General features: G+C 44.2%; 1 protein-coding gene and 1 long non-coding RNA gene across 2 annotated transcripts; both read left to right on the top strand.

The window, feature by feature from the left end:
- Positions 1-12,942: 12,942 nt before the first annotated feature.
- LOC144007288 (uncharacterized) lies at positions 12,943-23,978 on the top strand. The gene is made up of 3 exons (XR_013280131.1): positions 12,943-12,968; positions 13,683-13,753; positions 23,904-23,978. It is a non-coding gene; the product is annotated as an uncharacterized LOC144007288 (long non-coding RNA).
- A 9,631-nt stretch (positions 23,979-33,609) lies between these two features.
- Positions 33,610-35,177, top strand: LOC144007748 (uncharacterized). The gene is made up of 5 exons (XM_077507605.1): positions 33,610-33,624; positions 33,711-33,821; positions 34,033-34,109; positions 34,656-34,762; positions 34,976-35,177. The coding sequence occupies exons 2-5, from the start codon at positions 33,757-33,759 to the stop codon at positions 35,162-35,164; spliced, it is 438 nt and encodes a 145-aa protein (XP_077363731.1). The 5' UTR covers positions 33,610-33,624; positions 33,711-33,756; the 3' UTR covers positions 35,165-35,177.
- The last annotated feature ends 22,008 nt before the right edge of the window (positions 35,178-57,185 follow it).

Raw genomic sequence — 57,185 nt, 5'->3', positions numbered from 1 at the left:
TCATTGAGTTGTAGGATTATATATTATCTGAATTATTCTTGGTGTATTGTAGGGACATTGCTATTTGTAATTATTAAGTAATAATTAAGGGGCTGGTGTGTAGTCGCCATAGTATATGTCACCTGGTGTGTGTGTGTGGTTGCTATGGTGATGTGTGGGTGTGTTGGTCACATGACGGGTGGTGATTGCCAGGAGCTTCAAATAGACGTGTTTCCCGTCAGTTAGTAGTGAGTCGAGCTGGGTAGCCGTATTTTTTGTTTACCGCAAGAGCGCAAGATGCAACGCAAAACGCAAGACAGGCACGTTAACCTGTATGGCGATTCTGCACCATTGCCCATAAAAAGTTGATTAAATCCACCAAAGAGCATTCGAGACTCGTGCCTCTTCTTTTTTCCCAACAAGCCGGACATCGCAACACAGCGCGTCACCAAGTACAGGACCCACCGTCTCACTCTCGGAAGCGACAAGGCTGCTTGGAGTCGCTACAAACAGTATGCGACTATAATAAAACATTTACCGTAAAATAAAAAATCTTTGAACAAGTCCCCCCTGTTTTAATCCAGGATAAAACATTTAACGATAATATTCGTCAGTAAAACACAAGGGGTCTATATTCTAAGCCGACGTTTAAAGTGTGTAAAGACATCGCTAAAGTAAACTCTCGGAATAGTAAAACATTAGCCTCACAAATAATTAGTCAATACAGGAATCGAGTAGGTAAATGTTGATTACAAATTTTAACAGTAGACGTACGCATTAAATAAAAACACAAGCAGACATTTAATACTCTGTAAAAAAGACATAAAGTATAGATACTCGTCCGTATAATAATTAGGTTAGCGTTAAAAAAAAAATCCATATTCTAAGTAAACATTCAATACTAGTTAGTGTACGTCATAAAACAGTCTTTACGTAGCTAAAAGTACGCTGTTTTACAAAGATGCAGATCCCATACTTGCAAATATTTGCTCATTTGTTTTGCACAGCTAGTAAAAGCGCGAGTGTGAGACAAACAATTTTACTCTTTGATGCGGGTGTTGATCACAAAATTCCTTATTAAAGCTACATACAGCCCTCAACATATTCGCTCCCATCCATTTTCACCGATTCATTGTATTGGATTTTGTAAGACCCTGAGAATATTGCGGTACATCTGTATCTGTTTCAGTTTTGTAGCAATTAGCGTTGGAGTATAGTTAAGTTAAAAAGAAAATGTGTAAACACGTTTTGTTTTGGGTGGACCGAGTATTTTAAAACATTTCACAGTAACCGTAAGGAGAACTAAAAAGTTTCATAAAGGTAATAATTTGACTTTATCAAAAAAAAAAAAAAACAGTGCCTAACTCAACTCAACTCAAGTTTATTTATACAGCGCCTTCAAACAGCCTGAGCTCTCTCAAAGCGCCATCATAAACTTAATATCAAAAGTAGATAAATATACAAATAAAAATTTATCTTAAATGAATAAGAAGTAATGTGTAAATAGGTATCCATATATTAACATAAAATACATCAGACACCTTAAAATGATACAAAGTAAACCAAATAACTTAAAAAATAATGAACACCATCCATCTTCTTGACCGCTTATTCCTCACAAGGGTCGTGGGGGGTGCTGGCGCCTATCTCAGCTGACTCTGGGCAGTAGGCGGGGGATACCCTGGACTAGTTGCCAGCCAATCGCAGGGCACACAGAGACAAACAACCATTCACACTCACAAGCACACCTAGGGAAAATTCAGAGCACCCAATTAACCTGCCATGCATGTCTTTGGAATGTGGGAGGAGACCAGAGTACCCACGCAGGCACGGGGAGAACATGCAAACTCCACCCAGGAAGGCCGGAGCCTCGACTCGAACCGGAGTCTTCAGAACTGGGAGGCGGACGTGCTAACCACTCACCCACCGTGCCACCGAATAAATACCTTAAAGACCAAATGTGAAGTAAGGTTGGCCAACCATGTTTTTGAGTAATACCAATGGCTAAACCATTGTAAGCATATTTTCGTTATTTTTTTTTTTAACGCAACCCTTTCAGGTTCTTAGTTTAACCCATAGCAACGCCCTTGACAACGAAAATGCTTTTCTTCGACAATCTTCGGAAATTTTCGGAAATGACGTCACACCGGGAAGTTGCGAGAGAAGTCGGCCATTGAACTGCATATTAGGCGCTTTCACACCAAAAAGCCCAGGAACTTTGAGTTCATGGTAGAGTCAGTTCCGGGTCCGAAGAACTTGTGAGCGGCCCACGAGTTTGCGTTCACACGGCATGAAAGCAGGCAGGGTAGTTTATTCAAATGAGACTGATGACGTATGTCAGGGGAGGAAAAAAAACAGCACTACCCCGCCTGTCCAGCAAGTGGCGGTACCGGTAAAACTGAATGACAAACAACCAGTGTGACGTTGAAAAACGCGACCTTTGACCCTCCATCGCCATTTGTTACGATACAAGGCATATCATCTTTTCGTTTTCCTTGTCATGTTGTACAGAGTTGTGTTTGCAGCAATTAGAACTTCACGGGAAAGGTTGATGAGAACCATTGGGACCCGCCGTATTACCACATCAAGATGAGAAATGGGCAGGACTTGCTCACTTGGAAAGACAGTCAAACCTGCAAGCACGAAGACGTGCACTGGTAAGGTTTAAACACAATTATACGAAATTTATTTCACATCGGAATTAAGCTGGAACATGTAACGGAGCTCCCCTTGCAAGGTGGAGAACACGAAAAAAAAAATGAAGTTACAGAGTGTATTAGTGCCTTAAACACAACGTATGACTGGCGCGTTCAGTTGCACGTTTACTTGCGTGTGTCCCCGCGCGTCGGTCGTTTGTGGATATTTTGTCGTACTTTCTGCCATGAAAAGGGCAATCGCTGGAAACTGGTGTTTCCTGCCTAGTTCTCGTGCAATTCACGGCAAAATAGGGCTTGATGGCGAGTTGCTGTTCACGCTACATGTACGCTGCGTATTTCATAATACCGTTGGACCTGGATGTATTGTTAGTCTGTCCGCATGTTTTATTTTCTTTTTTTTTTTCTGTTAAACACATGATTGACCGATCCAAAGTGTTGAAATGGCTTGCTTTCTTTGACGATGCACGAATGTTAGAACAAAGGTGCCGGGATTTTGGGAAAAGTGCTGATTTTGGAAGTGTCAGATTGCCACCTCAAGCCAGTGGTTTATCATAGGGCCATAAATTGGTGCATATTCCGCTATTTTAAGGTATTCTGTCAAGTAAATCACAAGGCTGTTGCACAAAAGTAATTAATGTAGATATTAACATTTATTAATTTGTTGTGTTTCTGTTTCAGATTTGCCACTTCTACCAATCTGGGTGTGTTCCGCGCAGGGAGTGGAAGAACATCAGAACCTCTGAATGGTGGGACGCTGTAATTATGTTTGCATTACTGTTTGTCAAAAATAAAAACATTAAAAAGAATTCATTGAGCATAAGTTTTTATTCGTGTGGAAAAAAACCCAGAACCACAAAAGTGATATGAAAACAAAAGCATTTATTACTTATGCATTTGGCTTATTTGTGTCCACAAGTCTGTTTTGGACTGCCAGGAAGCCCATTTGGAACTCTCCGTCGTGCCTTTGAGTTTTTCCCTTACCTGCCTTTGTGTGTGGAAAATGCTAAGCTCTTCTAGCTTCGCGGTTATCAATTGATAGACTTTATCGTTTCTTGTGGCACTTTCAAATTGTCGTTGGGTCTCCTCGTCCCCGTAAATGCTCAGGAGAGCCTGCACTTCTTCGTCCGTCCACCTATCGGTTTTTTTAAATCCTTCCATTTCCAAAACGTTTGGGGGGGGGGAATCGTCGCGCTCTCAGCAGTGAAAAGTAAAAAAGAAATGGCGGCTTTACCGCGAAAAACTCACCTATCCAAAACACACCTCCTCGTCCAGTCAACCAATCATGACACACTTCACAACACGCCCCCACTTGTGTAGTTCAGGGTACACCGAAATACCCTCCTCTTGCCTAGGTACTTAGGTAGTACCGTTTCGACCCCCCCAGACCCGGAACTACTTTTGTGTGTGAACGCAAACTTTGGACAAACTCCCCCGGAACATAGGGAAGTTCCTGAATAAGTTCCTGCGGTGTGAAAGCGCCTATTGTTTGCATTGCTACTCGCTAAGATGACCCGGCGATGTGTGGTGATGTATTGTTCTCAAGCTAAAGAAAAGTTGTATGAGTGGCCAAAAGATAACAGGGCACGTAAATGGTCAACTTTCATTCGCACGAAGCGAATGAATTTCACGCCATCGTCGAGGAGTGTTCTCTGTTACAAACACTTCGAAGATGCCTGCTTCCTCAACCGGTCTGCTTATGATAATGGATTTGCAAAAAAAGTAAGTGTGATTACAATTATTTAGGAAAAAAACGTGGAATTTATGGATAGATCACTGATGACTTTGACAAAGCAGAGCTTCCAACAGTTGTGGAATGAACAGTAGAAACTAGCGACGTGAACCGAAAGCTAACGTCTCGGTGCTATTCATATCAACGATGAGTAATAATGGCAGTGAGACAAATTGTTCTGAAAGTAAATTTCAATAGGTTGGCAGCATTGCTTTGTTGATGAAAGAACATGACACGTCCTTTTGAAAAACTTCCAATCATATGTCAATCTTACTGCATTTTATGAGTCATTAAATAATTAAATATTTGGTAAGGCAGGGTTAGATGAAATGTGATAGTTGTTTTTTATTTTTTTTATTTATTTTTTTGCCAGTAGGTTTTATAAGTTTTATGAGCGATGCATATTTTTAGTGTCACCTTATGTTTCTGCAGGTTATTGCTCAATACAACTGCTGTCCCAACAATTCACCTGCCTCCACAAGGCCAGCAGCAGATTCAAAATCCACCTGCCCAGCGTGCAGCAGCAGCTAACCGAGAAAGGAAGCGAGCCGTAGCTGAGGCTATCACCTCTGCAGGTGCCTCCGAACAAGAGATGGCTGATTACAAGGGTCAGTTATTGCAGGATCAATCCTGTTCAAACAGCCAAGATGATGAAGTTATGCCACCACATAGTGTGAATAAAAGTAAGTTAGGCGGAGTTGTTTTTGTCACTATGTACTTACCAGGTATTATTTATATTTTTATTCTTAGAGTTGTTAATAGTTTAACCTGAAAATAGAAATATTGTCATACCTTGTATCTGTAGAACAACCAAACATCTGTCACACGCCAACTAACATTTATAACAAACTAAGGAAATGAAATTCATTTGAAGGTACTGAAGTCAATGTCGCAGTGGTGGAACTCCTGACAAAGACCATGTTTGTCAACGATGTCATGAAGATGTCTCACCTCGGACAGACCAGTGGTGTGTAAGCTTTTCACAGTGTGGTGAATCACTTTGCCCCAAAGATGTACAACTTCTCATACAAAGGAATGAAAAGCAGGTGCGTTTAAGAAAACTTTGATATGTATGAAATGGAGACTATAGTGGTGATGAGGGGGGAAAGTAACGTAATGAAGCACTTGCTTTAAGGCTCCTCTAGATGGTGCTCATGGCTTAAACATAACAGCTAGTGCAATGGAAATTTATTAAATTTCCACTGCATCTATTCAACCAAAAATGCCATCTCAAAGAATCGAAAAAAATAAATAAAATATATATATATATTAGGGGTGTGAATTGCCTAGTACCTGACGATTCGATTCGTATCACGATTCACAGGTCACGATTCGATTCGATACCGATTAATCCCGATACGAATGGTCACGATTCGATACCGATTAATCCCGATACGAATTTATAAGTCGATTGTTGCGATTTTTTTTCATTCATATTTAGAAAATACTAATCAGTAAGCTTGTAGAGTGTAAGATTTATATGAAAATGTATTATTTATTTATCTGAAATTTCAGTCTTATAGAGGTTGTAATCTGTTTCATGTTTGAACAGCATTAAAATAAAAATATTAAGGCTTAATGTGCCGTTCATATAACATTCTTCCATGCTCAAGGTGTGAATCCTAAAAAAAAAAAAAAAAAAAAAAAAAAAAAATCGATTCTGCCGATTATTGAATCGATTCGAGAATCGCGCGATGTAGTATCGCGATATATCGCCGAATCGATTTTTTTAACACCCCTAATATATATATATATATATATATATATATATATATATATATATATAATGTGCTTCTTCAAGTGTGATTTGTCCATGACTAGTAGAACATATGGATGAAATGTAGAACTTTGAGATATAAAGCTATTTCATCACAATGTGACAATTTGTTAATAAGGCAATTTTTGTTCAATTCCAGAATCATTCTCGCTGCTATGCATTATAATGAAAATGCTGGGAGACCACAGAAAGTGACGAAGGAAGGAATACACTCCTACTGCATCGTTTATCCCAAATATAAGAGTGGTGGCTATTCTCTGATAAAGATATGGTGGATGAAACTTATGGTAAGTTATGAAACAAAAACAATTCCAGGCAGATGCATTACTGAGTGTACCCCATATGTCACCCAAATATTTATCATCCCAATTTTTTTTTTTTTTTGTAGACTATGTGAATGACTGCCTTTCAGAGGCGATGAAAGTGATTGACGTTCCAAATAAGTACAAAACCGAATGATGTGGTAGTCGAGCCACAATTTCTTACAGCAGCAGTGAACAGACCGGACAAGACAAATGTTATTGCTGAGCACCATACGAGATTCCTCAGGAAATAAAGAATCACATTCCTTGTATTAAGTTGTCCTCATTTGTTTATTCTTATTATGATGCAACCAGTACAAATCACAGTTCTGGAACATTTCTCTGTGAAACACGAAACCCTTTGAATACAGCTGACTCCTCTTCTCCTGGTGGTGGAAAATGTGCCCTGATACAAGACACTGCAACATGCTGGGAGCAGAACACGGTTGTCCAGACCAAGAAACTTCCAGCACCAGCGCAACAATTGTCTGTAGGCAATATGTCTATACTTGGCATCCTGTGGCCCATCAAATGCCTTGCCTTTGTACTGCTGCTTGTAGGTCTTCCATTCCACCTATAATCCATACAGGTCCAGGCACACAGCATTGAATCCAGGATGATCAGTGATGCAGTCCAGTACCTGATTGAAGTGTTCCTCTCCTTGTACTTCTTGAATTTCATGGCAGCAAACACATTCTACAGCTGTAGGCATTTGCTGGCAATTACCACAAGTACACCTGAAATTTATATTAAAAAAACAAAACAAAAAAAAAAAGTAAAATACTGAGCGATGACACCATGAGCAGAAATGTTATTGAACAAGTGTATTGCTATACCAATCAGTCAATAATTCTGTTTATGAAAACATTTGTTTCAAAATATACAAGTACGTGGACGGAATCATGTACAAAAGTAAGAAATAGTCATTGATAAATCTCTCAAGTACAAGTAAAAAAAAAAAAATTGCTGAAAAGAATACTCAAGTACTGAGTAACTGCTTTGAACATAGTCTGATTTATTTATTTATTTTTAAATGTCATCAGACAAAAATATAAAATTATGTGCAAATGCTGGCATCTTCAAATCATAAAAAAATACCACTGCCTATATATATATCTTACCCATCTTGTAATTTCGACGGGTCTTGTCTCCATTCCATGTCAGGTGTCTGGGCGCATTATCAGCATCCTGATTAGCATCTGGCTCGTACATGTAAAGTCCAACGTATAAAATGCCAACCTCCTCCTCTTCCTCCAACTCTTTAAAAACTTTGTTCTCCTCATTTTCGCTCAACCTATCGCTGACATCGCTGTCTGAATCGACGTTTGAGTGGCTTTGTATAGCGTCTGCATGGAGCGCTGCCATCGCTGTTCCCGGTGTGACGTATCACTTCCGGGTTTGTCGCCCGCCAGGCTCGAACTTCGGAAAAGCGATTATTTCGTCAAATATATAACATATAAATTATTTTTTCATACTTTATTTGTTGGACAGTGTTTCAATGCTTCAATTGTGACCCTAGATGGTATTTTATGAAATTACTTCACATTTGGCCTATAGCCCCTTGGCATTATCTTATTTTTAAATGACTTGGTCAGAACCAGCAAAAAGCCGAAAACCGGTCAAAATAACACCGAAGGGTAGGTAAATATTCAATTCAATTCAAAAACACTTTATCCCCGAGGGGCAATTCAATGGCATACGAGCAAGTTTAAAAAAAAAAAAAAAAAAAAAAATTGGGGCAAGGAGGGTTCACTGTTCAAGAGCTTTACTGCTCTGGGGACAAATGTCGTCCTCCGCTGTGTTCGTCAGAGTGGGCGTCTCAGCCCATATACATATATATATATATATATATATATATATATATATATATATATATATATATATATATATATATATATATTGCCCACTTATTACTTTTATGCTTCTTAAGTTCACAATGAGGAGGACTCTGAAGAAGACAATGAGGATGAACATCAAGTCATGCCTCGTGATGAAGATCAAGTCATCACTCAGCCAGACCAGGACATTATGGACATAAATATTGAGGACGCGACTGAGCCAGGAAGCACTGATAATACTGAAAATGAAATGGGAAGCTAATAACAAACCTTAATAATAATAATAATAATAATAATAATAAATTATCTGAGCTGCTTTTCCTCACAAGGGTCGCGGGAGTGCTGGAGTCTATTCCAGCTGACATCGGGCAGCAGGCAGGGTACACCCTAAACTGATTGGCAGCCAATCCAGGGCACACACAGATGAACAACCACGTGATAATAATAATAATAATAATATTAATAATAATGATGATAATGATGATAATGAATTTATAAGGTTTACCACATTACTGTCATCTATAGTCCAATTGATGCGCTGTGATAAAACATTCCTTTGCTATATGTTAGTGATGGGAAAATGAAGCTTCATGAACCACTTGTGAGGAATAAGCGGTCAAGAAAATGGATGGCTAGTACAATGTAAATTAAATTTCTAATGCGTCTTTAGAGATGCAAGACGAAGGTCAGGAAATTTCCTCTGTATCGTTAGCACTACTGTGTGCAGTCTGGTCTGTACAACTGAAGGTTAGGCTACTAACAAAATTACTGTGATAAGAAAAAAACACAGCTGACACATATAACCCTTAATGTGGAAATGATGTAATTTCCACATTAAGGGTTGTCATATGTTGACATATGTTTGCTCATATCTTGCCTCTACAGGTGGATCCATATCCATTCAATTCCTTCACTGAGGCACCCCTTTGCCTATTCTTTGAAACCTCTTCTTACTAGAAATCCTGTCACACGACAGTTTCAAGGAGGAGGATGTACCGCCAAGTGTCAGTGTTTTCAAGGTAGGCATAGAAAAGCTGGATACCTCACATTAAAGGTCTTGACATTCTAGCATTCTTATTCTTGACAATAATATTGTATATGTGACCTCACCGGTCTAAACATGACGTTCTGATTAACATTACATTTTTGGAATATGAGTTATGCAGCAAAATGCAGCCGTTTTTATCCATCTCAGGCCGCAGACATTTTGTCACTTGCTGAAGACATCACAGTTGCTCAGGTTTCAGGCAACGACCAATCACAGCACTCCTGTTTTCTTACGCGGAGCTGTGATTAATTTGCCAGAGCGACTGTGATATAATTTTCAGCCTTCTGACAATCAAGTCAAGTCAACTTTTATTTATATATAATGATAAAAACTGCTGGATTGTGCTGCTAAACTCATATCCCACTAACAATATCAACCAAATTACCATATTTAGAGCAGTGGGGCTGCATATAACATATTATTTTGAAGAATTTTTTGGGGGGGTTGACTTCCCCGTTGTTACTGTAAGTCAAGAAAAACGCTTTGTTTTAAAATGCTGTACTCATGTGACCGTTTTCCCCATTTCAGAGGATAAGGAAAAACATACCAAAGGTGCCTATTAGTGTACATGGTGATGACTCCAATTTCTGCCACTTTAATATGGAGAAGACAGTGGAAAACATCTTGGAAAACAATATGCACATAGCCAAAATGACATTTGTGCCAGTGACCGACTGCCACAGGGACGCCTTAAATTCAAGGCTCTTTCACCAGAGCAAGCTTTTTTGCATACAGTCTGTCAAGACAAATGTGGGAAAGGTACACTAATTAAAAAAAAAAAACCTCACCCAAAAAAGATAAAATAACCTCATTTTATGTAGCCTTTACAGTTTCGTTTGTTGTTAAATCATGGTCTATGAAGGATTTTGACGCGGTTTCTTTTTTTCAAAATCAGGAACATCATTTCAGCAATGTATGGATGCAATTTCACCCTACATAAAAAAAACTACAGGAGGGTTATTATGCTGACTGTCCTTAACTTTGCGGGTGAGGTGTTTGTTTGTGGAGGAATTGGTGAAATCAATGCAGACAGGCCCCAGGCAAACCACTGTGCCAATTGCTTGTCATCCACTGCAAACAAAAGGTTAGATTAAATATTACTTTACATGCATTGGTTTTGTGAAAAATCTTTCAAATGTATTAGTAATCCCTTTGACTCTGCTCTCTCTTCGATGTAGATTCTGTACAGTGGACAAGGCTGACCTCTCCAACCCACAGGTTGCCAGTGAAGCACTACGCAGGACAAAGGCCAACAGCAACAACATTATCACTGCCATGTCTGAAATGGGTGTTGTGGAAAGAAAACATTATGAAACGGAGACGGGGACCCTGTCCAGCCCAAACAACCAGCTGTTCTCCGATGACATTATCACTGAAACACACATTCAAGAAAATGTTTTTCTATGTAAACACAACTGAGCTCTGAGCAACGATACCAACGGACTGAACAAGGATTGAAATGGGAAGCATGTATAATAGAAACCATGCCCAGACAATACTACAGTTGTTTTGTATTTTGTTTCAGACAAGGCTGTGAGGTGCTCCATCTTGTTCAGATGTGGCCCATATTATGGGCCACATCTGAACAAGATGGAGGAAGAGATGTTTTGTGTTGCCCAGAGGCATTTACAGCAGCCTCTGCTGAATACTTTGGCCACAACAACTGCCACCTTCTCACCAAAGCCAACCTCTTGCTGAGTAGCTACCTGTCCTCAATCAGATCGGCAAGTCTTACTGACAAGGAGGCAAGGCAACTCCAGGTTCAGAGATGTGACCATCACATACTATTTAAGAGGGTAAATCTGTTCTACCATTTTGTTTTTTTTCTCCAATGCTACTTGGCATTTAGACATTTAGGAACTTTTTTTTTTTTTTTTTTTTTTTTTAAGATATGGAAGGCAGAGGTGGCAAACCGGACCAACATCCATTGTGGCTATCACACTGAGGAGCAAATAGATGTGCCGGGCCAACTCATGATTGGTGATTGCCACCGCTTTGAGCGATACCACCACAGGATTAAGGATATGGGTAAGTAAATTTCTTGGACATTTGCTAGGCCCTACAAATGCTTGAAGATCACTGTCTTGAGTGCATGTTGTACCTCAGTTATAGCTCACAAGAATGGTATTAGTATGGAGAAAACAATGGTGAAGAGGATTGCAGTGTTGGATGCTCTTTGCACATTGTCAACACAAAATGATAAAGCAGCAGAGAATACATCTGTCCATGGGCTTCCAGGCTATGCCCCTGTTTACAGGCCATCAGGATCAGTCACACTGGTATCTGCTGCTGGACTTCAGCAAAGACATGGGCTGGGTAGGAAAATAAATTTTAAAATATGGTAATAAGATAAATGATTAAAAGAATTGTGTTGCATGTTAACTACTTTCTGATACAGGAGTTAATTCTGATTCTGTAGGAGGAGGAGGAGGAGGAAAAGTTTTCCAGATTCCTTGCTGTCAGTCCAGTCACGTTTGATGAAGTACATATTCTCACATTTGGTCTCCGTTATGTCACGATTCTTAATCATATAATTGCCCCCTATTTTCATCATGTGCGTGGGTGCAGACTTTGTGACCGGGTTTGATTCTGTCTGTGCAACTCATCAGGTGGCCATTACCTGACTAGTACTGTGCCACAGACAAGTGGTTTGGCACTGTTACATTAGTGCTGTATTTAGTGTATAATTGTTTTGTTTATTAATAATATACAAACTTAGTTTTTCATTGTATGTATTGTATAAGTAGAAAATAAATGGAGGTTTAATAAATATACTGTCAATTTATTGAAGTACAAAAAAAAAAGGGTGGGAATCTTAACAGTCTCGTCAGTTGGCTTGTATTTACTTTCAGCCTTGTTGAATCATTGTCAGGTGTGTTGTGTTTTGTTGGTACTTTGTTATAGTATTTACAATATTTGGCTTTTAGTTTAGTGTTTCCAACAGCAATTTTATTTAATAAGCTTGTACAACTTTGTTTAGTACACCTTCTTCCCCTCCTATGTTCTTGGGTCCACAATTGAAAGTGTCAGTGGGTGTGAGACAAGGCAGCTAATTAGGCAGATGAGAAGCAGCTGGAGCAGCAGCCAGGTGTGGATAATTACAGTGCTATGGAGAGAAATTTGTGTCTTTATTTTCAATCAAACAAAAAAGGGATTTGCAATCAAAAAAAAAAATTCAATCAAACAAAAAGGGGATTTGCAATCAAAAAAAAAAATTCAATCAAACAAAAAGGGGATTTGCAACCTCAAATAAATTTTAATCAAACAAAAAAGGGATTTCAAATAAAAAAAATATTGCAAACAAAAAAAACAACATTTCAAACATGGATTTGTATTTTAATAAAATCTTTTGCAAGCATTCTTTTTCGTTTTGTTTGCGAATCTGTTTTTTGGTTGCGAATCTGTTTTTTGGTTGCGGATCTGTTTTTTTATTGAAACCTGTTTTTTGGTTGCGAATCTTTTTCTGTGTTGTGTGGGCGGGGACCTCCGTTCAACCGATGATAGAAGCCTTTTCATTGGTCAGCTTGGGAGCCGCTGAAACAACTTTCATTGGTCAGATAGGAATGGGGGTGTGACAATGTTCGTGTGACTCTCCCTGGAGCATTCTATTCTACAGTACAGTCGCCGCCAGCAACGAGGTAAATATATTACTTTTTTTTCTTTTTTTTTTCAAAGTTTTCTGTTTTAGTTACAACTTATATTTATGTAAAAGCAACCCTTGATCTATCGTTTATCTGGTGCTTTGGTCTACCCATGCCAATTAGCGTAATCACTCACTCAGCATTGCTTAGCCGTGCTAGCTAGCTGGCTAACTGATAGTGTGATACCTGTCCGATTCATGAAGCTATGTTGTTGGCAGTCAAAACACAAATATACTGCTCATTGGGATAGCTGTTAGTATGAAGTTGTTTGTTTGCTTGTTTGTTTGTTTATTTTACTCATAAAGAAACCTTTGCATTCGCTTCCCATACAAGCAGGACTGGGAATTGAATTTATTTACACTAGCTGCTTCCCCTACATCTTGGATGTTTGAAGTAGAGATTAAATTCGTGATAATTCTGTGATTCTTATTTATTGGTGCTGGTTGCTTACAAGTCAAGTTGAAAAAGTGGGGGTATCTGAGTAATGGGTACTCGTGCACCGTCCAAGCGGTGACACTACCTCTAGGGTCCAGGCCACGTAACCGTTTGAGTTTGGTTAATCTAGTCATGAATTGTGATGTTTTTTAGTTTTGCTAGTACGAAAAACTGCGCGAATATACTGCCTTTTTTTAAATTTATTACTTTTTTTTTTTTTTTATAGATAGCTGCTATTGTTTTATTCATTAAGAAAACTTCACATTCTCTTCACAGCGCACATTCTCTTCACAGAACATTCTCTTTACAGCAGGATGGAAAATCAGCCCAGCAGATCACAGGGTCAGGTAGGCCGTCACTTTGTGGGATCTGATTTTTGGTGCTGTCTCTTGAACTATTGACCTATTCTAGGCCAAATGTTCAAGTGAAATCCTTTTCATGCTAAACAACTTTATGATTGCTACTTGTGTTTAAATAGCCTAAGGGAATTGAATGCCAGTGTGTATCCTGACTTGTCACAAAGGGAATCATGTATTTGTTACCAGTTAATCATTTTACTTAATTTTGTAACTTTAAGGTGCCAGCTGAAAATACCAGAAATCGCATGTTCACTATGGTTAAACTGTTGAAAAAAACTACTCCTTCGAAATCACATGTCCACCAGGGTCAAGGTTGAAAACTGCCCCTTCACGCTTAAGGGCTAACGAACAAGGGATATCCTGAAAAAGCTAACAAGCATGACGGTGAAAAAGGTCAGAGCAGAATCTTAATTACTTTATGACTTCTAGTGGACAATCATAGGAGAAGCTCAGAACAAGGATCTCATTATTTTGCAAACGGTCAAGTGGCAGTCAGGTGACTCGGGACAGGGATCCCGTTGTTGTTGGCTGGGGGACGAGGCTTGGGACAGGGCTCTCACTATTTTTGGGTGTCTGCAAAAGGTTAGTTTAGCAAAATTATTAGATTATACAATGTAAATGATAGATCACCTTATTTTTATGAACGAATAAGTTCTTTTCAATGTAAATGATAGGTCACCTTATTTTTATGAACGAATAAGTTCTTTTGATACCAGTAAAACTTGTTACTACTTCTGGTCTCAAGAATGGGGGGGGGGCGTATGATCTGCGGGCTACTTAATAACAATTGGATACCAGTAGAAGTCACAAAACTAAGCTCGCACTACCCCCTAGTGGTCAAAAGCAGATACCATTAGCATTCAATAATTTGCATCTCATAATAAGTGGGTTTGGCCGAGGCTTTCCCGTGCCAATAAGATCTAAGCGTGAAGTGGGCAGACAAGTTTGATAGCCAATCGGGAAAGGAGGTTGTACCATGGGTGAGGCTTTATAAACTGTTGCATTTCGTGAAGAGATCAGATTTTTTCCATTTGCGCAAATTGAATGGTCTCATTGTGCTTTTGCCAATAAAGCCACTTTTTGTTCAGCTTGACTTTGGATTCCCGCCTATTCCTTTCTCCTGATTCGCTTCTGATTTCCAACACACAACGCAAAAGGAGACCTGGTGCACCAGCCTGCCAGCAGGTGCTGAAACAGGTGACGCTGCGGCCAGCCTTCCGGCTCCAGACCTGACCCAAGAGCCGACATTTTGTTGCCGTGACAACCGGATTTGGACAAAGTTCTGGGGAAAAACGGACAGCGTGTCACGCCAAATCGGTGCGTTACTTCCAGACAAGGCCTACAAAAATTAAGGTAAGCAGACCTTTTATTCTGCTCAATTATTGAAGTCTGGAAACTAACTGCCTGATCACGGCGTGTCTAGCTGTCTGACATATGCCCAGGTCTATTTCGAATTTAGTCAAAAGTAAATTGTAAATTGTAGGAGTCAAAGTCAACCTGACCACGTGCATGTTGTATGTTTGTCTTGTTGTGTGAAAAAACGGCCAAAGTATTAAGTACAAAGTGTTCTTTGCTCAAGGTGAGCTGCAGCTGTGTGTGCCCCAGGAAGGGGAGATCCAGGAAGGATCATTTTCGTTGTAAAAGCCTAAAGGTTAGGCTTCTGCTCTAGGTGAGCTGCAGATCCAGGACGGATCCTTGTTGTTGTAAAAGCCTAAGAGGTTAGGTTTCTGCTCTAGGTGGGCTGCAAATCCAGGACGGATTATTTTTGTTGAAAAAGCCTAGTTAGGCTTCTGCTCTGAGGTGAGCCACAGTATTATTGTTTTAAGACCCGAGGCGGGTCTCGTCCAAAGGGACTTGTTGTAAGTCCGAGATGGACTCATTGTGATGTGAATTTGACTGGTAACTGAGCACCTGCTTGGGTTAAGGTGACCCTATTTTTCGGCCTCAGGACAGGCCGAGAAGCATTGTGCTAAGTGTGTGAAAATTCGGGCGGGTTTCTAGGTCGAAGAAGACCTTATTTTTGTGTGTGTTCAAGAGCCTCGGAGTAGGCTAAAGAAATTGTATTGAGCCAAGTGATTGCAGTGTCCCCAGCCAGGAAGGTTTTGGGTCGTTAAGATCACTGTGTTTTTGTCTATAAGCTTAGTTCAAGAGGAACTATGTTTGTAATGTCTTTTGGTCTGTGACAGGCAAATTGTGTGGCAGACGGCGGACTTGTGGATAAAAGTGGATTGCTAGTAGGAAAAGCATAACTGAATGTTGTTTTTTAAGAGTCCAGAAGGGATAATCAAGAAAAAGTTGTTAACTGGAAAGAAGATTGTGTAGTGTTGTCTAGTGGTGTTTGAGCTAAAGTTGGATGAAAAGTATGCAAAATAGTGAGAAGGTTAGTGGTTGATGCCTGTGTGCTAGCCAGTTTGGCGAAAAGACAAAGGAAGGTTTTCTGAAAAACTGATGTGAAATAGGTAATTAGGGAAGGATTGTGAGATAGTGGGAAATAGTGTTGGAAAGATTTGTGAATCGCATTGTGAATTATTCTGTGGATTGCATTGTAAACGGCATGGAAAAATAAGGAATAAAATTGTTAAGCCTGCAGTGGGAGGGATAGAAAGGAAGGAGAGCGGGTTTAAAAAATAATAATATTAATAATAATAATAAAAACAAATAAATAAAGTGCCTTTTTGTTGTCGGCAATAATAATAAGAATAATAACGAGAGCAATAATAATAAAATAATTAAACGAATAAATAAAGAAAGGAAATAGTAAAATAGTATAAATAAAAGTAAGGTGAGTGATACGAACTAATAGTGGATGGAGAATATAATCGTACAGGAAAGTGTGCCAAAATTAAATATTCCTGATATTGACGAGCCCGAAGTGCAGGGAATAAGAACCCACTTCTGGCTTGAACGTACGTTTCGTGACAAAAACGGAAAAGAACAGTGGCAAAGTGAGCTATTGATAAATCATAAACTGTGGAAAATAACAGATTTCTGTAATCTTGGGTGTATTAAGAAAGATTTTCCCGGTATTGACTGGGATTTGCAACTTAGGGAAATTTGGACAGCAGCCCGGCTAGCTCCACTGTTGGACTATCTCTGCAGAAATTTTCAAGATCAAGCAGTTGTCCCTCTAAAACCTTTATTGGGAATCCCCAACCATTTGCCTCTTGTGGGAGAAAACAAAATTTCAGAAGATCCAAAGCTCTGTATTTCAGTGGTTCCCCGAAAAGTGCATTGGGAGGTGGGTAAATTTGGGCAATTAACTAAAGAAATTGACTGTGACGGCGAGGAGCAGCTAAGGCTAACTTTTCACCCCCGAACAAAACTAAAAACTGCTATTACCGCGGGCAAGATAATTGTCTTGATAAAAGTAAGCGCGGACAACGAACCGGCAAGTCTGAATTCACAATCAGGTGAGGTTACGCAGGGCGTCATGGGTGTTCGACACTCAAAGGGAGTTGGGACGTCAAGCCCAATGGCATTTGTAATCATGCAAAAACCTGATTTTGAGCAACAAATTCGACAATGTATGGCAAAGTGGCACAAGAGAACCTCTGGCCAATTAAGATGGCCTAAAGAAGGGACCTTTATGGCTGCCTGTTGCGATGAAATTGAGCAAAATATTAAACATTATAAAGCAAAAGACTTTAGCGCAAGCAGGCAAGGAAAGCGGGCGAGAGAGCGAGAAGTGCTGCGATTTTTTAGGGAGGAGGGAAGAAAGCGGGCATTTGGAGCATCACAGCTCCCTCAAATTCAAAAAAGTAAAGCTGAGGAGCTACTATGCCTGCCCACTGCCCCAGTGCTGCAGGACAATCCCCCGCCACCATATACATGTGGGAAGGGGGGGGGTCAGTCTGGTCAATACGTGGTAAGGGGGGGCCAAAATAGAAGCTTAAGCGGGGAGGTGACAGGCACTTTTGAGGTGTCATTCAAAACACAGCCAAAAGCAGACAGAGAATATCGAGGGGTGGGCTTTGATGCAAGTGGGAGGGAGGGCGGTTCTTCGGACCTGTCAACATCCACTTATAGTCCTAGCCCACTGGGAGACATTTTAGGTACAAACATGCATGCATGTGCGCACACTGTTGATCCGAGCGAGCTCACACGCGCGCGCGCGCACTCCGTTGACCCTTTGACCCTTGCACACAGGCGCGCTGCTGAAACACACACACTCACACGCATCAGAGGCAAAGAGAATAGTATAGACACAGCCCACAACCCCACAGCTCGATCAAATTTATTCACACATAGACCTGGTCCTGATTCGCAGGCACGCACACCCATGATTGATGATGAGCAACTGGAAGAAAAACTAAGTGCCCTCCATGAAGTAATACGAAAAGTAGGAGTGGATGCCTTGCCCTTGTGGTCGAAAAAGAAGAAATTCACGGATGACTCATTGGACTTCATGGAAATGACAACTCAAGAAACGAGAGACAACAGAAAGCAATACAGAGACATAATGCTAGCAGAGTGCCTTAGGGAGCAAGGACATGTTACACGCGCGAATGAGGGAGGCTCAAACAAAGGGCTCCTTTCACTGGCTGACATGGAGAAGCGGTACGGAGGGGGCGAGAGCAGGTGCCCAAAGACATCCCTGATCCAACTGTCAGAAAGCGCTGCCGACCCGACACCCCCAATTCTGAGCCCCCAAACTCCCTTGACGGCACGACGGGAGTTGAACCTGCACCCTGTGCCCACTCCAGAAGGAGGCCAGCATCCACGCCAGAACCCACCATCCGCTTCCTACACTGCTCCCACGCCCAACCAGGAAGCTCTGGTGGACATCCCTGAGACATTTGATCCTCCCCACTACACCAGCCAGTGGAGCACTGAAAGGCCGCTGCAAGGGGCGGACTATGAGAACACTCCAAGATCATCATTTCCTGGCAGGAATGCAGCCGAGCCACATGGGCCTGGCGGAACACTGCGCAGCGGAAGAGCATACCACCCAAGCAGCGAGCAGGGAGGCCCTCACGGTGCCAGCGTCTCCCAGTGCCCACTGGTCACCAGAAGCTATGGAAAGCGCCACTATGTGCCTTGGTCCTTCTGCGACATGATAGGTCTAGCTGACAGGCTGCCTGATTTAACGAACGGGGCTAACAAATGGATCACCGCCCTAGAAGAAAGCACTGCCGGAGTCACGCTTGCCTTGGGAGACATCAAAGCGCTGTTGATGCACCTGGTTGGAAAACATGCAGCGGAAGAGATCCTGGAGAGAGCTGGACTGGATGTGCTGCTGATGGGGAACCAGGCTGATCATGTTGGCTTTAATGGCGATGTCTGGAAGCAGCTGCGACAATATTATCCAGAAAAAATGGACCCAGCCAAACTGGAGGGCGAGACGTTGAAAGACGACGAATGCCCCATTAAATTCCTTCACTCTTTCCAGCGGAAGTGGAGAGAGGAGACCGGCAGTGCCTGGAATAATAATAGCACCACTGAAAGCCTGTTCAAAGTCATGGTGAAAAAATCAATGCCTGATGAGGTTCAAGACCGGCTGGACAATGTGGTGGGACTCATGAAAATGGACTGGCCTCTGTTCCAAGAGCACCTGGTGCACCATGTGGAGGCCCTGCGGAAGGAAAAACAAAAAGAAGAAGAGGCACACCGTCAGATGAATGCCAAGCTCACCCACTTGCAGCTGACTGAGCTGAGACAAAAGAAGGACAAGGTCAAGACTCAAGCTCCTCTAGTAACGGTGGGAGGTCCCCCGATCCCTGAGCCTCCGGCTCCAACTGTGGCCCCATATGTGGCCTCCTGCCCCCAGGTGCCCCAGGTAACGGCCCCCATGCCCCAGGCGACTGCCTTCACAACACAAGCACCTGCACCTGTGGCAGCTGCTGTCCTGCCAATCCTCCCACTGGGAGGACCCCTACTGACTCAGCCTAATGGGCCGCAGACCCTGAACCTTCCCATGCATCCTTCAGTGCCAACTGAAATCCACGTGCACTATAATGAGTCAAGGGATGGAAGAGGCCAGCCCACAAGGGAAACTCACAGCCATGGAAGCCGGCGGACACCTGGTCGTGGAAATGCGGGCCCGCAGAGTGTTCCAGCAGGCCACCATGGGGGACCACCGACCTCATTTGCTGACCCCAGGCGCAATGCGGCTCATCGAGGACCAGCACCCCGGGGCCAGAACCGCCCCCAGGGAAACGAATGCTGGGGCTGCGGCGAGCCAGGCCACCTCAAACGCGACTGTCCCACCAATCCCTGGATGGATCTGAGAGGGCCGCAATAGGGAGGCCCAGAGAAGCCTGGGGGAGAAATCATCATGGCGCCAGCAGTAACAACGCAACCACAGGATGAGCCCACTGTCCCTGTTGTCATTGAAGGATCAGAACATGACTTCATGGTGGATACAGGGGCTACTTATTCCTGCGTGGGGAGCTCTGGATTAAAACTCCCCCTGTCTGGCTCATCGATAAAGACAGTAGGCTTCTCTGGGAAAACCCAGCTAATCCCCCTCACTCAACCAATTCCAATGTTGGTATCAGGAAGAAAGGTAGTGGCGCCGCTCCTCATCTCTGACCAAACGCCTATCAACCTACTTGGACGAGACATTCTTTGTGCTCTTAATGCCAACATCATGTGCACACCGGATGGCATCTGGGTCGAGCTGCCGCCAAAAGACTCGCTACCAGCCACCACCCTGATGCCACTCCAAACTCCACGAGAAAAACAGCATTATGCCACTGTATACTCTCTGTTGCTCGTGAAGACTGCACCACTCCTGTCGGATTGGAAATTATGGACTGAATGGATACAAAAAATACTGCCCCATGCAAGCAAGCCATCAATGCCTGAACACTGTACACTTTTCTTTGACGAATTGCAAAACCACAAAGACTATGAGATTTGCTGGAAGGAAGTTATGGATAATAATTGCTTCTATGTGCACATAGTCAACATTTATGTAGGCCCCCAAGGGGCAGCTGCAGCAATTACACTTCCACTAAGAGCAGCCATATGGTTTCAAGTGCCAAATTCAGCACCACACATGACACTGTTTGTTGAAAAGGGACACAAATCATGGGAGCTTGGCTCAATGGTAAAAGAAGCATTACAAATTATTGCATGGAAAGACACCGATAATCCGCGCGTCCATATTTCACCCGATAAACAATTTATCAAAATTTCATTTTTTGCTGTCAGTGAAGGCCGCGCTGTGACCACATTGGTGCACAGGCCAGCTTTTGTGCAAGCTTCACTGTCAGCAGAGCATGAAAGCCTGCTTGGTCAGATACCCTCGCGATTGTGGTCACAACATAAGACAGACATAGGCTTTGTTAAGTCAGCACAGCCAGTTGTGATCAAGTTAAAACCAAACGTGACACTGCCCAATAAAAGCCAGTATCCCCTGAAGCCACAAGCAGCCATAGGGATAAAGCCCACTATTGAAGGACTGATAGCAGCAGGGGTCCTAGTCAAAACAAAGAGCCCATGTAACACACCAATCTTCCCCGTCCCCAAGCCACGCTCGCCTGATTACAGACTTGTGCATGATTTACGACCTATTAATGCCATAGTGGATGCTGAGACTCCCGTGGTGCCGGACCCCCACACTTTGCTTTCTAACATCCCACCTGAATCACTCTGGTATACAGTGATTGATTTGTGTTCAGCATTTTTCAGCGTTCCAGTACACCCAGCATCGCAATATTTGTTTGCGTTTACGTATGAAAAGCAGCAATATACCTACACACGCCTACCACAGGGCTACGTTGACAGCCCCACAATCTTTAACAGGGTCCTGTCAGAGGATTTAGGTCACCTGGACGTGAGCAGCACTGTCATTCAGTATATGGATGACATTTTGGTTGCTAGTCCGACAAAAGAATATTGCGAGCGTGATTCATTGACTGTTCTCTTAGCACTTGAAAAGGGAGGGCACAAAGTTAGCAGAGATAAGTTGCAGTTCTGTCAAAAGGAGGTAGACTACTTGGGGAGGAGGTTATGCGGCAACTTGCGAAAAATATCTGCTACTCACCTGGAGGCAATTGCTAAAGCCCCACAGCCAAAAACAGTGAGTCAAATGTTGACTTTTTTGGGAATGACAGGATACAGCAGAGCCTGGATCTGTGACTATGCCATAAAAGCGGCCCCTCTGCGTGAAATGATCCGCGCGGCCGGACAGAACAATGGCTCAGCTAACTTGGAGTGGAATGTAAAAGCCCTTCAAGGATTCTCAATGCTAAAACGCGACCTCCAGGAGGCACCCGCTTTGGGAAATCCTGATTACTCAAAGCCATTCCTTTTGTATGTTGCAGAAAAATCTGGGCATGCATGTGCTGTCTTGATGCAAGATACTCCAACTGGGAAGCAGCCGATTGCTTACTATAGTTCTAAATTGGACAATGTTGAGTTAGGGTTGCCTCCATGCTACCAAGGATTAGCATCGGCCGTCTTTGCTTTTCAAAAAGCAGCACCAATAACTATGGGCCACCCTGTGTCCCTTTTTACCTCACATCAATTGCATGCACTGCTTACGAGTCCGCGTTTTGTGCTGACTCAAGCCCGGCGTACCGGATACGAAGTAATTTTGTCAGCACCTGAGTTAACGATACAAAGATGTAATACAGTTAATCCAGCTACTCGTATGATCGTCCCAGAATCAGATGTAACGCATGAGTGTATTAAATCAACAGAGGTATTTTTGAAACCTCGTGATGACCTTCATAATCAGCCTATCGAGGCGGATCTCACATATTTTGTTGATGGGTCATGCTTTAAAGATGTAACAGGTAACCATGCGGGTTATGCAGTTGTCCAATTGCACTTGGATGGTTCATTATCTAAAGTACAGGCGAAAAAGGTTCCGCAGCCTTGTTCAGCCCAGCTGGCTGAGCTGATGGCATTGACAGCTGCATGTCATTTGGCGCGAGACAAGCGCCTTAATGCATACACAGATTCTGCATATGCTTATGGTGTGTGTCATATTAATGGAAAAATTTGGCAGCAACGAGGCTTTAAACGAGCTGATGGTACTCCAGTTGTTCATGCAGAAGCGCTGGCCTCCCTTTTGGAAGCCATGATGCTGCCATCGGCTTTGGCTATCATCAAATGTGCTAGCCACCAAAAGAATGACTCTTTGGTTGCCAAGGGGAATAACTATGCAGATGAGGTGGCCAGGGAGGTTGCATCGGTGGGGGCTATGGCCCCCCTGCTGGTTGCGGGTGACTGTGAGCCTTTGACTACAATAGTCTCCTTAATTGAGACCCAGGATGCGGCATCAGTGTATGAGAAGAGTGTTTGGAGAAAAAGAGGCGCTTCCAAGTGTTTGACAGATGGCCATCAGAGAAACTTGTGGCGCAGCCCGGAGGGACATTTTGTGTTGCCCCTGTCATTGGTGAAAACAGCAATTTTGGCTGCCCATGGCCAAGATCATTGTCATCGGGGTGAAGTGTTGCGCAAGCTAAAAGCGGTTTGGTGGACCCCTTTCTTGGCAGCCATGGTGGATCGGACTTTACACGAATGCATTGTGTGTGCACAGCACAATGTGAGGAAATCCTTTTCAGCTCCACTGGGCCACATACCTATACCAGAAGGACCGTTTCGGCATCTTATAATGGACCACATCGACATGCTTGAACGGGTGAGAGGTTACAGATATGTTCTGGTGGTAATTGACAGGTTTAGTAGGTGGATTGAGGCTGCCCCCACGAAGGGTCCTGATGCCAGTTCTGCTGCTAAATTCTTGTGCAGGGAGGTGTTCCCCAGATTTGGCATCCCTGACCTGATCAGCTCGGATAATGGTCCAGCATTTGTTGCCAACATTGTGAAAATTAGCATGAAAATGCTTGGGATAAAACAAAAATTTGGATGTGTCTACCACCCCCAGTCTCAAGGTGTGGTCGAACGTGCTAATGGTACCTTGAAAGCCAAATTAGCCAAAATTAGAGCAAGCAGTAATGGTAAGTTGAATTGGATGGATGCCCTGCCGCTAGCTCTCATGTCAATGCGATCACAGGCTAACCGCACGACCCATTTAACCCCGCATGAAATGCTAACTGGCCGTCGCATGCCTGTGCCTTTTTTGAGGGGCCCGTACGAAGGGCCTCCATTAGAACAGTGTGAAATGGAATTGACCTCCTACCTGCACCATTTAACCCAAATACACAAGGCTATCTCTCGACAGGTTATTGAGACCGCAGAGGACCGACAGGCCGAAATCCAGCCTGACTTGCAGCGTGTGGTGCCCGGTGACTGGGTGTACGTCAAGACTTTCAAGCGCAGGTGGAACGAGGCTCGACGTGAAGGTCCTTTCAAGGTCATCTTGTCAACTCCGACTTCTGTCAAAGTCCAAGGTAAATCAGTCTGGTTCCACCTAAACCACTGCTGTCCTGCACCGCGGCCTGAAGGGCCTGCTGAAACGCAACCAGGCCTGGCCAGGGGTGACCACGCCACCCCGCAGGGAGAAGCCAGGCCTCGGACGCCCGCGGCAGCTAGAAGACCCTCTGTGCAGCGTGCCCCTAGACGATCCCAGAGGCTAGCACAAGGGGGCGACTCTTCATCACCTAGTAGTGGCTCGCTACCTCCGCCTCTGAGTCCTAGCTGCGCAAGCGATTTGGCATCACCTGACAATGAGCAGCCGAGTCCGGGTGGTGTCACAGGTGATGTTTCCCCCGAGGGGGGGGGAAGTGCAGCTCTCCCACCCCCCACCACAGGAATGGGTGGAGATGCATCAGTTGAAGGGGACATTGGAGCCGGATCAGTTGACGATGGAGGAGCCGGCCCGTCCTCCGCCCAGACCGGTCAGGCGGATCCAGACCAGGCTGAGCCGAGTCGGAGTGACTGTGTCCCTTTCTCGACCATTGACCTTGACCTCCTCCGTGAACTGCAGGAATATCAGCCTGACCTTGCTGATCTGGCTGCTAGCCCTGCCGCCCCTGACGTATTTCACCTTTAGCTTAGTACAGAGTATTGAGGATAGGGATGTGCGTCTTCACAAATGTGCTCTGGCTGCTGGACTTGTTATTGCAGCACAGGAAGCCTGGGGCAATGACACTGACATAGATCTGACATATGTAAATACTCCCTCTAGCCGTTATACTCTGACTGTAGGACCGACTCATGACAAATTTGCAATGGAGGCACTGTCTAGACAATGTTACGTTTATGGTTCAGTCACACTCATGTGCAAGGTCACCCACTGTTTCCCGACTACTGGTTATACAGGCGTTACTATGACCGTAAATGAAGCTTTTACACTGATGCGCGTGGCACACACTCGCTCCCGGCGTGCTGTTAATCTGCCTAATGAAATTGCTAATAATGATCGTTCTGTTAAAATCTTGGGGCAGGATAGTAGTCTATTTTATCAATGGATGGTCTATTCAGCCCGACAAATAAGTAAACGCCCTTGTATAACATGTTATAATCGTAAGCGCTTGCCCACTGTACGGCCCCTGCCGGAATTAAGGGAAAATGATTGTGGTGCTGGATTATGTTTTACGACTTGTGCGCTATGGTTAGCATCAGGTATTTATCCTGAGTGGGTCACAGATAAGTACCATTGCCCGCGGGTTTTGTCTAAAAATATGTCTTTAGCTGTCCCACCTATGTCGCGTATAGACCGAAATATTGTGCACCCGGTCTGTGTTGCTTTTGGGCTTAAATATAAAAGAATGTGGATAAAGGCAGCTAACCGTTCAATGGATGGGCATCTACAGAGAACCCACACCCTAACTAGTGTCATCCCGGGTGGTCGCAAGCTCTGGTCAGTCATACATTTAATTAACACAACTGCCCTGTCCCCACTGCAATGTGCACAAGTCCTCCAGAATGGAGGTGACCTGGTCCATGCTGTTAATGGCACTTCTGGAACCCACAGAGTCATCCCTGTTATTGCAGGTGATGCTCCCAGTACCCCACTCGCAGACGTCTTTTGGCTGTGCGACAATGATGATCAAGTTAAGGCTGTAATTCCCGCCCGCTGGCGGGGGTTGTGTGCACCTGTTATGGTGACTGGGCAGTTGGCAGTGTTGGCTATTAAAAAAAAGGCTGGGAAGAGGTCTGTTTTGCGTCCAAACATACTCACTGAGCCCGATTCGGTCTATATTTCATGGGACCAGCAGCCAATAGAGGTCCCAGATGAGCATTCTGCTATTTCTGAAGGTTGGATCCGGTCCGGCCAAGGCACTGGCTGGATTCCGCTCTTTGGTCCATTTATTAATTCACAATATATTGCTCGTAACAGTAGATGGATTAATTACTTGTGGTATAATCAACAACGTTTTATTAACTGGACAGTAATGGCTTTAGAGAATATTCATGAGCAGCTCCATGCTACCACTCTAATAACCTTGCAAAATAGACTTGTGTTGGACACTATGTTAGCCGTAGATAACGGAATCTGTTCAATGATTGGTGAAGAATGTTGCGTGGAGATTCCTATGCATACTGGCGAAAAAGGAAACCTTACATTAGCCTTACAACAATTGGTTACGCTACAAGACGAGCATGTCCATAATTCAAATTGGAACACCAAAACTGGGTGGCTGGACACACTCGCCAAATGGCTTGAAAGTATGTCTTTCGGGAAGATTTTGTCCCTCATTGCCTCTGCACTGGGCCTGCGCCTCTTGCTAGTGTTAATTACCGCCTGTTGTATATTGCCCCTGATCAAAGTGCTAGTTAGGAGATCTATTGATGCTGTAACCCACTTTCCAGTAGTGGTTGATTCTCACGACGCCAACATGCATTTGCCTAATGCCACTTCCTCTTTCCCTTGCGACTCTGTCTATGAAGTTATGGCAGATAAATATCTTAACTGATGACTCATAAAACAAACAAAAAACTTAAATTTGGTCTACAGGACATATTGAATGATTTACCCCTCGGCCCCATCCCTTTTTGTCGCTCTACTACCCGATGTGCCCGGAGTAATAAAGTAGTATTTACTCCCTATCACTATATAGGCTCTTTCCCCCTTCATGTTGTAGTTAGGGAGGTTGTTATTTATCCCTGGAAATGGTTAAAACATGTTTATGTTTTAAAGGGGGGAATGGCAATTTTCACTGATATATTCCCTGTTTATTTTGAGTACGACGTTTTCAGCCAGGACCAATATAGGACTTTGAATACTAGGGCCCTGATAGAAGTGATAACAATTAAGCTAAATGGATATACTTTGTTTTCTACACGGAGAAAGCTAGTTGCGGACACTATGAGTGATAGACGTCTACGTATGACTAGATATCTCCAAAAAATTGACCAATATTGCGTGGCGCAGCAGGAAAAAGGGAAGTGGCGGTGGCAGATGCGTTTCTCCTTTATATCCCCCTCACCTAAGCAGGAAGAAGGAGATGGGGGAGACGCCCGGGAACTGGTGGCCGCGCCTGAGTGATGAGCTGGCTGGAAGGGGGAGTTACAACATACTCCAAACGGCGGGTCCCCCGATGCAGCCAGGGGAGCCACCATTGAACCCATCCAGGCCTTCCCCGGCACTGCAACCAATCCGTCTGCGGCTGCGGACGCCTTCGGACCCAGCATCTCCTGACTCACCAGCCAATCCACAAAGGCGACCAACTCCACGGCCAGGGTCACAGCCTTGGTGCCCTCCGCCTGGGAGGCAATCACCTGCGCCAAGGCCACAGCCGTCTGGCCTGTCAACTGATGTTGCTAGGCCCAGCATGTGGTCCCCCCAGGCTCCCACCAAACTCATCCACCTGTTGACTTCCCCCAGTGGTTCCTCATCTTATGTGGCCCCCAACCCTCCCCCACAACCGGGAGTAGCAGGAATGCGAGGGGGGGCTCATCCTGCGTTGGCCGCACACCCGAGGCCAGATGAGGATTTGGCTCCTTGCCGCCATTCTTGGAAGCGGCATAGACTGAGGATGCCCCATGGCTTGTGCTTCCCGAGCTTGGGGCAACAAGGCTACGACTGCGCGACCCTGGCAGTGGAACAGCTGGCTGACATCTCCCGCCTCGAGTTCAGGATCCTGTGCAGCCGGATCCCAGATGACACCAAGGAGCTATACCAGGTGTGGCGCGCGGGCATCATGAAAGCCCGTGCCAGACAGAGAGCTGCCATACAGCGTGACCTAGCCAGACAGCGTGGCCTGGCTGCACAGCCGAATCCTTAGCCTGAAGAGGCCTCACTTCTGACCACCTGTCCTGTCAACCGAGAAAGAATCTGGGTTGACATTTTCAATCCCCTGCCGACGCCTGCACCGCCCCTTGTGGCTCTGGTTCACCTTTTCAGTACAGATGTGCTGTCCAGAGAACAACTGGACATCACGATCACACCTTTGCAGTCACTGTTTTGTTGGGGCATAATAATCCCCACGCAGTGTGGTAATCATGATCGGATGGACTCGCTGATCCACACATCATTCACCTGGCTTGCTCATGAAGGGCACGGAGCCCTTGTTCGTTTACGGACATTCGACGCCCACACATGGACATTCGCGTTCACACGCACACACGGACTCTCGTCACTTCTGGATCTCTCTCTCTTCCTCTTTCTCTTTTGCTCTCACACCCCTCCTTCCACTCATATTGCCCCGGGCCATTGCAAACATTTCCACCCCCACCCATCATTAGCCTCTCTCTCTCAGCCCATGCACTCCCTGAATCCATGCACACACTACTCACATTAGCTGTCACTCTTCTGAGAGCTTCCTCATCCCCCCTCTCCTTGGACATAATATCGCATAGCAAATTTTGAGTACTGTTAGCATGTTATGTGCTCAGCATTTATCTTAGCGTGTTAGACATATAACCTTTGTTCTTCTCTTTGATGTGGTTTTACATTGTGCCATTTTATTGTTCTTGTGGTTTGAGATTTCAGTTTGTTAAAAAAAAAAAAAAAAAAAAAAAAAATTCACTCTATGTTATGTTAGCCTTTTAGACTCACACGATTTTTTCCTTTTTTTTCATTTTTATTTAGCCCTTTATATCTATGCTATTTTAATTTTATTATGATTTTATGCAATTTTATGTCTATGCTATTTTTACTTTACCTTTTAAACTTATACTATGTTAATCTGTCCCTTTGGCCGCCAGCCGGCGGGTACAACTACTGGCATACAATAATTTCCCCTAGCATTTCTTTTAGTATTGATGTGCTAAACTCTGTTGTTTGTAATGTAGATAGCGAGTGTTAACTTGCCTTTTTGCTTGGTTATTGACTACGTGACACAGGGCTATAGGTGTCTAGTAGATCTTTCATTAATTTAAGGCCCCATGCTCTTACGCAGGTTGACATGTGGCCAAGTCCCACGGTGTGAAGGCTCATATCGAGCCGCTTCCAAATTCCCCCGCGCTCTAGGAGGTGCCTGCCCCCTCCGAAGAATGCACACTCGATCTGTTCGGGTTCAATATTGGTCACTTGCAGAGTTTTACTCTAACACTGGAGTTGAGGTGGAGGATTGCAAGTGTCGCGGTGTGTAGTTATTTACGCTGTATGATTGGTGTTAGCGGTGCCAATAACTCAGAATTTGTATGCTGGTGTCTGTGTTGTGATTTCATGAACGACTAAGCTGTGCTCCCTGTCATCTTTGTCTACTTTGTTCATGATGTATTCACATCATGAAGGGGGGAATGTGGGATCTGATTTTTGGTGCTGTCTCTTGAACTATTGACCTATTCTAGGCCAAATGTTCAAGTGAAATCCTTTTCATGCTAAACAACTTTATGATTGCTACTTGTGTTTAAATAGCCTAAGGGAATTGAATGCCAGTGTGTATCCTGACTTGTCACAAAGGGAATCATGTATTTGTTACCAGTTAATCATTTTACTTAATTTTGTAACTTTAAGGTGCCAGCTGAAAATACCAGAAATCGCATGTTCACTATGGTTAAACTGTTGAAAAAAACTACTCCTTCGAAATCACATGTCCACCAGGGTCAAGGTTGAAAACTGCCCCTTCACGCTTAAGGGCTAACGAACAAGGGATATCCTGAAAAAGCTAACAAGCATGACGGTGAAAAAGGTCAGAGCAGAATCTTAATTACTTTATGACTTCTAGTGGACAATCATAGGAGAAGCTCAGAACAAGGATCTCATTATTTTGCAAACGGTCAAGTGGCAGTCAGGTGACTCGGGACAGGGATCCCGTTGTTGTTGGCTGGGGGACGAGGCTTGGGACAGGGCTCTCACTATTTTTGGGTGTCTGCAAAAGGTTAGTTTAGCAAAATTATTAGATTATACAATGTAAATGATAGATCACCTTATTTTTATGAACGAATAAGTTCTTTTCAATGTAAATGATAGGTCACCTTATTTTTATGAACGAATAAGTTCTTTTGATACCAGTAAAACTTGTTACTACTTCTGGTCTCAAGAATGGGGGGGGGGGGGGCGTATGATCTGCGGGCTACTTAATAACAATTGGATACCAGTAGAAGTCACAAAACTAAGCTCGCACTACCCCCTAGTGGTCAAAAGCAGATACCATTAGCATTCAATAATTTGCATCTCATAATAAGTGGGTTTGGCCGAGGCTTTCCCGTGCCAATAAGATCTAAGCGTGAAGTGGGCAGACAAGTTTGATAGCCAATCGGGAAAGGAGGTTGTACCATGGGTGAGGCTTTATAAACTGTTGCATTTCGTGAAGAGATCAGATTTTTTCCATTTGCGCAAATTGAATGGTCTCATTGTGCTTTTGCCAATAAAGCCACTTTTTGTTCAGCTTGACTTTGAATTCCCGCCTATTCCTTTCTCCTGATTCGCTTCTGATTTCCAACACACAACGCAAAAGGAGACCTGGTGCACCAGCCTGCCAGCAGGTGCTGAAACAGGTGACGCTGCGGCCAGCCTTCCGGCTCCAGACCTGACCCAAGAGCCGACAACTTGCTTGAAAGAGTGTACATTGGCTTACAGTGACTGTTCTCATGGTGGGGAAATATGAAATCACACATCACCTGCTCTAATTATTCTGCAGTAATCACAACACAAGCATGGTAGGAAAATATTGTTGGCAAATCTTTGTATCATTCTTTCAATTGTTGCAAAACTTAATATAATAAGTTGATAAATTAGTTTTAATTTAATTGCTTTAAAATGTAACATAACTAAATCAAAATTAAATTTGTTCACAGTATGCCTGTTGTCAACACAGATCATATAAAAAAAAAAAATACAGAGATTGTGTTTTATGATAAAATAGGTACAATTCATGTGACCCAGAAGTTCTATATATGGCCTGTGTTAGGTTAGAATGTGGCAAAAGTGTAGGGAAGAGGTGGTACAAGTAGGAACAGTGCAAAAAAAGTAGTAAACGATTAAAAACTGGTCAAAAAATAAATAAGGTACCGTAATACATGTGGTTGTTCAATGGTGGTAAAACATTCAGGATGGCAGTTTAGAGTGGGTTAAAGAATAGGCTATATTTTGTTAAAAATATTGCAAATGCATAATGGTTAGAATTAAAAATATATATATTTGTGTAGCCATAGTTAAATACTCATAAACATGCTCATTCAGTTACTATATTTGGGGGATAACTGTGAATCATTTTTTTTTCCACTTGCATTATCTTAAGTCTGTTTGTGTTGCAGGAATCCATGCATTGGCACCTCCTGCATAGGGCCAGAGATAGGGTCGCCTCTGTCCTTAACAGCCAACCCGTTGACTATGAATACCTGCACTTCATCTGTGCTCAGGAGCTGCAATTTCTTCGAGCTGGGGCATCATATGTGGACATTCCTGCGAGTGTAATAGAGGGTCTTCAGCAGTTGTGTGAGGTTGTCAGCGGTTATCGACAACAGATGCCCGTCCTACCACTATTCAATGACATTGCTGTAACTGAATTAAGAGGCAATGTGGGTCGACCTGCGATAACCATGGAAAGACAAACTCTTCTAGATCTCCTCAGCACTGGGTTACCCTTGACTTCCTTGTCTGAACTCCATGGGATTTCCAGGTCAACTTTGTACAGGCAAATGAGAAGGCACAACCTTTCTGTCCGAAACTGTTGGATCGCAAAGTTAGATCAATTAAAGCACGAATGCCCTATGCTGGGTATAGGCTTATTAAAGGCTCTCTCCAAGCGTTGGGTCATCGTGTTCCATGGAGACGTGTGAAGATGTCTTTGCAACGTGTTGATGGTGCTGGAATAATTTCAAGAATGCTCCAGCTGTCTTGCATTGCCAGACGGACATATTCTGTTCCTGCTCCTTTGTCCCTTGTCCACATCGACACAAACCACAAGTTGATAAGGTATACTATTATTTCTCCTGAAAAAATATTTCTACACATTTTTTTATTTGTCTCAATTGAAAATGTAACTTATCACTACTTTTTAGGTACAGTATTGTGATTTTTGGAGCTATTGATGGCTTTTCACGGAAGGTAGTAATCATGATCCTTTTTTTGGTTTAAAAAAAAAACAAACTTATTTCATCTCTTCACCAAACATTACACACACATCTTTTATTCCAGATCTTTTACTTGGATGCAGCAGGAAACAATAAAGCAGAGACCACTTTTGTATTTTTCATGGATGGAGTGGTGCAACATGGGTGGCCATCCAGGCAAGTGTTCAAAGTAGACTTAATATAATGTTTGTTTTGCTTTTAATTCTTAACAAAAAATTCAACCAATTTTTTTTTTTCAACAACAGGGTCAAAAAGCAAGCAGCTTAGCATTTGCATTTCTTTGGTATACAGTATATTGCTTATAAAAGCCCATCCAGGAAGGTCCCCTGCATATTAGGTTTAGCCTTTGTCTCTACACATCAGTCTGCTGTGGTATAGTTTGTCTGTATCAAACAAAATACATACGAAGAAGAATCAATTTCATCTCTTCATTGGGTGCATCTGTGTAAACTGACCCATTCAGTAAAATTATTTGGAATGATAGTGGTTGTTCTTAATATTGTGTTTAAATCTGGAAACTCAATGAAATATTAGTGGTTGTAAAACTGTACTATACTACTATCTTTACAGAAATAAGTAAGAAATAATCAAATTTTACCTAATGAAATTATATGAAATAATTAAATGATGATTAAAGTGAAATACCTGTACTGTAAAATATTTTTTTAACCAAATCCTTGACCCATTCTTAAGTCAAGGTAGTCTATGATAATCTCTAATAAATTAAAGGCCTCATTGTTACTTAAAATTGACACTGAATGAAGAGGATAGATTTGCCATGGATCCTGGAATGGGCAATTTTAATATGATCTGTCAGAATATTTTTAATAGCCAATGTTGTGACTGTTAGTTTAAATGTATCTATACATTTTTTTACAAATGGCATTTCATTACATTAGCACAACTACACAATTTGCTATTTTCCACATTATGTTACATATTGAGTTACGTGGCAATTGAAAAGTAACAATCACCCATTGCCTCAGAGCAGCACTGTTACTGTCTATCATGTCATGTTGCCTTTTAAACAAAAATTACACATTTCAATGTGACGTGTTTGAGAGTAATATTAATATCAGCTTGATGTTCTCCATATTGCCAGTAGTTTCCAGATTAAGCACTCATAAAATAAGAAATAAAAAGTTGAAGGTATTATATGTACAACACGTGTATCTAAGAGTTTATTGTTTTTGGTTGTTTTTTTTCCCCTCAAATATTGCATGATGACTTTGGCACATTCTTTTTGAATCTCCTTGTATACACACACACACACACACACACACACACACACACACACACACTTTGTATCATCGTGGCGACATCTCATTGACTTGATGCATTTCCTAGCTTCTTCCCCTAACCTCAACCACCAAAAAATAATTGGCCTCAACCATAACTCTATTCAAGCCTAAACTCTAAAACCAAGTTGTGACCCTCAAAAACAACAACAAAGATACATACATACAAAAATAAACAAATATAAAGTTTTGATAGTGGTAGGAAAGAAGTCAAAGACTTCCAAGTTTGAGTTTACAGTAATTTGTTGAACTCAGTCACTTAACATTGTCTTAAAGACTAGGTGTACTTTTTGCAATTACACTTACTAGATTTTCTCTTTCAGAGTGCGAGCAGACCAAGGTGTCGAAAATGTAGACATAGCGAGATGCATGTTTACTGTAAGAGGAACAGGTCGGGGCAGTTTTATTGCTGGAAAAAGTGTACATAACCAGAGGTAATCACATATAACTGTCAGAACATTTTAGAAATTTTATAATGCATAATACCGTTTATTAGTATAAATTAAACTGAAATGTCATATTTTATAAAATCATTGCAGCCATATTTGTGTTGCCCTATGCTTTTTACTTGGATGCATGCAAAATCATTGTGTGTAAGCTTGTAAAAAGAATTGAAAAGATCATCTCCTTTCTTTTTAATCATAGTGTCACGGGAGGTGGGTGTTGGAGGCAGGACCCAAATGCAGGAGGCTACCAAAAAACAGGGCAAGGCAGGGATGCAGGTAAAAAAAAGGGGATTTAATTAACAAAAACTATAAACAAGGTACTATGAAAAAATTAACAAGATCAAAAAACAAACAAAAGGCATGACATGGCATGGAACACAGGGACAACAACAGGCACAACAGATACTATGACTCCACAAGAACCGAACGGAAAACAGGGGACTAAATACACACAGGCTAATGACAATGACTAGACACAGCTGGGCAAGACACAAGTGGCAGGGGAAGCTGATTGGTGGATACACTGGGAAGGGAAGAAACACTCAGGTGGACGTGGTTTGACATAACGGGACAAGGGAAGAAACAAGGAACACATGACAAACGACCAAAAGACAACAAAAACCCACCCCCACCAAACCAAAAACATGACACATAGGGTGGAACGTCTTTGGAGAGACCTTTGGAGTGTAACGTGCAATTATTATAGTGTACTTCACGGATTGGAGGAAGAGGGCTTCCTTGACCTGTCAAATGCTGTTCACCTCTACTGTGTTCACTATATCTTTTTACCACGACTTCGCGCCGATTTAAAACTGTTCACAGAGAGCTGGAACTGCCACCCGTTGCGCACTGAGGGAAACCTAACTCCAAATCAACTATGGATGATTGGGACGCTGCAAGCATCGGTTCCAGAGCCAGACCTGGAGCAGGTATGAAGGAAGTAATTGCTAAAAAGGTTCAGATGAAGAATCTAATCTACTTTTGTATGCAAAAGCAACTTGTAATTGAATTCAAAACATCTTCCCAGTATACCTAATGTAAACTTGTGAGCACAACTTTATGCAGTTACTGTGGGGGGGGGACTATTTTAGTCAAAGTTCTTTGAGTTACTATAGCTTTCATAAATTTATTTGATATTACAGATCCAGCAAGGTGAAGAGATACTACCCTTGGACCATGACGGTGAACACGGAATTGTTGTACCTGCCATCCAGTGTCCTTTATCTGAAGAAGGACTTGCTGCTTTACAGCAAATCAACCCAAACATGGAGTCGTTGAGTTTTGGTCGTGACATTTATTTGCAGGCTCTCAATGTGGCAACTAGTACCTAGCGTCTAGCATCCCAGAGAGTCATTTAAGTTTATGTCACAAATGAAAATACATTCCTGTGTAAAACAGATTGACTTTTATTTCAGGAAAAACATACGTATGAACAGTCAATTATTCAGCATTTTACAAAGAAATTTCTCTCATAGGATCCAGAACAACTTGGCCTGCCAACAAAAAATCTAGAAAGCTCACAAAATGAACTAAAACAAACATTTTGGGAGGAACAGCCTGTGAGTACTCAAAAACAATTAGCGTGATTTCTTTCCCCCCCCTTTTAATTAAACTCTGTCAAATCCGGCACCAAATTTGAGAGCAGTCAGAAGATGGGATTTAAATGAATGGTAGTCGCCCATATGAGTAGTTGGGAATGTAACTGTGTTCGTGCAGGCACTGACAAGATGGTAACATACTGTATGACCTGGCATGTGTGCCAGACAATTGTGGTCAAAATTGATTGTTATTTTAAATTGCTCTCTGTCAGACATAAGGAGGTGTTTGTGACCCTGCCCAGTTATCCACTGCATTACCTCAGGAACAGAGGGGTTTCTATCAACTACATCTTCTGCATCTAAAAAGTAAAGAAATGTGCTGGAATTAAGTAAAAAACATGTAAAAAAAAAAAAATGTTCTTTTATCAGACAAAGTTATGTTTCACAGATATTTTGAACATTATTTAAACAGGAAAAACTACAATGAAACAATCACAGGAACTAAATTTATTTACATTGTGCAATCTCAGTCATTTCATCTGTATTCACCCAAGACATGATAAATGTAGTAGAGGCTACTTATTTCAATGACCGTAACTTTCACAAGTGATTTACATACCCTCAAGTTCAAGTAGAAAATCTTGAAAGTGTTCCAAGATTTTGGACTCAAGCGAGTGCTTTACAGAACCACGTGGGCTCATCACTGGGGCCAAGTGTGCCAAAATGTAATGTGAATCCACCTGAGAAAAACAAAGGCCAAAAGGTCAGTAGTAATTATGTATTCCCAATAATGTGACAGAATTGAAGCAGCTGGAAAGGATGCAACTTATTCTCCCTTATATTCGGTTTAAAATATTTATAGTTGATTTGAATTATGGTATACTTGACTGAACATTGTTCATTAGTTATGGGGTCAATGATGTGTCATGTACAGTTTTGCCACCATGCATATCGCAATACTGATGGTGGTAATTTCTGCTGGGCTATGGGCATTAGTGCCCGACGCACCACCAACAGTGTCTTAAAAGCAGGTGTACTGCGACACCTCCCTCAACACCTCTGTGGGCCAATGTGGGTCATCAACTGGGGACGGCCAGTTAACGTTTCACCAGAACGTCCACTGGTGGCGGAGCGACAGCAGGGATCTCTCCCTGCCGCCCCCAGCTGATGCCCGAGGTGTTATTCGCCCCCCAACTCATGTGCTTGGAGGCCTTTGACCAGAATAAGGGAGCCTCAGCCTTCCCCAAGCCTGCTCGACTTTCTTGGACTGCCAACCAGTGCTTCAGCCTGCCGATTGCCAACTGGACCTCTTCTTGGGCTTTGTATGGATGTATACATATATATATATATATATATATATATATATATATATATATTTGCCTTTGCAGCTTGCATTGTACCTAAAAAATAAAAACCAGCAGCGTCTGCTGTATCGATTTTTTTGAGCACACCCCTAGAAAACTACTCTTTGCTCTGCAGTGTGTACATATTTACAACAGACATGCCGCTTGGTTGTAAACCAGAAGAGCTACTAACAAAAACATTTTGGTCATTCAGCATAATAAACATATCCTTGAGGTATACATATGACTGTTATTATAAAATGCAAGTAAATGAATGTGAAATATCGGGATATGTATCGGCTTGAAGATCAAGTATTGGGATACATACTGTATGTATCGCAATACGTATTGTGAGGTGGGCGGCAATACCCTGCCCTTATATATATGCAGTCAAGAAATAGTGTGAATGTGTCAATTGACCACTCTTATTTCTGAATTGTCTAATTCAGTGCAAGTTGGATTGCAAGTTTGGCTTCAACAATGAAAAACCTAAAAAAAATCACTATATAAATAAAACACATGGTGTAAACAATTTAGGGTAAATAAAATAACTGCATAAATGAAATTCATTGTGTTTACAATGCTGCAAGTGGGGCTCAAACCTTGCACAATTTTGCAAGTCACTTTAAGTACTTTAACAGTGTATTGTATCTGTTGTAGATCAATTTAATCGCAAGTTAATCTAATATTTTCCTCTTCTGGTGTATACAGTCTGACATAAAAACAACAATTCTTGATAAATTGTAGTCAAGTTTAAAAGTGCTAAGGTCTGCAACCTCAGCGCTAAAGACAAATTACCAAATTATCAGTTAATGCTGAACACCACTGTAAAAAACGCATTATGACAAATAGATGCATACAATTTAATGCTTTTCAAAATAAAATAAAAAATATTGTGCAACTTTAAATGAAAATAATGATACATGAAGGCAGTTTAAGTACCCTGAGCGAAAGGTGAAACATACCTTGTCGTCATCCCCTGCAACAAAAAGATCATGGCATTCTTTTGGTTTTTTCTTCATAACTTCGATGAGATTGTACACCTGAAGGCCTTCGGAGATCTGTTGCAGCATTGGTATGCGTTTTGTTTTCACATGCAGAACAACAGCCCTGAAAAGAAATGATTTTATTTATTTTAGCTTTTACAAATTTAACAACAGCTGTCGAAACGTGCCATAAGATGCAATAGTTTTGTCCTGGTTTGAAAAGTTTACAAAATAATTACCGGTTTGGAAGTTACTGGTATGAAACACTAAGAATTTTTTCAGAGTATTGTTGTTTTTAAATTTATTTTATATTTTTTTAAAGTTCCACAAGTACTGTACATGTTAGGATGGGGGGTGCAGGGAGGACCCAAATGCAGGTACGAGGAGACAAGAATGGCAGGTGCAAGTATCTTTAATGAGCAGAGGTGAGTGGAACAGGCAAGCGGGCCAACTTGATCCGGAGAGTGCCCGCAGGGTGGAGGATGACCAGGAGCCGAGAAACAGGTGGTGAGCGGGTGAACCGGCCAGTAGGCAAGCAGGCAGGCAGGATGGCAGACAGGATGGCAGGTGAGTGAGCCAGGCGGGAGCCGGTGGAGATGACCTGGACAGGAGGAATACCAATAGTCAGGGAGTAAGCCAAGCAAGCGAGTAAGTAACTGGACACAACTGACTGGTGTACTACTCAAGACGTTCTGGCGCTGAGCTGTGGTCCGGGACTGGCTTAAGTAGGCTGGCACTGTGATTATCCACACCTGGCTGCTGCTCCAGCTGCTTCTCATCTGCCTAATTAGCTGCCCTGTCTCGCACACGCACACACACACACACACGGGGAAAGGAGGGAAACAGGGCTCATGGAGCCGGAACCCTGACAGTACCCCCCCCCTTACGGGCGCCACCCGGCGCACGCCGACGATTGAAGTCCGCGATGAGGGACTTGTCGAGGACCCAACTACCAGGGATCCAGCTCCGTTCCTCCGGACCGTATCCAGCCCAATCCACCAGGTACTGGTATCCACGCCCCCGGCAACGGACATCCAGCAGGCGGCGGACCTTGTAGGCAGGACCACCCTCCACAACCAGCGGGGGCGGGACACTGCGGGGCTAAAGGACTAGAAATAAACGGTTTAACTTGTGAAACGTGGAATGTCGGATGAATACGGAGAGATGCAGGCAACTTGAGGCGCACTGCACAAGGGTTGATTATTTTCTCGATCTCATATGGACCTATGAATCGAGGCGCCAGTTTACGGGAGCTGACCTTCAGGGGGAGGTCCTTGGCATTGAGCCAAACCTTCTGGCCCACGGTGTAGGAGGGCGCCGGCAAGCGACGACGGTTAGCTTGTGCCTCTGATCGAGCTGTGGATTGGAGGAGAGAGGCACGGGCCCGTTTCCAGACTTTGGCACAGCGCCTCAAGTGGGCTTGAATGGAAGGAACTGCCAGGTCCTTTTCTTGGGCAGGAAACAGGGGAGGTTGATAACCTAAGGAGCAGTGGAAAGGTGACATGCCCAAGGAGGCGTTAGGTAGAGCATTGTGTGCGTACTCGACCCAGGGGAGAAAGGTGCTCCAGGCGGAAGGGTTGTGGTGAGACATGCATCTGAGGGAGGTCTCTAGTTGCTGGTTTGCCCGTTGGTTTGGGGGTGATACCCGGATGAGAGACGAACTGAAATGCCCAGAGCCGAACAGAAGGACTTCCAGACGAGGGATGTAAACTGGGGACCTCTGTCTGAGACTATGTCTTGTGGTATGCCGTGGAGACGAAAAACATGCTGAACTAAAAGGTCTGCAGTCTCTGTGGCTGAGGGGAGCTTGACCAGAGGGACAAAGTGGGCGGCCTTGGAGAATCTGTCAATAATTGTAAGTATTACAGTGAACCCATGGGATGGGGGGAGACCGGAGACAAAATCAAGGGCAATATGGGACCAAGGACGACTGGGGACCGGCAATGGACGGAGGTACCCAGCACTGGGTCTGGTGGAATTCTTGTTACGGGCACATACCGGACAGGCTGCGACGTAGTGCCGTGTATCTGCCCCCATGGTGCGCCACCAGAATCGCTGATGGAGTACTGACAGGGTTCTCCTCACTCCCGGGTGGCACGTGAGCCGAGAAGCATGAGCCCATTTGAGTACCTGTGGGCGGACATGGTCAGGGACAAACAGGGTTCTAGGGGACCCACCTCGAGGATCTGGCTGCTCGTTCTGTGCGTTCTTGACAAGGCTCTCTATAGCAAGTTCCACTGATCCCACAAAACAGGTGGGCAGGAGGATGGATTCTTGATCCTCCTTGGTCTCTGTAGTAGTGAACTGGCGTGACAGGGCATCTGGTTTAGTGTTCTTGGAACCTGGAACATAGGACAAGGTAAAATTGAATCTGCTGAAGAAAAGGGACCATCTGGCCTGTCTGGGGTTCAGACGTTTGGCTGCCTTCAGGTACTCGAGGTTCTTGTGGTCCGTGCATACCACAAAGGGTAGTTCTGCTCCCTCAAGTAAATGCCGCCACTCCTCCAAGGCCAGTTTAACTGCCAGGAGCTCTCGGTCTCCAATACTATAGTTACGTTCCGTTGGTGATAACTTGCGGGAGAAGAAGGCACACGGATGTATCTTACCATCTCCAGCATGACGCTGGGACAGAACGGCTCCAACACCTGTCTCGGATGCGTCGACCTCCACGATGAACTGGTGTGAGGGATCGGGATGGATGAGGACAGGAGCCGCTGTAAATCGATGTTTGAGGTTGGCAAAGGCGGAATCTGCTTCTTGAGACCAGTGGAAAGGAATCGAAGTGGAGGTAAGAGCAGTGAGGGGGGCAGCAACATGACTGTAGTTCCTAATGAATCGTCTGTAGAAATTTGCAAAGCCTAGGAACCGTTGAAGCTGTTTACGATTAGTAGGTCGGGGCCATTCCGAGACTGCCGTTAACTTGGCTGGGTCCATACACAGTTCTCCTTTGGAGATTACGTACCCCAGAAAAGTCGTCTTGGAGACATGGAACTCACACTTTTCTGCTTTGACGTAGAGTCTGTTCTCTTGGAGCCTCTGGAGAACTCGCCGGACGTGCTCCTCATGCTCTGACTGGGATCCTGAGAAGATTAAGATGTCATCCAAATAGACAAACACAAATTTATTGATCATGTCTCTGAGGACATCGTTCAACAGAGCTTGGAATACTGCAGGGGCGTTTGTTAGTCCAAAGGGCATGACCAGGTATTCAAAGTGACCGAGAGGGGTGTTGAAGGCAGTCTTCCATTCATCCCCCTCTCTTATCCGGACTAAGTGGTAGGCGTTGCGCAGATCGAGCTTGGTGAAAACACACGCACCGTGGAGAGGAGTGAACGCAGATTCGATGAGTGGAATAGGGTACTTGTTTCTGACCGTGATCTCGTTTAGTCCCCGGTAGTCTATGCAGGGTCGTAGAGTCTTATCTTTTTTTCCCACGAAGAAAAACCCAGCACCTACGGGAGAGGAGGAGGAGGGGCGTATGATACCTGCAGCCAGGGACTCTGTGATGTACTTTTCCATTGCCTCCCTCTCTGGTCGTGAGATGTTGTAGAGGCGGCTGCTGGGGAGGGTGGCACCAGGCAGCAGATCAATGGCACAATCGTAAGGCCTGTGAGGTGGCAGGGATGCAGCTCGGTCCTTGGAAAAAACCCGGCTGAGGTCGTGATAGCAGCGAGGGACTGTACTGAGATTGGGGGGTTCAGGTGCCTTAGTGCTCTGGATGGGAACTTGGGCCGAGCGTAAACAACCCTCATGGCAGGTCTCACTCCATGCAGTTAGCCTTGGGATGGCCCAATCAATCTCAGGATTATGTCTTTTTAGCCACGGTAACCCCAATACCAAGGGAGATCGGGGGCAATCAAACACAAAGAGGCTGATCTCCTCAAAATGGTTACCAGAGAGACAGAGGGAAACAGGCGTCGTTTGTTGCGTGACATGGCACAATAACTGTCCGTTAAGCGCAGTGGTTCTAAACGGGGTTGACAAGGGGAGTGTCTCTAACCCAAGTTCTTTTACCAAACGGTAGTCTATGAGGTTCTCGTCTGCTCCACAATCAACTAACGCAGACACTGTCCTGGACCGGTGTTGGCGTGACAAGGTAGCTGAGAGCACTAAGCGATGTGAAGAGGAGCTGTCTGTCTGGCTCACCAGTCTCTCCCCAGTTACAGGTGAGCCCCCTCCTTTTGCTGGTCTTATATGGCAAGACTGAATGAAATGACCTCCTTGACCGCAATACAAGCACAAATGGTTACTCAGTCTCCGTGCCCTCTCCTCCTGACTCAATCTGGCGCCCCCTAGCTGTATGGGATCCGAAGTGTCGGCGGAAAGAGAGGCTGGTGTTGTGGCTATGTTAGGCTGTAGAGATTGTACTGGTGGCGGTGAGACGGGGCGAGGGGGTGGTGCCGAATGGCGCTCTCTCTGACGTTCTCTGAGCCGACAGTCAATCCGTATGGCTAACGCAATGAGTCGGTCGAGGTCAGCGGGTTCGTCGCGGGAGGCTAACTCGTCCTTAAGGGAGTCGTTAAGGGCACGAATGAATACCTCCTGGAGTGCTTCGTTATTAAAATTGCTCTCGGCTGCCAGCGTACGGAACTCTACTGAAAATTCAGCTACACTACGGGAGCCCTGGCGGAGAGACATTAAGCGTTTCGCTGCCTCCTTACCGCGTACCGGGTGGTCAAAGATCTTTCTCATCTCCTCCGTGAATGCCGGATAGGACGCGCACGCAGGTGATCGCCGCTCCCATTCGGCGGAAGCCCAGGCGAGTGCAGCCCCTCGGAGGCAACCTATCAGGTAGGCGATCCTTGCACGATCAGAGGCGTAAGAGTGGGGCTGCTGCTCGAACACTATGGCGCATTGAACTAAAAAGGCTCGACACGAACCCAGGTCACCGCAATAAGGAGCCGGGGCGGGGACAAAGGGTTCCTGAGCTACTTGTGCCTGTACGGGTGGAGCGTGAGCAGGCGGCTGTGGGAGCGGTGAGGAGAATTGTCCGTGGGTTTGTAACACTGCCAACTGGTCTCGGACGGAAGATAATGTTTGGGAGAATTCTTTTACCTTTGCGAGGAGAACATGAAGGGCTTGGTCGTGCTGTTCGAGGAGTAGTTCTTGAGCGTCTTGGTTGCGTTGGGCGGGGTCAGTACCTGCGGGGTCCATGATTTGGCCAGAACGTAATGTTAGGATGGGGGGTGCAGGGAGGACCCAAATGCAGGTACGAGGAGACAAGAATGGCAGGTGCAAGTATCTTTAATGAGCAGAGGTGAGTGGAACAGGCAAGCGGGCCAACTTGATCCGGAGAGTGCCCGCAGGGTGGAGGATGACCAGGAGCCGAGAAACAGGTGGTGAGCGGGTGAACCGGCCAGTAGGCAAGCAGGCAGGCAGGAAAGCAGGCAGGCAGGATGGCAGACAGGATGGCAGACAGGATGGCAGGTGAGCGAGCCAGGCGGGAGCCGGTGGAGATGACCTGGACAGGAGGAATACCAATAGTTAGGGAGTAAGCCAAGCAAGCGAGTAAGTAACTGGACACAACTGACTGGTGTACTACTCAAGACGTTCTGGCGCTGAGCTGTGGTCCGGGACTGGCTTAAGTAGGCTGGCACTGTGATTATCCACACCTGGCTGCTGCTCCAGCTGCTTCTCATCTGCCTAATTAGCTGCCCTGTCTCGCACACGCACACACACACGGGGAAAGGAGGGAAACAGGGCTCATGGAGCCGGAACCCTGACAGTACATGCAATTAAAAAAAAAAGGATATCAGGATAAGTTTTTCAGATTATGGATGGATTGTTTGATGGGGTTTAAAACTAACCTTATTATGTGTTCCTTATGCTCAGCACTGATTGCACCAGTGTAGCCATAATCCAAGATTTCGTCGACATAGGGGGACAGGTCAGAGGCATCTTCAAGCTAAAATAGTAAAAAACAGGAATGAGAATTGTGTTTGACATGCATCCACTGGTTTTATTTTAAACATTTACATGGATGTGCATATTTTTTTTTTATAGTCAAACTCTTAAATTAATGGCATAAGTCATTTTAAACAAAGAATGTTTGTTTTGGTGTTTTTTGCCTTAAAAAGCTACTCAGGATGTCGGCCATGTCCTCTAATATTGGTTACATCATTCTTTAAACGGAACATTAAATTCTAACCCTAAATTGAAATTGTTAATATAAAACAATCCAAATCCAATACATTTTAGTGTTTTCTGGAAAAAATTAAAAATAAATAAAAAAACAGGACATAAAACATTATTTGGGAGGTTGATCATACAAGGTGCCTCAACAATAATATGCCAAAGTCACCACACGATATTTCAAAAAATGGGAAAAAAAAATAAATAAATATATAGAAAACTCTAGCTCGGACACTTGTGTTGTACATGCCTTCAAGTTTTTAATTTTATGTTTTACAAGTGCTGCTTTTGGAAACTACTGGCAATATGGACAACATTAGCTTATATGTGAATAAGAAGTGCTAAACACCTCGCTCTCTCTGCTTGGCCTTGGCCTGTTAGAGCCATGGACCTCAATGTGTGTGACTTTGTCTTGCGTTAAAGACAAAGTTCAATATGTTCCTCCAATTTCAGAAAATATCTATGACATGAAAACTCAAATAGAGGTGTAATTAACACAGTGGACAGGACACCACAAAGTGCTTTCCAGAGCAAAACATAAAATACAAAATTAAACATATGTAGAACATGTGTCCAAGCTAACATTTAGTGTTGTTTTTTTTAAATTTTGAAACATCATCAACAATTTTTGCATAATCTTTTTTATTTATGCCGATGATGTACAAATACTAAGTCCAGCACATTTGAGATGAAAGACACATCTGTCATTAAAAAAAAAAGAATGAAACATCCATCACTTTTCTTGACCGCTTAATCCTCACAAGAGGATGCTGGCGCCTATCTCAGCTGTCTCTGGGCTTTAGGCGGGGGACACCCTGGACCGGTTGCCAACCAATCGCAGGGCACATAGAGACAAACAACCATCCACACACAGAAGCACACCAATTTTGGAGCGCCCAATTAACCTGCCGTGCATGTCTTTGGAATGTGGGAGGAGACCGGAGTACCCGGAGAAGACCCATGCGGGCACGGGGATAACATGCAAACTCCACCCAGGAAGACTTAACAATTTAATTCCCTAGTTTAAGTAATGAAAATAAAATCGTGCAAATGTAATTCATATGTATTGTCATAATGAAACTAACAACAGACATTTTACTAAACCTACCGTTTTGATAAAGGGTGACAAGTCTGTGTCATCAGTTCCTTCTGCTTTTAGATTTCCATTGACAAGATAGTGATAACACCACTCTTGCAGAAATCTTGGTGCTGGTCCTCCTTGGGCAAGGCTCACTGCAAATATTTCACCTGCAGCTCTGAAATGCAGGTAAATCCACAAGATAAAAATAAATAAATGAATAACCATTGCCACAAAACTCAGGTGCTTGCTATGTTTTAGTTCGAACATGCCACATTTACTTAAACAAAGCTGATTTTTTCTTTTCTTTTTTTTTTTTATTTTTTTTTAACAAATATACTAAAGACCTATTGAAAAGATCAGGCCTGGGGTTCTTGAACTTTTTGGCGTTGGAGCCCAACTTTTCCAAAACACAGTGCCCGGCCGGGGCCCATTCACATATGGTGACAACTTTTATTGTTTGCATTCAATAACTACATCAATTCCACTTACAGTTTAATCAACTATAATGGTATCAAAAAATACCCTTACAAATGTGATCATCACAAAAAAGTTATTGATGTTGTGTAAACGTTGACATCAAAACAAGATGACAAACAGGCTCCAAATTACTGAAATAAACTAAGCTTAGAATCTCTATGGATAGTTGGTGTTACTACTATCTATTAGTATTTTATATTTATTGCCTCAGCTAAAAGGATGGATAATGTTTTTTTTTTTCATTTTGGTTTTTCACTTTTTTTATTTATTTCTACAGTTCTGTTGGAACCACTGAGCTGAATATATGACTGGATATTATCCGATAGGCCAAGACCTTTGAAGCCGGAATATTGCTCTGCCAAAACAAGAAACGTTTCTCGGCATATGATCTTATATATTTACAGTATCCAAATTGGAGAACATTTGACAAAAGTACTTACAAACAGCATAATTGATATGATGTTTTACATTTGTTAAAAAAAAACAAAAAAAAACAAGAGGACTACAGAAAACTTGCCTAAAATACATGTATAAATTATATGCTTAATGATATTTTCCAAGTGGAAACGTTTTTATTATTTATTTAAAAATTATAACTAATTCAACCAAAGACCCCTCTGCCAAATCAAATCAATTGGGGTGTAAGGAACTGAGCAATAAAAGAAAAAAGGGAATCGTCAAAGCAGCTTTTTTTTTTAACTTGTTAAAAAATAGTCACCATCCCTTCACAATCAAATACACAACCCCCCCACCGTGCCTCCAACCTTATACTAACTGCCCACAAGCTGTATATGTCTAATCTGTACGTATGCTGAATAGTTTATACTGTACAGTAGTCTGCTCACAAGATGGAAGGAACAAAATGGCCACCTTGTCACTTGCACAGGCATTTATATGAGCTATCGACTAGCCAGTCATTTATTAAGATCAATGGTTGCAAGCCTGATCCATAATTGTAAATGTTTTTTTGTTCTATAGGTGTGTAAAGGAAAATAACTGACTGATGCCTTATCGCCACCTACTGCCAGAAAGCTATACTGTAACTGAGCATCTGCTGAACATCAGAAGCTCAGATGTACTGAATTGATAACATATCCTGGCCCTGGCTTTGTGCACGCACTTACTGTAACTGCCAAGTACTACCCTTACTTATAACATTTAACAAATATATGATTAGTTGAAACAAAACATAGGTCATTGTATTATATTGTAACTACAGGATTACACGAAAACAACAGCCATCACCTAAACTTGAATAACACTTTAAATAATTAATCAATTCTTTTTATTTTTCAGATTTACCAAGAAGAATTCATGTTGTAAGAGTCTCCCAAATTTGTCCTTACAGATGCCATTGATCACTGAGGAAAAGACATTTATAGGTGAGGCCTATTTTCGGCTGAAGTTGCAGCTCAATTGCAATTCGGATGTTGTGAATCACCTGTTCACTCAATGGTCTACAGATGGGTCAACAGGTTCAGAACCCATGGGACTGCACATAACTTCAATTTTAAAGATACTAACAGACAGATCTGCAGTCAAAATGCTCCACAGACTCCTGGTTGATTCAAAGCTCCTGACAACACACAGACTTGCTTGGGCAATGTTGTGTGGTTTCCTTGATTATTTCAGTCATCCAGTGTGATTGTTAGTGTCTTTTACATTGAGGTTATGCACAGTCCTAAGGGTTCTGAACTTGGTGACCCATCTGAACCGTTCTTTGAATTGCAATTGAGCTGTGTGGATATACTTTAGCCGAAATTATTCCAGTTTAGGTGATGACCATTGTTTTTGTGTCACCCTGTATATAGCTATGGTAATAAACAAAAGCACTACAAACAAGTGGAACATACTTGAAAAGCTCATCATCCAAATCACTGATGGAGTATTTAGGTACTTTCCCCTTTTTACTCTCTCCTTCAAAGAGTCTGTTCTCTATTCCAGCAACCATTGCTGCAACCAAAGAAAGAAAGGAGTGGGGGACAGAACAATAGACCACAAAAAAAGTTACTTAGCTGTATTTATAGAACAACATTGTTACTGCAGTCTGGTACAATTACAAATATACATTATTATTGTGTAATTGCACTGCAGTGGTTCCCAGAACCACCAGAAGAAGATATTTTTTAATGAAAATAATTTTACAGTATTTTGTTTCATTACCTTGAACATTCATTTTGGGAAGTTCGATAATCAATACCATGTTTTTTTGTGTGTTCGTTTTTTTTGTGTTTTTTTTTAAGAACAAAGTCAATAAAAGTGTTTTCTAAATATTCTCTGATACTGAGTCATAATATAAAACTGTATAACTGTAATCTGTATGACATGATATTGATCTGGGAAATAAATTACGGAATGTTTAAACCTACCCCCTGTAATATGCTCACATATGACTAGAGATACGCGTGTCTCAGATCGGGAAACACCTCTCTACTGCATTCAACACAGATGTACCAAAGTAATAATGAAAACACACTACTCACTTGAAAGAAACTCTTTCCTCAGTGCGCCAGTGTCAACACCTGCTTCTCCTAGAAAGGAAACTTTCAAAGGGTTCACTGGGCTGCCATTCTTTCTTCGCTTCCAGAGTTTCAGACCTCTGTCAACTATACCATCTCTGGACGCACACATTTCAAAAGTCTTGCTTCTGTCTATCTGTGTTGAAAGCCACTGAAGAACATCATCTTCACTGTTGAAGGTATAAAAAAAAAGTACACATAAATATAATTCTACTTTTTCTAATAAAAATGAGTTTGATTAGTTACCATGAGATCTGATCCAGACCGGGGAATGTTTCGGCTGTGTTAAGCTGGCACACATTCTTCTCCATCCTAAAAATGTAAAATAACACATTTTGTATGTATTGTTAAGGGTGAAGTTCAACATTTTCACTCAGAAATAAACACTAAATAAATACAGAATGTGTAAAAATAAACTTCTTCTCAATCTACACCTCTGGGCTTCTGTTAATGTGTGGTGGTGATTTTGACCTCATTCGCAAGATACCTCGTCACTTATTCTCGCAGGTACCACAGTTGAGACACCATCTGCTGCTGTACAGCAAGCTACCGAGGCTTGGCTGAGTGCCGTCAGAGGCAGGGAGCGTGAACATTAAGCTTGTATGGGTTGAACCATGGGAGGGGTCGGTTTTGAATTGTTTCTTTACAAACAGATATGGTTTGTTCACAAATAGAAACAGTCAAAATTCCGGACTTCACCTTAAAGACCTTAATTCACATAGCTTTGTCTTTGAACTTACACTATGCAACCCTATTCAAGCAACCGTAAAATAAAAACACAACATAATGTAACACAATAGTTACCTGTCACTGCAGAAACTTGCATGCAGTTCAATTTCTGACTGGAAATTCTTGTGTGCAAATTGGACATTTGACATCACTTGCCTATGTTAAGACACATTATAATTCAGAAGATATGTCAGTCTGCAAGAAAGAACTTTGTCAGTTTGATTAAATTCGTAAAGTAGTGTCAACTTTCAAACTAAGTGTCAAGGCTGTCAGGAGCTCGGAAGTGCGGTGGTGGACCCAAATGCAGGAGGCGGACGAATCAGGGAGGCAGAGGTGCGAAAAAAGAAGTAAATTTAATCCAACAAAACCAAAGTAGCAAACAGGGCTTGGTGACAACGAATACAAAAATACTAGAGGGAAAACTATACAGGAGCAGACGGAAACACTGGCAACATGAACGTGGGGAAACAAGAATAATGAACCGGCAAACACTGACACGAAAACCAGTAACTAAATACACACACTAATTACACACGACGAGACACAGCTGGGCAAGACACAAATGGAAGGGGGTGCTGATTGGTTGGCACATGAGGACGGGCAGGTAAACACAGGTGGACATGGAAAGGCTAAACGAGACTAGGGAAAACCAGGAAGTCAGAACATAAACATGACAAACTACAAACCCAACAAAAAAGAAAGCAAAAACCCACCCTAAACAGAACCAAAACATGACAGTACCCCCCCTTCAAGGGACAGCTCCCAGATGTCCCATAAGGTCCATAAACAACAAAAACAGGCGGGAGGGTGCATGGCCCACTATCGAGGGCAGTCCAAAAAAATCAAACAAAATGCCAAAACCCTAGAGGTGGCCAGACGAGGAGTGCCCAGAGGGCCAGTCAGGTGGGCGTCCCGGACGCCAGACAAGGAGTGCCCAGAGGGGCCAGTCAGGTGGGCGTCCCGGACGCCAGACGAGGAGTGCCCAGCGGGGCCAGTCAGGTGGGCGTCCCGGACGCCAAACGAGGAGTGCCCAGCGGGGCCAGTCAGGTGGGCGTCCCGGACGCCAAACGAGGAGTGCCCAGCGGGGCCAGTCAGGTGGGCGTCCCGGACGCCAAACGAGGAGTGCCCAGCGGGGCCAGTCTGGTGGACGTCCCGGACGCCAGACGAAGAGTGCCCAGTCTGGTGGACGTCCCGGACGCCAGACGAAGAGTGCCCAGAGTGGCCAGTCTGGTGGACGTCCCGGACGCCAGACGAAGAGTGCCCAGAGTGGCCAGTCAGGTGGGCGTCCCGGACGCCAGACAAGAGAGTTCCGTCGGAGCCGGTCAGGAGGGCGTCCTCGACGCCCGACGAAGAGAGCCCGGCGGGGCCAGTCAGGAGGGCGTCCCCGACGCCCGACGAGGAGGACCCGGCGGGGCCAGTCAGGAGGGCGTCCTCGACGCCCGACGAGAAGCAGAGGTGGCGGCGGGGTGTTCGCCGCCGGAACTGGTGCATGCGAAGGCGGCCGCCGGCCGGGCGCCGCCGGAACTGGTGCAGGCGAAGGCGGCCGCCGGAACTGGTGCAGGCGAAGGCGGGCGCCGCCGGAACTGGTGCAGGCGAAGGCGGCCGCGGGCCGGGCGCCGCCGGAACTGGTGCAGGCGAAGGCGGCCGCGGGCCGGGCGCCGCCGGAACTGGTGCATGCGAAGGCGGCCGCGGGCCGGGCGCCGCCGGAACTGGTGCATGCGAAGGCGGCCGCTGGCCGGGCGCCGCCGGAACTGGTGCAGGCGAAGGCGGCCGCTGGCCGGGCGCCGCCGGAACTGGTGCATGCGAAGGCGGCCGCTGACCGGGCGCCGCCGGAACTGGTGCATGCGAAGGCGGCCGCTGGCCGGGCGCCGCCGGAACTGGTGCAGGCGAAGGCGGCCGCTGGCCGGGCGCCGCCGGAACTCGTGCATGCGAAGGCGGCCGCTGACCGAGCGCCGCCGGAACTGGTGCATGCAAAGGCGGCCGCTGACCGGGCGCCGCCGGAACTGGTGCATGCGAAGGCGGCTGCTGGCCGGGCGCCGCCGGAACTGGTGCAGGCGATGGCGGCTGCTGGCCGGGCGCCGCCGGAACTAGTGCAGGCGAAGGCGGCCGCTGGCCGGGCGCCGCCGGAACTGGTGCAAGCGAAGGCGGCCGCTGGCCATGTGCCGCCGGTCGAGGAACAGGAGGCGGCGGCCGCAATCCATGCGCCGCCGGACGAGGAACAGGAGGTGACGGCCGCAATCCATGCGCCGCCTGACGAGGAACAGGAGGCGGCGGCCGCAATCCATGCGCCGCCGGACGAGGAACAGGAGGTGACGGCCGCAATCCATGCGCCGCCTGACGAGGAACAGGAGGTGGCGGCCGCATTCCGTGCGCCGCCGGACGAGGAACAGGAGGTGGCGGCCGCAATCCATGCGCCGCCTGACGAGGAACAGAAGGTGGCGGCCGCAAACCATGCGCCGCCGGACGAGGAACAGGAGGTGACGGCCGCAATCCATGCGCCGCCTGACGAGGAACAGGAGGTGGCGGCCGCATTCCATGCTCCGCCTGACGAGGAACAGGAGGTGGCGGCCGCAATCCATGCGCCGCCTGACGAGGAACAGGAGGTGGCGGCCGCAATCCATGCGCCGCCTGACGAGGAACAGGAGGTGGCGGCCGCAATCCATGCGCCGCCTGACGAGGAACAGGAGGTGGAGAAGGCGGCCGCTGGCCGGGCGCCGCCGGTCGAGGAGCAGGAGGTTGCGGCCCAGGCAAAGCGGCCAGGGGCTGCAGCGGCACAGGCGAAGCGGCCAGGGGCTGCGGCGGCAGCGGCGCAGGCGAAGCGGCCAGGGGCTGCGGCGGCAGCGGCGCAGGCGAAGCGGCCAGGGGCTGCGGCGGCAGCGGCGCAGGCGAAGCGGGCAGGGGCTGCGGCGGCAGCGGCGCAGGCGAAGCGGCCAGGGGCTGCGGCGGCGCAGGCGAAGCGGCCAGGGGCTGCGGCGGCAGCGGCGCAGGCGCAGCGGCCAGGGGCTGCGGCGGCACAGGCGCAGCGGCCAGGGGCTGCGGCGGCACAGGCGCAGCGGCCAGGGGCTGCGGCGGCAGCGGCGCAGGCGCAGCGGCCAGGGGCTGCGGCGGCAGCGGCGCAGGCGAAGCGGTCAGGGGCTGCGGCGGCAGCGGCACAGGCACAGCGGCCAGGGCCTGCGGCGGCGCAGGCTGCGGCTTGGATCGCCTCAGCCTCCTCCTATGTTTTCGGGGAGCTGGGGATGTCGTCACACCAGCCTGTTGACCAAGGGACCGGGGAACTCGAGACAACGGGGATCCAGGGGACGCGGAAACAGGTGCTACTTGACATGACGGGGAACGTGAAAACAAAAAACTATAAAAGCTATCACTCGCACTCCAACCAAAATCAGTGTGCTCACTCACTTCACAATCATCCTCTAACTCTGAATCTAAATCAAACTCGGGATCGTGGTCAACAAAAACGTGGGGTGACAAAATCGTGTCATAAGGAAGTGCCCGGGGAGACTCACTAGGTGAACAGAAACTGGTGTCAAAATCAGAAATGTTTAACTCTGTGTCTGTGAGTTCCAAATCAGAATCACTTAAATAACTGTAACGGGAATCATAAGGTGGTGAACTGGATAAATAGGTTTTAACAGGTGAGGGGAACACGGAGACACAAGAACTCGAAAAGAAAGCTGAACCTACACCGAGGGAACGGGGTTGGTCAACAGGCTGATGGCGTCTGGGAGCCGGCCGACGTCGTGCCGCTCGGCTCCCTGCTGGGTCCTTTCGTGGCCGGTTCATTCTGTCAAGGCTGTCAGGAGCTCGGAAGTGCGGTGGTGGACCCAAATGCAGGAGGCGGACGAATCAGGGAGGCAGAGGTGCGAAAAAAGAAGTAAATTTAATCCAACAAAACTAAAGTAGCAAACAGGGCTTGGTGACAACGAATACAAAAATACTAGAGGGAAAACTATACAGGAGCAGACGGAAACACTGGCAACATGAACGTGGGGAAACAAGAATAATGAACCGGCAAACACTGACACGAAAACCAGTAACTAAATACACACACTAATTACACACGACGAGACACAGCTGGGCAAGACACAAATGGAAGGGGGTGCTGATTGGTTGGCACATGAGGACGGGCAGGTAAACACAGGTGGACATGGAAAGGCTAAACGAGACTAGGGAAAACCAGGAAGTCAGAACATAAACATGACAAACTACAAACCCAACAAAAAACAAAGCAAAAACCCACCCTAAACAGAACCAAAACATGACACTAAGTAGTTTATTCAATAAAAATGTTCATTGTAATTTCCCTTTGCTCTAAGTTCTAATAGATTTAAATAGAAAACAAATGTACTGTACGAATTAGCAACTGGACATTCCAAAGGGGGTGGTGTGAAATAATATATTTGAAATATAGCTTTGAGTGCATTATTTTGTACAAATTAACAGGAAGTATGCATCTGAAGTTATCAGTTTCGCTGTTCGTCTCCATGAAACCCAATGTTATTTGACTAAGTAACTGTACCTGGTAGAAGCAATGTTCTCCAGAAGACTGTGGCACATCAGAAATACACCCTGGGGCTGAGCTTGGGGATGCTACCTCATCCAAACACAGCACATCTGACTCCTGAGCAAAAACAGAACAGTTTTACCAAATTAAAACTCACCATAGAACATCCTTCAGTAAGTGATATTAGACCAAGACTCCAAAAATGTAAATTCACAAGCAATGGAGAAAATAGTTTACCTCATCTTCAAAGTCTGATGTGCCGGAGCACTGATCAATGTGCAATGCCAACATCTGGAGGGGCATCTCCATTTTGCAGTTTTTGCAAGTTGCTTTTGGCATTAGAGCAAACTCTGGTGAATCAGCTGGAAGCGGTGTTAAATCTAGCTCATCTTGGAGGGGCACTACATACAGCACAAATTTCCCTCCACTTGAGGCCCTTTTGATTAAGGAACCAGTGTAACCTTCTGCTTCTAATGCAATTGCAGACATCTTCCTCCTTCCATTTCCCCCTAAGAAGCAAGTACAACATTTTCTTTAAAAAAAAAAAAAAAAAAAGTGGATAACACTCAATGACAGTAAATGTATTTATTTAAATTTCTAAATTTAGTACTTAAAATGCACCTGCTGCTTTGAAAAGAATCCATCTGTCCTCAAGAATGTTCATCCTTGGATAGGCTTCTTTTAACAAACTGGATAACTAATAGGTAAAAATATGAACATGTTTTACTACAATATTTACTTTCCCCTAGTCTCATAAAATAAACATTCCTAAGTACATAAATTAAATATGAACACTTCAAATTCAATCAATCCAATATCTCACCTGTGTGTGTGTTATGTCGGATGTAATGGAAAGTGTCCGTTTTCCCAAGCCTGCTTGTATAAGCTGCAACTCCTCAGGGGGGGTTGGAGTTGATTCCATTTTACAAGAAAGTAAGAAAAAGGATACATCAAATGGTACCCATTTTTTTACCATTTTCGCAGGTTTGCAACCACTGTTTGAGGGGGCTTTGTTTTTTCCGCCACGTCTGAAATACCCAGGAAAAGATCTAAAGGATAAAAGGAAGGTTAACACCTATGTTAAGAAGGAATGAATGAAAATTGTTCGAATATAAGCCACCCTCATACCTGCCCATCTCAATCCCCAGACTTGGCCTTTCATTACTTCTGCTCTGATTTTGACCAGAACCTTCAGGAATTTCTCTGTTGAACACTGATAAAAAATGCTGGGCAGCTTCATCAACTGTACGTTGATCATACTTAAAAGAAGTTAAGATGCCTGACAATGTTGTGTAATTGTGCAGCATAACACATCTATCAAAAACAACTTCTTCCCAGCATGCTTGTGTTATAACTGTCACATACAGTCTTATTTCATATTTCATGACAACAGTCACTGTGAGCCAATGTACAGGTACATGCTTTCAAGCCTACCCGACCATGTGATCTGCTGGGCTGGTATTCCATCCTGCTGTGAGATTGGAGAATGTGACGTTTTGTTCATGAATTAAATAATAATAATAGTAACTAGAGCTGCGAGCAGCTATAAAGGGCCCTCGCAGCCCGGGCCACGTTGGGGTCCTTGCACGTTGGGATACTTGCACGTTGGGGTACTGGCACATTGGGGTACTGGCATATTGGAAGCGAAATTTCTTTGAAAATGGCATAATAAACCTTTACATGTACGTAGAATATTGTTTTTGCCTGTGTGTGTGTCAAGCTCAGCGGGGTTTGGGGATTGTTAAGACCTGCAAAAATCAGCGTCCTTTTTTATTTTTAGGCAATGAGTTGCCCTGATTGGTATTTTTTGTAAAAGTGTATATCATCATCGTTCGTTGTACTCATTGCGCAATGTTGCTTTTATTGTCCAAAGGTGCAATCAAAAATGAATAAAACAAAATGGAAACGTACATACGTTTGGATCGGTGTGAAGCCAGTGAACATTTTGAGTGGTGGAAACTAAAAGAATATTCATAAATGACTTAGTTATCACACTTAGAATGAGTTTACATTTTTTGTACAAAATACCGTATGTGGGTTTTTTTTTTTCACGCCTCAAGGGCTAGGTGGCGCTGCATATATAACTGAATGTTGTCATAGAGATACCTTCAGGCCTTGACTATGAACATACATGTCAAGTTTGGGATTTTTTGGAGCATGTACCGGGGAGTTATTAAGCATATCCTTTTTCAGTTCGAAACACAAAGTTTGATGCCCCGCCTTGATCATATAGTATTTCGAAAAGTCAAGATTTTTTCCCCCTGTCGTTGGCTCAGGTCTTGACATGGTCCAGGTCAAGTCTTAACTCAGTCGGATGAAACGTGTAGGAGAAGTGGGCAAAAGTCTGCCCCCTGTAAATGTGCAAAAATCGTCAAAAATGGGACATTCAAAAATTCGTAGCTCACTTCCTGTTCATTTTAGCACATGGGTCCAAGAGACTTTTTTGTAGGTCTTGGGCTCCCTCATACACCTAAAAATTTCCAAAGATCTTGCTTCAACGTACAAGCGGGGCTGCTTAGTTAAAAATTTCTAGGGGGCGCTATTGAGTCATTTTTGTAAAAATAGCACAAGCCACGATAAAACATTGCTCAGTTTGCCAGGCCAGATGTGTGTGCCAAGTTTCATGTGTTTCTGTGCCAGTTTAGGCTCTCAAAATTGGTCTAGTTTTCTTGGCAAACAGCGCTTAGCCACGCCCACAGCGATTCGCGAAAACTGACAAACTTCGTGTTGTGACATCATGAAGGCCGAAACCCTCATCTGAGCAAATATGAGGTACGTCCAGTTAACGTGTTTGGAGAAGAACGTTGAAGAAAATTCGTAAGAAAAAAAATTGCCACTAGGTGGCGCTATCAATTAGATGAAATATAAGTCAGTAGATGTCTTTAGGGCTGGACTCTCATCAAATGTGTGAAATTTTGAGAAGATAGGATCATCTCGGTCAAGTTAATGCAGCTTTTATTTTCACGAAAAATCTTCAGACTTTGCGTCACCGTAGCGGCCACGCCCTTTGGCGAAAAGTTACAATATTCGGTGTGGGGCATGATCAACATCTTAAGGCTTTTCTGACCAAATTTCAACTGGATCCCTTCAATGAGCTCAGCACAGTAGCTAAAAACGTAAAGTATGACATTTATTGTTACCACGAGGTGGCGCTACATAGATAACTGAATTTTATCATATAGATGTTTTCAGGCCATGACTATTACGTTGCCTGAGAAGTTTGAGATTTTTTGGAGCTTGAACATGGGCGTTATTAAGCATTTGCTCTTTCTGGACAAATGAAATTTTAAAGGCAATATTTGATGCTCTGCCCCCGTCATATAGTATTTCGAAAAGGCAAGATTTTTTGCCCAGTTGTTCTCTTAGGTCTTGAGATGATAAATGCCAAGTTTGAAGTCAATTGGATGAAAAATGTTTGCAAAGGGGGAAAAAGCATGACCACAGTGAATGTGCCAAAATAGGCCAAAATTGGACATTAAAAAATTCATAGCTCACTTCCTGTACATTTTAGCTACATGGTCCCAATAGACTTTTTTGTGCGTCTCGGGGTGCTACACGTGCCTGCCAATTTTCGTTGCTCTAGCTCAAACGTGCCGGGCTTGGTTTTTATTTTTCTACGCTAGGGGGCGCTATAGAGTCGCGTTGTTATAACGACTTCATAATATCAAATTTTTCGCCGGACCTGAGGAGTGTGCAAAGTTCGGTGAGTTTTCGTGAATATTTAGGTACCCCAAATCGCGATTGTTTGCGGAGAATAAAGAAGAAGAAGAAGAAGAAGAAGAAGAATTTTTACAAAAACAATAGGGACCTCGCAGCGGTCGCTGCTCGGGCCCTAATTACGCTGTCTTCACCCAGTTTCGAGCCAGGGTCCTTTTACATGTTAGGCGAATGAGATAACCACTACACCATGGAAACAGACACTGGAGTTGCATGTGCTGACAGGGTTGGCAAAGAGCATAGCTGTCTGGCATTCCCGATTTTAGTGACAGTTTTCCCTCTACACCTGTCCAGGTAGCAAACACAGAGGACTTTCCTCGTTAGTA

Source organism: Festucalex cinctus, chromosome 19, assembly GCF_051991245.1.
Source record: "Festucalex cinctus isolate MCC-2025b chromosome 19, RoL_Fcin_1.0, whole genome shotgun sequence".
Classification (NCBI taxonomy): domain Eukaryota; kingdom Metazoa; phylum Chordata; class Actinopteri; order Syngnathiformes; family Syngnathidae; genus Festucalex; species Festucalex cinctus.
Note: the sequence above shows the minus strand (reverse complement) of the source record. Positions and strands in the feature narration are given on the sequence as shown.

What these genes read in the sequence shown, in the direction of transcription:
- LOC144007748 (XM_077507605.1), top strand. Translation starts at nt 33,757, where the DNA reads ATGTTTACTGTAAGAGGAACAGGTCGGGGCAGTTTTATTGCTGGAAAA. An exon ending in AGGGCAAGGCAGGGATGCAG is followed by an intron (nt 34,110 to 34,655) that starts GTAAAAAAAAGG and finishes AACTGTTCACAG; the next exon opens with AGAGCTGGAACTGCCACCCG. An exon ending in CAGAGCCAGACCTGGAGCAG is followed by an intron (nt 34,763 to 34,975) that starts GTATGAAGGAAG and finishes TTGATATTACAG; the next exon opens with ATCCAGCAAGGTGAAGAGAT.